The sequence below is a fragment of the Cryptomeria japonica genome, chromosome 5 (genome assembly GCF_030272615.1).
Source record: "Cryptomeria japonica chromosome 5, Sugi_1.0, whole genome shotgun sequence".
NCBI classification, from domain to species: domain Eukaryota; kingdom Viridiplantae; phylum Streptophyta; class Pinopsida; order Cupressales; family Cupressaceae; genus Cryptomeria; species Cryptomeria japonica.
In genome coordinates this window covers 53,753,742-53,825,830 of record NC_081409.1, presented here as the reverse complement: position 1 = coordinate 53,825,830, position 72,089 = coordinate 53,753,742, and the positions used below count along the sequence as shown (strand labels likewise).

Below are 72,089 nucleotides of genomic sequence, written 5' to 3'. Positions count from 1 at the left end.
AATGATATTTACTGATGATCATTCAAGAATGATGTGGGTTACATTTTTGAAGGAGAAATCTGATGCTTTTAGTAGGTTTAAGGTATTCAAAGCCTTAGTGGAGAAAGAAACCGGTAAGAACCTAAAGTGCCTAAGATCTGACTGGGGTGGAGAATTCACATTAGCTGAATTTGTGAAATACTGTGATGAGAATGGAATCAAGAGACAACTATCTACACTAAGGACACCACTACAAAATGGGATTGCAGAAAGGAGGAACCAGACCATAGTTGAAGTAGCAAGAACAATGTTGATACAAGGGGATGTGCCTAAAATATTTTGGAGAGAAGCCACCATCACTAAAGTATACACAATGAGTCGGATATTGGTCAAGAAAGGTAGTGACAAAACTCCCTATGAATTACGATATGGTCATACTCCTAATTTTAGTCATTTCAAAGTCTTTGGTAGGAGGTATTACATAAAGAGAGATGAATATACCAGAAAGTTTGATCCTAAAAGTGATGAAGGAACTTTCGTTGGCTACTCAACTAAGAGAAAAGCATTCAAGTTCTTTAACAAAAGAACCAATAATATTGTGGAAAGTGTTAATGTGAAAGTTGATGAGTATTCTTACAAATTTATTGATACCATCAGGGTTAGTGCAGGATCAAGGGGGACCAAAAAGTGGCGATGTGAAAAAAATAGCCTTCCTCACTCACCTAAAAACGCGAAAATCCGTGTTCACTTTTTGCTTGGCCTGGGTGTCAGTACACCTTGGCTTGGTAATTACCTATACAAATCGGATATCCGATTTTTATTTGTAATTTTAACTTTAAAAATATATTATATGTTACATATTATATAATATATATAATGTAATAATATATTATATAATATATAATATAATATAATATTGTATTATATTGTATATTATAATATATATAATATAATACAATACGTATTATACAGTATAATAATATATTATATAATACATATTATATAATATATTATTATATTATAATATAATAATATATTATATAATATATTATTGTTTTATATATGTTATTTAAAAATAATTTAAGTATAAAAATTGGATATCTGATTTTCTGAGACTTTTATATTTCGACAGCGACAGCCCGTGAGTCATTTTTAACTCATGGGCCGCATGACTTCATCAAAATCCAATATCCAGTGTTTTGACAAAAAATTGCTAAAAAATAGATTCAGAGGTAAGAATTTTATCGTTTTGAATCATTTTCATTCATTTTTTGTATTTTTTGTTAATATTTATTTGATTTTTCATTGAAAATATGGTTTTTTTCATGAAAACTAGGTTTTTTTAAAATCAAATACCTAATTATTTAAATTTGTTAACTAAATTTAATTGTTTACATTCAATTAGGTTAAAAATGGGGGATAACAATGAAAACACTGACCAACCACAACTGCAACAACCAAACCCTCATTTGCTAAACCCCCCCTCAATTCAAGATTTGATTGCACAAAATTTGAATGAATTGAGGGGGATTGCAGAAGTATATCGTAGGATCCCTCGTCTAAACCAAATGTTTGATCCCCTCACGTTGATCATAAGAAGTATGGAAACCATGACTGAGGAGCACGATGCCGCCCTTTTGTGGCGAGATTCTATGAAGGAAAAATATGCAGGTGGCTTGTTGTATAAGGATATCAAGGATCTTGAGATATCCAAAGCCGAAATCGCCTCATTGTTTGTCAATCCCTATACTGGTCAGCCCATAGATCCCAGAAAAATAAAACTTTCTATTAAATGGTGCACAAATGATGGGATTGTGAAAAACTTTTGGGATCGTTGGTGGATGGTTTTCAACAAACCACCCAACAACAATCTTGATATCCCCTTCTATTTCATAAAAAAATTGTATGCTGAGTTTGTTTTACACAAACATGTGAACTACTTTGACATCCAGCCTTTCCAGGGTGTAGGTTTAGGTATGCCCCAAAATAGACCTGGGGTAGTCAGAGTAGTCCAGGGCCCATATGTCCCCCCTCCTCCTATTGATTGCCCACCTACAGTTCAACATCCTGATATCATTTGTTTGGTGGCTTCACGGACCATATCGGGTATTCACTCTTTGAGTAGCCTTTTGGTTTCTCAGGATGTGTCAGTAGCTCAGCCTACTCTTGATGGCAGCGGTGCATTCGGTGCCAGTGACACGTCATCCTTGGCTCCACACATATGCGTGCCCCATAGTTGTGTCATGTGTGGGCACGTATGCTTGGGTCTAGTGTGACAGACCGTTGATCCTCCTATGAACAGTGCAAATTATGAGGTGCATGAGATGCATGTTGCACTAGATGTTATTACATAGATTGGAGGATACCCTGGAGAGTCCTCACATGCTAGAGGTGAGGAGGCACCATCATCATACATTGATGATGTAGTGGTAAGATTTGTATTTTCACAGTTCATGTTATATTTTAATTAAATATTTATAAATTAGATAATATTAAGTACTAATTTTTATTTACATGGTCTATTTAACAGTTGATGACTGAGGATGAGTTGATATAGATTTAGGAGGGCACCTTGTCGGCCATTTCATTTGGCCTTGATAGCTTAACGATACATATATTATTGCACCTAGTTATTTGTATTTTATTGTACATACATGCTCATCATTTATATTGGTATTAATTAGATTATATAGTAACTTACATGTATATCTTATTTTACTCTTGTAGGGCACAAGCAGCACGAGTGCGGGGCATTGTGATTTAGGATCTGGTAGTGTGGTTGGAGACAAGGGAAAGGTAATTGAATGCAAATATGATTGAATGAATAGTTTAAATAACTTATAGTGATTATACATGTCTAGACATAGATTGATAGTTTCATATACTTGTTGTGTATATATATAGAGAATTCTTGGCTTCACATCCTTGATGACTACACCCGGTATACCTGAAGAAGAAGAAGAGATGCCTCGAGTAGATGTGTGTTTATTTTATTTTTTGATTAGTAGATATAATTTGTTATTATCAATGACAATTATATGCTAACTTCTATCAATGTCATGTTTCTGAACATATGTAGGTTGTGTATAAAAATATTCAAAACATACCTCCTCTACCAAAGACATACATCAAGAGTCCTGCAAAGCTAAAGAGAAAACGTGGAGATGAGGTTAACATGAATAGTTCAATTATAGTTCATTTTTATGTTAAATTTTCAAATGTGAATTATATAATATAACTAATATTAATCATGGTTTGTTTTTCTTGTGCAGGATCCTTCAAAGCCGAGCAATGCGGCGAAGAGGATCGATTTTGATGATCCATCAGCATCTTAGGATGTTATAGATAGTTTTGGGATGCTTACATGTCTAGTGAGCATGTGTAGTTTGTATATGGACATACATTCATGTATTTAGACATACATTTTGTTTCAGTTGGCATTTATGCCATATTTGTGTATGGACATACATTTGTAATCATTTGACATTTTTATATATATAGAAGTTGATATTCGATCATATAAATTGTTGCTCATCTGTGCATGGTTTTATCATGGAAATCTTTAATCTTCATTCCAATAATTAACAATGGTTAATAATGGCTATTTAATGAACAATACAATTTATGAACAATACAATTCATTTAATCAACAATACAATACAATTCATTCAATGAACAATACAATTCATTTAATGAACAATACAATATAATTCATTTAATGAACAATACTTGATACAATTCATTATTACCCTATGCAAGCTCCTATTTTGGCCCCCCACTCGATCGAATGCTCGGGGTCATACCCTACCGGCGTCGTCCCTTGAGTGCCCTAAGTGCACAAAATTATCAAACTTTGACGGGACCTAACTCGGAATCTGTGGCACCTACGAATGATCCGTTTGAACCTACGTGGCCATGAGAAGGGTCCCTACAAAAGCCTATCTTGGTTTTTCAAGTTACCCTACGGTTTTATTAGGGCAGCAATTTTTTGGTTGGCAAAAAAAATCGTCAGTCTCACTCAATGGAATGTTGTCGCGTGACCGATTTCTCATTCTGCTTGTTGCGATGACAAACCATTGGATTTGACATGTCTAGTTAGGCATTATTACCCTATGTATCCTACTATTTCCCCCCCCCCACTCAATCGAATGCTTGGGTTCATACCCTACCGGCGTTGTCCATTGAGTGCCCTAAGTGCTCAAAATTATCAAACTTTGACGGCACCTAACTCAGAATCTGTGGCACCTACGAATGATCCATTTGAACCTACGGAGCCACGAGAGGGGTCCCTACAAAATCCTATCTCGGTTTTTCAATTTTCCCTACGGTTTTATTAGGGCAGCAATTTTTCGGTTGGCAAAAAAATCATCAGTCTCACTCAATGGAATGTTGTCGCGTGGCCGATTTCTCATTCTGCTTGTCGCAATGATGAACCGTTGGATCCAACATGTCTAGTTAGGCATTATTACCCTACGCATGCTCTTATTTTTCCCCCCCACTCAATCGAACGCTCGAGGTCATACCCTACCGGCGTCGTCCCTTGAGCGCCCTAAGTGCTCAAAATTATCAAAATTTGATGGGACCTAACGTGGAATCCGTGGTGCCTGTGAATGATCCATTTGAACCTATGGGGCCACAAGAGGAGTCCCTAAAAAATCCTATCTCGATTTTTCAAGTTTCCCTATGGTTTTATTAGGGCAGCAATTTTTCGATTGGCAAAAAAATCGTCAGACTCAATCAATGGAATGTTGTCATGTGGCTGATTTCTCATTCTGCTCGTCACGATGACGAACCGTCAGATCCGACATGTCTAGTTAGGCATTATTACCCTATGCATGCTCCTATTTTTCCCCCCCACTTGATCAAACGCTCGGGGTCATACGCTACCGGTGTCGTCCCCTGAGCGTCCTAAGTGCTCAAAATTGTCAAACTTTGATGGGCCCTAACTCAAAATACATGGCACCTACAAACAATCTATTTGAACCTACGAGGCCACAAGAGGGGTGCCTACAAAAGCCTATCTCAATTTTTCAAGTTGCCCTATGGTTTTATTAGGGCAGAAATTTTTTGGTTGGCAAAAAAATGTTAGTCTCACTCAATGGAATGTCATCGCGTGGCCGATTTCTCATTCTGCTCATTGTGATGATGAACCATCAGATCCAACAAGTCCATTTAGGAATTATTACCCTATGCATGCGCCTATTTTTCCCCCCCACTTGATCGAACGCTCGGGGTCATACCCTACGCGCATCATCCCTTGAGCATCCTAAGTGCTCAAAATTGTCAAACTTTGACAGGCCCTAACTTGGAATCCGTGGCACCTGCAAATGATCCATTTGAACCTATGGGGCCATGAAAGGGGTCCCTAGAAAAGCCTATCTTGGTTTTTCATGTTTCCCTTCGGTTTTATTAGGGCAGCAATTTTTCGGTTGGCAAAAAAATCATCAGTCTCACTCAATGGAATGTTGTCGCGTGACCGATTTCTTGTTCTTCTTGTCACGATGATGAACCATCAGCTCTGACATGTCCAGTTAGGCATTATTACCCTACGCATGCTCCTATTTTACCCCCCCACTCGATAGAATGCTCGGGGTCATACCCTACCAGCATCGTCCCTTGAGCACCCAAGTGCTCAAAATTATCAAACTTTGATGGGCCCTAACTCAGAATCTGTGGCACCTATGAATGATCTTTTTGAACCTACAGGGCCATGAGAGGGTTCTTTACAAAATCCTATCTCAGTTTTTCAAGTTGCCCTACGGTTTTATTAGGGCAGCAATTTTTCGGTTGGTGAAAAAATCATCAGTCTCACTCAATGGAATGTTTTTGCGTGGCCGATTTCTCATTCTTCTCATTGCGATGATGAATCGTCAACTTTGACATGTCCACTTAGGCATTATTACCCTACGCATGGTCCTATTTTTCCCCCCTACTTGATCGAACGCTCAGGGTCATACCCTACCGACGTCATCCCTTGAGCGCTAAAATTATATATAAACAAGCATTACACTGTAGACACATAATGATCATGAATATTTCCATGTATTGTATACACATAATTACCATTACACTTGCATGTGACATCCATGAAGGGATATGTAAACATGATTTTTTTTTTCATTATCAATACAACTACACCAATGTACTCATGTACAGATACATGGACATTATCATCAATATAACTAAACCAATTTTCTCATGGACATTGTATATCATCATAACAATGTTACATCAATTCACATCCATATACAAATACAACATCCCACTTCATCTGCATCAGACATCCTCATGTGCTAAGAGAAAAGCTTGCGTACAGTTATGCCTATATATAAATGAAGACCAAAATAAGTAACCCTTTTATGCAGAATGAATGTGCTACAAGAAAAAAATTATAACACTTAATACAAATTAGTTTGGGAAATTATAAATAGATCATTTCAAACATTTTTAAGATGCAGAAGATTGTATAATTACGAAACTTACCAATTTCTCTATAAAGTATACAAGCATAACTTTGAAGAAAGACGCATGTTGATTAAAGCCCTTCTCACTGCATTTGTCTGCATGGTTGAAGATGATGGTAGATATGGTCATTTCTAAATAGCAATACATTCACTTGACTTAATGTTTATGCACAAAATTTAATCTCATTAATGCACAAAAGAATATGTACCATCACCAAGAGAGAGTCTTGTCAACGGCGAATGATCTAGCATGAACCTGTATATCATCAAAAATCATAATGTGATGTACTATTGTATATCATCAATAAAGACCTGCATAAGCATAAAGGTTTTGCGATAATTATATCATCAAAAATTGTTAGATAGTGTTCTCTAATAACAAAAATTGTAAAGCTCATCAAATGCATGATAATAAGTCGTGTTGCAAAAATACATCCCTTCCAATTATATCATGTACCCGCTATGTGCATGCAAAAATTGTGTTGCCAAAAAAAATTGTAGACGTATAAAAATGACCATATTCCTAAATGAATATTTTATGTTCATTTCCCTATTTAATTAAATCCAATTTAATTAAATTATCCACATTCTTCTATTTTATTAAATAAATTATTCAATTTATTTAAATAAAATCCACTATACCATTTAATGAATAAATCATTTTATTCAATTAAATCCCCCTAGCCACTTTTAATTAAATTCAAATTTAATTAAATAGTTATCCTAAATTGAATAAATCTAATTTATTTAATTTCTCCAAATTGCAACCAAATTGAATGAAATTCTTTATTTCAATTAAATCCTATTATCTCTCCATCCACTTGCAAAATCCCAAACCCCTTCCTAATCCCTTCTAGAATCTTCTGAACGCTTCTAATTAACCTAACCCTCCTCTAAATTTTGTCACATCCCTAAGAAAAGGGAAGTCACTTCTCAAAAACTTTAAAGTCTTTGATAACCATTGAAGGTTTTCAACCTTCAACCACTAAAACCCTTAAAGTCTTTGAAAACCATTAAAGGCTTCCAACCTTCAACCACTTAATCCCTAAAGTCTCCAATAACCATTAATGGTTAATTCAAACCTTCCCACATGGTTAAAACATTTGTTTTGACTCAACCTCTATCCAACCCAAGGGTCTCATCAGGCCATTAATGCTTTGACCATGATTATCTCTTAATCATTTGCACAAAGGTTTATCCTTGGATTAACTCTTAATCCAGTGGGTAATCCTAATTTAAACTTGACCCTTAGCCTTTAGATAACCATGAGGTCTTCTCAGGCCTTTAATGCCTCCAACCTCTTCTTTGAACCCAATCCTATGTTGACACTTGTCACCATTTCATTGGTACAAATTATGCACATGGATCCCCAACTTTCAAACCTGGCCCTTGATTAAACCTTTCAATCCTGACCATCCATTGCCCTGTTTGTGCTATAAATAGAGCTCTCATTCCTCCATTTTTAACAATCATCTTTCAAATTTGAACCATTATACTTATGCTCAAATACTTTCAAGCTTTTTCATCATCTTTATGCTCATCATTTAGCCTCTTTTAGATCATAAATTAGACTAATATGCATGCTTAGATTAATTTCTTTATCATTTTAGTTCAATCATAGACTAAATATAGTATGCTAGGATAGTATCCATACTAATCTTGTCATCTTATAATTTAGATTATTGCATTTTAGCATCATACATAGCTTCATATCTATTTCATACTAAATCAATCAAAAGCATCTCTCATTCTCATATTTGTCATCCCTAAACCATTTTGCTCAGTGATCTGAGAGCAAAAGTGTTGGTTTGAGGGACATTGTGAGATAGAGAACCATGGGACCCTCCTTGGGAAGTTGAGTAACACTACGTTACTCCATAGCTTGCATCAAGAAGTCCTGTGTGTGTGTGTGGACTAGTGTATAACATAATTTTCACATATTTAGTTTTATTCGCCCACTTTTCCCACATACAAAAACAATCATCAATAGACCTACATTTTCAACACATCCTTAATATACACATAACAAACTTGATCTTTAAGGTTTAATGATCATTGTTCGAAATGAAATGCATGATAAAAAAAATAAGGCACCATTAAAGACCTACTACTCAAGTGTGCCTAAAGGGTCGTCTCTTTATTTAAGAGTATCCAGTATTGCTTCATGATTAGTAGTAGTCATTGTCCATAGCTCTTTGGTCTTCAGTTTTGCTTGATGCTTCAACAACTTGACACTTGTAGCTATAATAAGGTGTGAATACATTATAATGGTTTTGTGTCTCTCATAGTCTTCAAATGCAAGTATGCCATTCTTTCTAATCATGTATGTTTGCAACCAAGTTCTCACAACAACAACTGAACCTATGGATATGTGAACCCATCATCATTTGTCACTAGTTGTGTTAGCTTTTATTTTCCTTGTGCACATAGTGCCAACCGATATTTTTATCTCTCTCCATTCCCTTGCAGTGCAACAACTACAAAAACATGTCCTGGCTGTACAAGATCTGATAGATGATCATACTCAAGTGAACTTTCCATGTCATCGTTTGACAAGGATATTGTTTGAGATAAAGGAGTTAGATAGTGGGGAACCCGCGTATCAACCCACTCACTTGACTCGCACTGATCCCAATCACACCGAACACAACTCCAACAAAAACAAGCCAATGCTCATGTCCAAATGGTCCATGTACTTGCATTTGAGCTGAGAAATGAATGCATCTTTGAAGAATCTTTAATTGTTTGACAATCCAATATATCTCTCATTGTTCCCTCCTCAACCAAACAAAAGAATCTTCTCACTATTGAATCAAGAGTACCTTCATGTGACAATGTTGAACTACACCAATCAACAATAGAATTTGCATCAGAAAAATTTGCACCTAAAATCCTCAATTGCTCCTTAACTAGAGCTCTCTTCAAACATGCACCTGCTCCATCATGCTCTCCCTTCCCATGCCCTACCTCAAAAAAACACCAAATATGAGGTATATGCCTCTCCGCATGCATTCTACTCAACCAATAAAACATACGGGAATTCTTGAATTGACCCATACAGTTATCTAACCATATTATATGTCGGTCAATTGCAATATCTTTCTCATGCAAGAACTCAAAAAAATTCTCGAAACAATGTTGCACATAGTCAGAGGAGTGTGATCTATCATCACTCATATAAAAATGATACTCCTTGATTATCTTCCTATCCTCTTATGTACTATCAGGAGCATGTCTATATGTAATGTGAACAAAAATAGCAATCTGGACTGAATTGTAGTACTGAGATTGTACCTCATTCTGTGGTTGCAATGTATAGTTCTCTGCAAAATCAACCATTGATACAATAGTGCCAATCGAGAAAGAGTTCTTACACATCCTGAACTGTTTATCCAACCATTGAGACCTATGGGTGTGCCTTGCATACTTGTAGAAAAGATTTTCCTTAAAATACAAAATAAAATCAGCAATACTCACTTCTCTTGAGACTAATTCGCATCTAGAACCTTCACCTCCACTCTTCAAAGTATATTTCACTGTCTCGTATCTTTTTTTCTCAACATAATTATTTCCAAACTCGTATTCACTGCCCTCATGAAAACATGAAACAAACTTTGACAACCCACTGCATTTTGAGCACTTCTCATTCAAATAATCATTTCTATAGAAATAGCAGCCATCATCTCTAGGGCATAAAAATAGATCTTGCAAGTCTCTTGATGATCTTGGAAATAGCATTGCACCACACTCCTGCAACATCTCATTTGTATGCATCGTAGAATGAATATGACATAAAAGTTTATGGTACATTGAAAATTCCACATGGTACTTACAACAACACGTATTGCGAATCTTAAGAGGAACACAATAAAATGGTTTCAAAGATTCAAAGGCCCTTTGTGATATTTGCAAAGTTGGATGTAATTCACAAAAAAATTTGTACAACACTGTTTGGCTTGATTCCAAGAAATGTTTGGGATGCGGTGTGCAGTCTCGGTTGCTGATTCTTAATTTCAAAACGTCCTTTACATTGGGTGACACTCTAGAATTAGAGTGCCAAAATTGTTTAACCTCTTTCTTCACATTATTAGTCAACTTTCTATCAACACGTGGAAGCCTCCCACCAAATGCCCATGTATCTTGTTGAAGTGAATCGTCAAGTCTTTGTCTTCATGCAAGTGCTCTATCCAAAGTTTTACGGTTTATGTTAAAATCAACACAAGTTTGTCTCATTTGATGAGCCTTCCTCAATTGATGGCTTACTAAGGAGGTTGTAATCACTCTTTGAGCGACTATCTTATCTCTTTATTTGGTATTCTTTCCAGTAGAATTGAGAGCGTCAAATAGATTTTTTGCAATAATAGAATTTCTCTCCATCTTCTTGTTCATACAAATCTTCAATTTGTTTAGCAATTGTCTCATCGTTATCATCTTTAGCAATTGAACAAAGAGTTGGCGTTGCTCGGTCAATGTCTTATTGCTAAAATTTTGGTTGAAAAGTTGTGTAGCCCACAACCGAACGGTTCTTGTTGACCTCTTGCCTTCAAGATTCACAATAATGTTCTCATCGATTTCAAATAACCATTTTGGGGTTCTTGAAGGTCTTGGATTTGGAATTTGTCTTTCATCCATGAGAGGGTCTTCATTTCTAAAGTAATTAGGTGTTACATATGGTTCACTTGGCTAAGCAATTCCACCTTCAACGTTAAATTTTTCCACATTTTCACCTCCTATGTCAAAATTTTCCACATGTTGAGCATTTTCATTATCACTTTCAACATTTTCAAAATTTTCAATATTTTCACTTTCAAAATCTACATTTTCATTTTCAATAACTTGTGGCACATGATTAAATTCAATTTCCTCTTCAGTTGAAGTAACATTAGCAATATTTAACATACCTTGTCTTCTCCTATGACATTCTCTATCTCTTTCTCTATACACTTCAATTTGGTCATTTGAAAGTTTTCTTCTGTGTTTAAACTTCCGATGACTACTACTCCCCATTTCCCTCCATACATATGCTCCTTCATGATTGACAATATAAGTTTTCACTTTAAGAATCTCCCAAAAGCACAAATTTGTCTCTAGCTATCTGAAAACTCGTGATCCTCGATAGAAAACAGAATATGTAGACTATGGGCCGTTGGAATCTACAGAATGGCCCACAAACACTTTTTTTCTTGATTTTTTGTACAAAAATTGGATATCCGATAAAATCCGATATCTGATTTTATTGGATATCCGATTTTCGTACAAAAACTTGTGGTCCCCAAAAAATTTCCCGTTGCCGCCATTTATTTATTAAACTGCCACATGGTAGAAATCCTATATCCGATTAAATCGGATATCAGATTTTATTAGTAATATTTAGAGAGAGAGAGAGAGAGAGAAGGAGAGGGAGAGAGGGAGAAAGAGAGAGAGAAGGAGAGGGAGAAATAGAGAGAGAAGGAGAGGGATAGAGAGAGAGAGAGAGAAGGATGGAGAGAGAGAGAGAGAGAGAGAGAGCGGGGGGGTCCTATGGTGTCATTAGGGGTCATATGGTGTCCCATGAACCCGTATGACCTCTTAGGACACCATATAAACCCTAATGACACCATATTGGGTCACTTTGGGTCATATTGTGTCATAAGGGGTCATATGATGCCTTGGGTCACCATAAGACCCATTAGGACACCAAATTGTGTTGTTAGGGGTCATATTGTGTCCTAAGGGGTCGTAAGACACAATATGACCTCTCACGATATGATTTGGTGTCTTAAGGGGTCCTATGGTGTCGTTAGGGGTTATATGGTGTCCATAGGGGTCATATGGTGTCTTGTGACACCATAGGACCCCTTAAGACACCAAATTGTGTCGTTAGGGGTCATATTGTGTCCTAAGAGGTTGTAAGACACAATATGACCCCTAACGACATGATATGGTTTCTTAAGGGGTCCTATGGTGTCGTTAGGGGTCATATGGTGTCCATAGAGGTCATACGGTGTCTTGTGACACCATAGGACCCCTTAAGACACCAAATTATGTCATTAGGGGTCATATTATGTCCAAAGGGGTCGTAAGACACAATATGACCCCTAACGAAATGATTTGGTGTCTTAAGGGATCCTATGTTGTCGTTAGGGGTCATATGGTGTCTTGTGACACCATAGGACCCCTTAAGACACCAAATTGTGCCGTTAGGGGTCATGTTGTGTCCTAAGGGGTCGTAAGAAACAATATGACCCCTAACAAGATGATTTGGTGTCTTAAGGGGTCCTATGGTGTCGTTAGGGGTCATATGGTGTCCATAGGGGTCATATGGTGTCTTATAACACCATAGGACCCCTTAAGACACCAAATTGTGTCCTAAGGGGTCGTAAGACACAATATGACCCCTAACAACATGATTTGGTGTCTTGAGGGGTCCTATGTTGTCGTTAGGGGTATTATGGTGTCTTGTGACACCATAGGACCCCTTAAGACACCAAATTGTGTCGTTAGGGGTCATATTGTGTCCTAAGGGGTCGTAAGACACAATACGACCCCTAACGACATGATTTGGTGTCTTAAGGGGTCCTATGGTGTCGTTAGGGGTCATATGGTGTCCATAGGGGTCATATGGTGTCTTGGGACATAATAGGACCCGTTAGGACACAATATGACCCAAAGCAAATATGGTGCCATTAGGGGTCATATGGTGTCCTAAGAGGTCATAAGGGTTCATGGGACACCATATGACCCCTTAGGACAACATATGACCCCTAACGGCATGATTTGGTGTCTTAAGGGGTCCTATAGTGTCGTTAGGGGTCATATGGTGTCGTCATATGGTGTCTTGGGACACCATAGGACCCCTTAGGACACAATATGAACCCTTAGGACACAATACAACCCAAAGCGAACCAATATGGTGTCATTAGGGGTCATATGGTGTCCTAAGAGGTCATAAGGGTTCATGGGACACCATATGACCCCTATGGACACCATATGACCCCTAACGATACCATAGGATCCCTTAAGACACCAAATCATGTCGTTAGGGGTCATATTGTGTCCTACGACCCCGTAAGACACAATATGAACCCTAACAACCTCATTTTGTGTCTTAAGGGGTCCTATGGTGTCGTTAGCGGTCATATCCTATCCATAGGGGTCATATGGTATCTTGTGACACCATAGGACCCCTTAAGACACCAAATTGTGTCGTTAGGGGTCAGATTGTGTCCTAAGTGATCGTAAGACATAATATGACCTCTAACGACATGATTTGGTGTCTTAAGGAGTCCTATGGTGTCATTAGGGGTCATATGGTGTCCATAGGGGTCAAATGGTGTCTTATGACACCATAGGACCCCTTAAGACACCAAATAGTGTCGTTAGGGGTCATATTTTGTCCTAAGGGGTTGTAAGACACAATATGACCCCTAACAACATGATTCGGTGTCTTAAGGCATCCTATGGTGTCATTATAGTTCATATGGTGTCCATAGGGGTCATATGGTGTCTTGCGACACCATAGGACCCCTTAAGACACCAAATTGTTTCGTTAGGGTTCATATTGTGTCCTTAGGGTTCGTAAGACACAATATGACCTCTAATGACATGATTTGGTGTCTTAAGGGGTCCTATGGTGTCGTTAGGGGTCATATGGTGTCCATAGGGGTTATATGGTGTCTTGTGACATCATAGGACCCCTTAAGACATTGAATAGTATTGTTAGGGGTCATATTGTGTCCTAAAGGGTTGTAAGACACAATATGACCCCTAACAACATGATTTGGTGTCTTAAGGGGTCCTATGGTGTTGTTAGGGGTCATATGGTGTCTTGTGACACCATAGGACCCCTTAAGACACCTAATTGTGTCGTTAGTGGTCATATCATGTCTTAACGACACCATAGGACCCCTTAAGACACCAAATCATGTCGTTAGGGGTCATATGGTGTCCTAAGGGGTCATAGGCCACAATTTGACCCCTTAGGACACAATATGACCCAAAGTGACCCAATATGGTGTCATTAGGGGTCATATGGTGTCCTAAGAGGTCATAAGGGTTAATGGGACACCATATGACCCTTTAGGACACCATATGACCCCTTAGGACACCATATGAACCCTTAGGACACCATATGACCCCTATTGACATGATTTGGTGTCTTAAGGGGTCCTATGGTGTTGCAAGATAGCATATGACCCCTAACAACACCATAGGACCCCTTAAGACACCAAATTGTGTCGTTAGGGGTCATATGGTCTCTCTCTCTCTCTCTCTCTTTCTCCCTCTCTCCCTCTTCTCCTCCTCCTCCTCTCTCTCTCTCTCTCCCTCCCTCTCTCTCTCTCTCTCTCTCTCTCTCTCCCTCTCTCTCTCTCTCTCTCTCTCTCTCTCTCTCTCTCTCTCTCTCTCTCTTGCACACACGCGCTCTCTCGCTCTATGTCAGTAGGGGTCATATGGTGTCCTAAGAGGTCATAATGTGTCTTCAAACACCATAGGACCCCTTACAACACAATATGATGCAAAGCAACCCAATATGGTGTCATTAGGCATCATATGGTGTCCTAAGAGATCATAAGGGTTCATGGGACAGCATATGACCCCTATGGACTCCATATGACCCCTAACGATACCATAGGACCCCTTAAGACACCAAATCATGTCGTTAGGGGTCATTTTGTGTCCTACGACCCTGTAATACACAATATGACCCCTAATGACCTGATTTGGTGTCTTAAGGGGTCCTCTGGTGTCGTTAGGGGTCACATGGTGTCCATAGAGGTCATGTGATGTCTTGTGACACCATAGGACCCCTTAAGACACCAAATTGTGTCGTTAGGGGTCATATTGTGTCCTAAGTGATCATAAGACACAATATGATCTCTAATGACATGATTTAGTGTCTTAAGGAGTCCTATGGTGTCATTAGGGGTCATATGGTGTCCATAGGGGTCATATGGTGTCTTGTGACACCATAGGACCCCTTAAGACACCAAATTGTGTCGTTAGCAGTCATATTGTGTCCTAAGGGTTTGTAAGACACAATATGACCCCTAACAACATGATCCGGTGTCTTAAGGGGTCCTATGGTATTTTTAGGGGTCATATGGTGTCCATAGGGGTCATATTGTGTCTTGTGACACCATACGACCCCTTAAGACACCAAATTATGTCGTTAGGGGTCATATTGTGTTTTGTGACACCATAGGACCCCTTAAGACACCAAATTGTGTCGTTAGGGGTCATACTGTGTCCTAAGGGGTCGTAAGACACAATATGACCCCTAAAGACATGATTTGGTGTCTTAAGGGGTCCTATGGTGTCGTTAGGCGTCATATGGTGTCTTGTGACACCATAGGACCCCTTAAGACACCAAATTGTGTTGTTAGGGGTCATATTGTGTCCTAAGGGGTTCTAACACATAATATGGCCCCTAACGACATGATTTGGTGTCTTAAGGGGTCCTATGGTGTCATTAGGGGCCATATAGTGTCCATAGGGGTCATATGGTGCCTTTTGACACCATAGGACCCCTTAAGACACCAAATTGTGTCGTTAGGGGTCATATTGTGTCCTAAGGGGTCGTAAGACACAATATGACCCCTAACGACATGATTTAGTGTCTTAAGGGGTCCTATGGTGTCGTTAGGGGTCATATGGTGTCCATAGGGGTCATATGGTGTCTTGTGACACCATAGGACCCCTTAAGACACCAAATTGTGTCGTTAGGGTTCATATTGTGTTCTAAGGGTTCGTAAGACACAATATGACCTCTAACGACATGATTTGGTATCTTAAGGGGTCCTATGGTGTATATAGGGGTCATATGGTGTCCATAGGGGTCATATGGTGCCTTGTGATACCATAGGACCCCTTAAGACACCAAATTGTGTCCGTAGGGGTCATATTGTGTCCTAAGGGGTCGTAAGACACATTATGATGCCTAGCAACATGATTTGGTGTCTTAAGGGGTCCTATGGTGTTGTTAGGGGTCATATGGTGTCCATAGGGGTCATATGGTGTCTTGTGACACTGTAGGACCCTTTAAGACACCAAATTGTGTCATTAGGGGTCATATCGTGTCTTAACGACACCATAGGACCCCTTAAGACACCAAATCATTTTGTTAGGGGTCATATGGTGTCTTAAGGGGTCATAGGCCACAATATGACTCCTTAGGACACAATATGACCCAAAGCGACCTAATATAGTGTCATTAGGGGTCATATGGTGTCCTAAGAGGTCATAAGGGTTCATGGGACACAATATGACCCTTTAGGACACCATATGACCCCTTAGGACACCAAATGCCCCCTTAGGACACCATATGACCCCTAACAACATGATTGGGTGTCTTAAGGGGTCTTATGGTGTCCCAAGACACTATATGACCCCTAACGGCACCATAGGACCCCTTAAGATACCAAATTGTGTCGTTAGGGGTCATATGCTCTCTCTCTCTCTCTCCTCCTCCTCCTCTCTGTCTCTCCTTCTCTCTCTCTCTCACTCTCTCTCTCTCCTCCTCTCTCCCTCTCTATTTCTCCCTCTCTCCCTCTCCTCGTCCTCGTCCTCATCCTCCTCTCTCTCTCTCTCTATTTATCCCTCTCTCCCTCTCCTTCTCTCTCTCTCTCTCTCTCTCTCTCTCTCTCTCTCTCTCTAAAATGTGACTAATAAAATCTAATATTCGATTTAATCGGATATTGGATTTCTGCCATGTGGTAGTTTACTAAATAAATGGCGGCATCGGAAAATTTTTTGGGGACCACAAATTTTTGTACTAAAATCGGATATCGGATTTTATCGAATATCCGATTTTTGTAGTCAAATTTTCAAATTTCAAATTTTGGCTTGAGAATGCTTTGGTATTTGGCTTGGAAGTGACAAGCCTGGAAAGTCAACTGAAAAAACGTGTTTTTTAGTATTCCTTGATTTTCCAGACTTTACACTGGTGGCTGACGACTTTTTTTGTAGCCAAGATTGATAAAATGAAAAGGGTTTTTTAAGGATGTTCTCAGCTTTCCAACAATATAAGGCTTGTCTTATTTCGACTTTAATAAATAATTATTATTTATTTTCTAATTGAATTCTAACAATAGTCCTGATTGATATACTGATTGAAAAACACTCATAATTTTCAAACGGTATAACATTTTTTGAAACCGAAACATGCGTCAAATCCTATGCTTCATCTACTATAGGGAAAAATTTTAAAAAACTTAAATTTCATAAGGTTTTTACCAAGTTAAGGTGGTCAGACGTAGGAGTTTCTGAATTTCTAAAAAGCTGTAGTAAAAAATTCATAAATAATTATTTAATTTATAAAAAAAATAAAAAAAATGTATCACATCCAAACATGAGTCTAATATTTATATTATAAATATTAGAAAAAAATATTAAGATTTGATTGTGATTAGGGTGGTCAGACATACGTCTACTTCTTATTTTTTTCCTGAAATTTTAGTACCACTGCATTGAAATTTGAAATTTTCATCAAATAGGATTTCTTTCTTCCAAAAAACAACTAGTATCTTAGAAACTACATTCAATTTTCTATATATTCTCTTCTTACATATTTTAAAAATAATGTTCACAACTTATTCAAATTTTCATGTCAAGTTGCATAACTCTGATTTTCTAAAATTTCATTGCCACTTAAGGCCCTGTTTTGGCACACCATGATCCTGCACATACCCATCAAGTTTGATGTAGTAGGTGAACAAAAGCTAGTGATCATTGAATTGAAAGTTGAAAAGGATGCTAAGCTAAACAGTGCGGAGGATGTTTCTCAACCGGTGGAAGAAGAAGAAGAAGAAGAGGTTTCTACATCGGAACCGGTTATACCTAGATATGTAAGGTTAAATAACTCTGCAAATCAGATAATTGGAGACAAGAATGTTGGAGTACAAATAAGAAGAAAGATTAGAGAAAGTGCTTGTCTGATTTCCACAATTGAACCTAAGACAATGAGGGAAGCTCTCAAGGATGATGAATGGATAAAGGCTATGAAGGAGGAGCTTGATCAAATAGAGAAGATAAACACTTGGTCACTTGTCCCCAGATCAGCTGATAAAAATGTGATTTGTACTAAGTGGGTGTTCAAGAACAAATTGAATGAATATGGTGAAGTGTTTAAGAACAAGGCTAAAATAGTTTGCAAAGGATATGCACAAGAAGAAGGTGATGATTATGGAGAAACCTTTGCACCGGTTGCTATACTTGAAGGAGTTAGAATGCAACTTCCATTTGCAACATTCAAAGGATTCAAGGTATATTAAATGGATGTCAAGTTTATATTTTTTAATGGAATTCTAGAAGAAGAGGTTTGCATTGAACAACCGGATGGGTTTACATTGACTGAAGACAAGGACATGGTGTGCAAATTTCATAAACCTTTATATGGGTTAAAGAAAGCTCCAAGGGCATGGTATGAGAGACTCCATTCCCACCTGATAAAGATTGGATTTCAAATAACCAGTGAGGACAACAACATTTACTTGAAGACAAAAGGAGACCAATTACTGATTGCAAAAGTGTTTGTAGATGATATCATATTTGGAGGAGATGATGGCATGAGTTGAACTTTTGCAGAAGAAATGAAAAAGGAATTTAAAATGTCTTCGATAGGTGAAATCAATTTTTTCACTGGTTTGTAGGTCCAACAAATGAAAGGAGGAATCTTTATCAGCTAGTCCAAATATGTGAAGGAGGTATTGAAAAAATTTAGAACTGAAGACTCTAAATGGCTGGAACCCCTATGGTTACTGGTTGCAGATTATCCAAGGAAGATGATTCAGATCCAGTGGATGAAACTAAGTATAGATCAATGATTGGTAAACTACACTATGTTGTTCATAGAAGACCAGACATTGCTCATGCAGTTGGTATAGTTACTAGATTTCAGAAAATTCCTAAAGAGACTCATATGGTGTCAATGAAGAGAATTTTCAAGTATCTTAGAGGAACTATTGATTATGGATTATGGTATCCATACAAAGGAAACTTGTCTTTGAAGGTGTTCACAGATGCTGATCAAGAAGGTATTGTAGATGGATAGAAGAACACAACCGATGGTGCATTCTTTCTAGGACAAAGATTGGTATCCTAGATTGGTAAGAAACAAAGTTGCATTTCTCAGTCTACAACAAAAGCAGATAATGTGGCTGCATCTATGAACTATACTTAAGCAATATGGATGAGACATGTATTAGAAGGATTCAAGGAGAATATTTCAGAACTGGTGGACATATATTGTGATAATACAAGTGCAATAAACATTTCAAATAATCCTGTTATGCATGCTAGAACAAAGCATATTGACTTGAAGTATCATTATCTTAGAGAAAGAGTGCATGAAAATAAATTCTGGATGAATCATGTGTCAAGGAAGGAGAAACTGGATGACATCTTCACTAAGCCTTTACCTAAAGCAACCTTTGAGTATCTCAGAGGCAAGCTATGGGTTATACCCCTATAACAGATCAACAAATATGTAGTTGCAAAATCAATCCAGTGGACTAATTGAAGATATTTCACTATGGAGTGATGATAAAAGGGCTACTCCTCAGGGGGAGCAACAAAGATGAAGAAAACAATAGTAGCAGAAGATGAATTTGACACTTTACACCTTTGGAATTATTGTCAAAGGGGGAGAAGAAAAGTGATAAAGGGAGAAGAAAAGTAATGAAGGGAGAAAGAAAGTAAAGGGGGAGAAGAATAGTGAAGAGCAGAAAGAGAAGATCTAATAGATGAAGAAAATAATAGTACAACAATCATAACAATTAGAGTTCTAGTTTTGCATGGTGAGCTTTTGGTGTTGCGATTAATGCCAAAGGGGGAGATTGTTGGCAATAACTGATAGAGATGATGATGAGATGAGAAGATGACCGGTAAAGTTGATATCATCAGGTATTTGTTGTTGTTGATGGCAACAATGTTTGTTTAATCATCTAGGTCATCTAGACCAACCGGTATAGCCTAACCGATAGTGGAATCAGTTAGACAACAAAACTGCTAAGCTATTGTCAACTGGTAAACAGGAACAAAGTGGTGATCAAGCGATTGGTACAGACGATTGGAGAAGATTTAGTTGTTGCGGTTGAAAATGTATGCTCATAACATTGGAATGAGTCTATGATTGAAATCGTATCAAGTTTGGTGAACTGGAAAGCACATTTATAATTGATTGTTATGAACTCTATGAAGAAGAGTGAATACCAGCATTAGATCTTTAACCGGTAATAATTTAAGGTTTGGCAGTGGATCTTATCATGATCATAACTTGATGATGACATGTCATATTCTGTGTGTAATGATAAGATGGTATTTGAGTGCGTATAATGATCAAATTTCTTGGGAAACAACAATGTGCTTAGAAGAATGAAACAAGGGTTTGATTGCTTATCAAATCGATGTGCGGTGATCATTCAACAACGAAAATCATCTATAAATTTTTTGTAATGATTTGTAACGTATTTTGGCGGAGTGTTTTGCCACATAAAATATAAATTCTTTATATCTTATTGATGTAATCAGGGTTCGTATTCGCCCTAACTGAAAAGTGTATTTAGGGCTAGTTGGAGAAGATATTTTGTGTCGGTAGTTTCAGAAGAAGGTATTACCAAACTAGTTTGAAGTGTTTGCATGTGTGTAGCAGAGTTGTGCTAAAAAGGATCTATACTACCAAGAAAGGAAGTGTTATAATCAGATCATTTGCCCTGTTGTTCTCTAACAATTATAGCAGTTTGAAATCCCTTGACTGAGTAGATCCTAATAGGTCTAATATTGTAAATCCCTTCACCGGGTGGCTCATTAACTTGAGTTCAAAATCCCCTAACAAAGTTACTCTTAACAGGGTAGAGCTCCTAACAGGGTGGAGGCAAAATCCCTTGACCGGGTGACTCCTAACAGGGTCTGCTCTTAACTGAGCATATTGTAAGCTCTTAATCGTGCTAGGCCATTAACTAGGCGCATTCCAAAACAGTGCAAATACGTATTTTGGGTCCTAATTTCCACCATGGTTTTCCCAGTTAGGTTTCCACATAAAAAATCTATGTGTTCATGTGGTGGATGCATTTTTTATTTGTGTATTTCATATCTTTTCTTTGTTTTCATATTGATGAACACTTGAGTGAATGGTTTGTTAAATCAATTTAGAAGATTGTTTGAGTAGTTACCAATACAGTTTTGTGAAGTGTTGCAGATTTGTTTTATTACTTATTCACCCCCCTCTCAGTAATAATTGGGTCCTTATAATAACAAGTTGAGCTAGACAAGGGCATTGGGTGCTCTAGTCCTTATTGCTGAAATAATATGTACTTCTGGAATCTACTGACTAAGACCCTGAACTCTTGAATTGCCGCAAAATACTAAAAAATGTAGAGGACCAAGGTGTTGAGCACTATGGTCCTAGGGATATGGGACCTCCTTCTGGATGTGGACTTGTAACTATTAAAAAAGGACTTTTTGAAAGATTGCAGAACCATCAGATTCTTGTACCTACACCAAACCCTAAGGGAGAGGTACAAGACAATCAATAGTCAGTGATCTCCTATCATTCTTCAATATCTCCAAAGATTCAATTAATGATGAAAATAGTTAACGAAGATTTGATAGATTCTTGATTTGTTGATAGAAGACTTCACATAACCTTCACTTTCACTTCACAAGAGGCTCCTTCAATTATTAGAGTTGTTGGATCTTTCAAATGAGTAAAGGGAAGGCTATATATATGAAACCCTAAATTTTTTTATTATCAAAGGCCAACCTAGAATTGATATATTTTCACACAAACTTGGATTTAAACATTATAATACTGCCAAAACATGATCCAAAAATTGATGCAGTCAAGGTAAGGAGATCCAAGGAAGGACGTCCCATCCTTCCAGCCTAACACCAACACCATGCAAGATATACGAGTAACCGGTAAGACAATACCAAATAAAGGAGAAAGAACAACCGATAACAACACAAAATGTATAATTGGTAAACAAAATGAACAATTCTTATAACAGTTTAATGAATTACATATGCCACATGTTGGATCGTAGCCCAGGATTACAAGAAAACTCTTACACCTTAGATCTATGATCCACAGATCACCCTCTCAACAAATCATCATCCAATAATAACTTCCACTGTTTTGCACTGATCCTGACCTCATCCATCTCGGCTTCGGTCCTACCGGATCAAAATCTCATCAGTTCGGCCTCCAGTAATAGTTTGCACTATTTTGCACTTATTCAAACCTTTGCCCTTCTGGACTTCAGTCTCCCCAAACCAAAAGTCATCGGTTCAATCTTAGATATTCCTCTGCATTGATCTGGAGCTCAGTCATCCCGACTTCACTCCCCCCAGACTAGAATCTTCCCGATAACTACATCTTCGCTCGATATCTCTTTTTCTCTAAGTTTTTTCTTCTATCTTATGTCCTCTTAAATGATTTGCAAACTTCTCTTTATACCATCCACAAATAATAATAACTTGATCAAGTCGGCCCAAAGACCAACCGGTTCATAATGAAATGTGCTAACGATAACATGTTGGCTGAAATCACTAAGAACGTCTCCAAAGTGCATAAAACAACATGCGGTTCTCTGGGAACATCGAACAAGGAACATGAAACATAACTTGACGATCTGTAAGTCACGGAAATCAACTACAACCTGATTCCACTTTGCTCAACACAGTGCAAGACAAACTAGTAATAACAGATCAACTGGGCCAATACCAGAATCGATATCGCACCAGAATTAAATCCAAAAGTCATGAATCTCGAACATGATAAAGACAACAAAATCAAGGAAATAAATCCAAATCCACAACACTAAACTCTCAAACATGAAGGAATACCACAATCTCCAAGCAATTTCACTGCTAACTTGTCAAACTAGGAAGAACTACATCAGTGCTCCTGCATCAAAATTTTAGGGAGAAAAAGTTGGGACTAGAATGCCACACTTTGGTTTGGTTGACTTTTTTCCAAATTTTTAGGGATGCATGGTGTCATGATTACAAAGTCAATCCTAGCTCAATGCGACAATTCAAGGTGTTTAGATATGCAAAATTGGGCCTTGAAGGTTGAAATAGGGCCTAATTAGGGTTTTGATGAATTAACTAAAAGGATACAATAAAAAGGGGCACACTTAGGGTTAAGGGCCCAAATTTATGATGTGTGGAGTGATAAAAGAGGACTTTATATTTAATTAAATTAATTAAGTAAGTTATTAAAGAGAACCTAATATGAAAAATGCAACACACTAAGGCAGGTGCTAACCTAAGCGTAAAATTGTACCACCCAATTAGGGGTGTACAATTTACGACGCAACATTTAGCCCCCCACTTTAGCTGTCATATGACACTACATGCATATGCAAGCTAAAGTACAAAAAAGTAAACATTCATGAAAAAGGATATATTTGTAAGGTGTCGAATGAAGCCCCCAATGGTATCTATAGTACATTGTTAGCAACCACATCCTACAAATTTATATAAAGCATCATGTTTTTAAAATTGACTGCAAAATACATTGTACATATCAATGAGCTCACCATCAAGAAGGATATTAATCATGACATTGGAACTTTAAAACCATTAAATTTCACCCTAATGACCAAGCTTGTATGGCATGACAACATAAAAGCGATGGATTCTCTCTTATTACTTAAATCAATTTCCTCACTCAATGTAAGTGGATCCAAACTTAAAATACTAGGAATATTTCTAAAAGACATTGATAAATACTTATCTTTTATTGGTATTTTTCAACATCAAATGCTAAAAATTTAAATTCACTATATTCAAAATAACTCATTATTTTTCTCTCTTTTTACTTAGATAAAGTATAATTTTGTTTGTAAACCTTCTACTAAAAATATACACACAACTATAAGTATATTTATATGTGCCAAATTTGTAATTTAAAAATACATACATACATACATAACATTTTGCATCTTATCTGTAACATATTTTCTTCTCGAAATAATAAATAAATTAATAAATTTCTTAAAGAGAATGGCATAATCATAGTTATAATACAGTTTAAGCACATAAAGAGGTGGTCGAACCATATCTGCAACTGCTATATACGAAGATTATGTTATGAAAATACTTGCACTGAAGAATCTTCATCTGAAGTTTGAACAAATGCCTTGTAACACAGGCCTTAAGATACTATACATATTAGTATATACAAGGAGATGTAAAGAATGTACATGAACAGTTACCTAACAAAGTTGAAAAGCAGTTTCAATAAGTACATTACTTCCACTGGACGATTCTCCTGAATTAACCTTTAGCAGATTCTGTACAACACCTTGAGTTGAATTATCAAGCTCTACTCTACTGGTGTTGCCTTCGTTTCGTTCTATCTGAAAGAGGAGAAACAACGTCAAGATTCTTTCAAGTGGGAAGAACAGTTTGAATACAGAATATTTTTTGAATCCCTGAAGTACTGGAGAAGCGTGGTACCGCGCTCATAAGAAACTGATTATGTGATTGTAGGAGGCATTCCTGCACCCCATAATAATTGATTTAGAAATTGATAATATTATAGCCCTTACAATAATCCTTAAAGATATATCTCTGTGAATGAATACAAGATTATGTGCTCCCAAAGGTTTCATACCCCTTTTTTAAGCTTGGCAATCTCCTCACTTAGGCTTTCGTCCTGTTGAAGTAAAACAATAAGGGTTTGTCTTTTATGGATGTAGGGAAAGGAGGAAAAGGTTATTTATTTTAGGATGTATTAATATATAAGTTATAACTTATTTTTCAAAACAATTGCTTATTTTATATATTAGAAAAATAATGAGCAAATGCAAAACTAAACATCCCCTTCCACTCTCCCTACCTTCTTTGATCTTACACAAGCTAGGCTCTTCTGCACCATAATTTTCAAGCCGTTGGAGATCCGAAATGCTTAAGGATGTAAGGTCTTCTCCCGTTAGTTGCCTGTGAGTAAATTCCGTATTTAAGCAATTGTTACTATTTTAATTTCATAAGATGAACTGTTCAAATCTGTGAGTATAGTTCTATTAATAATAACCAAGGGCTATGCCCTATAAAAATGGATTTCAAGCCAAAATGCATAAATACCTTATGTTGTTTCCAAGACTGTCAGTTTGTTGCCTGAGAATTCTTGCCTCTTGCTGCCAATACTTCAAGTTCATATTGATTGAATATAGTTAAGCCATTCAAATCATGACATATACTTACAAGTAAAAGCTTCTATTCTTCGTTGATATGGTTCGAGAATTTACCTGAATTTCACTGTCTTTAACATTCTCATCACGCTGCGCTTTATGAACAGTGATTTCCCTGTACTTCCCAAAAGTTTTTTCAATACTTACACCATCAAGTAAAAAAACATTATAATCAGATGCCTGATAATATTGAGGAGGTGAAGCGCTCTAAACAAGGAAACAGATAATTGTATTTAAATTATGGTTAGCTTTGAATGTGAAGATATCTTCAAAATATTGGTACATTTCTTGTTTATCTCTGGTTCCAATGTGCAGTTTTTATGTTTGATTAAAATCCAAAGCTACGGCAGCAAAAGAGAGCTAATAGCATAAAACTCAAACACACACAAGGTTGCATAGTTTAGTTTCAATGACATGCACCCAAGACTACCTCTAGATAGGTTATTTAACATGTTGTGGAGTTATAAAAAGTACCAAACTTGTTATAACAAATCCATACCATCATCCAAGGAGTTATAAGGAGAAAATAGAAAATATCATTAAGGATCTCCTTGACATGGGATTCATAATGTCTAGCTCTAGCCTATTTGCTTCCTCAATATTGCCAGGGTGAAGCAAAAAGATGTCTTAATAAAAAATGTGCATAAATTATAGAAGTTTGTTCGTGCATAAACTATAGAGGTTTGAACAAGAAGGAAATAAACAATAAATATCCCATACCCATAATAGATGAATTCATTGATGAGATATATAGTGTAGTCTATTTCTTTAAATTTGATATGAGATCCAAGTATCATAGATTCACATGAGCAAGGAGGATGTGGAGAAGACTACTTTACAATTTCACAATGAACAAAGGAAGCATAGAAAATATTTAATAAGTTCAAAGAGGTATTGAGTTCATGCCCAGTGCTTGGAATATGATTCATTTCGAGAAGTTTTAGGGGTTGTTCTAACTCAAAAAGGTCATCCAATAGCTTTTGAGAGAAAAAAATTGAGTTAACTAGAGAGGGATACTCTAATTTATAACAAAGAAATGTTAGAAATCATGTCATGCATACACTTGACAAGTCAAGGTAATACATGGTATGTGGGAAGTTGTGGTAAAAACAAATCATAAAAGTCTCAAGTTTTTCTTGAATCAAAGAGATTTAAATGAGTTCCCAAAAAAGTTTTTTTTTGGCCCACTAAATTACAAGCATACTTTTTTTTTTGTTGATTGGTAGGACTATTATTTTAGAATATGCTAAGGTATCTTTTACTTTTAAGATTTTAGATGAATTAGTAGAAGATGAAAGATAAATATTTGTAGATGAGCTAATTTATTACAAGAATAGAATATTTTTGGTATCAAGATTGAGGATAAAATATATATATATTGTTCAAACTTTGCATGATATATATATCGAGAGTGTATGGCTTTCCAATAGAACAATATTTAATGTATATTTTTCCATCGTGATTGCTACACCTTCCAATTCTTGAATAAAAATGGAAAAGTATCTCCATGTGCTTTATCACTATTTTGACTAATGATCAAGGTGAAGATTTTATATATGTTATGGTATAAATATTGAAAAAGTATGCACATTTCTTTCTTATCACATCCAATTTTAAGGCACCCTAAGTAGGAGAGATATATTTTAGGGAGATTTTTTGATTGCATGAAATTCTCAAGAATATTATCAGTGATAGAGATAGTAGGTTCCTTACTTATTTTTGGGAGTAACTCTTTCACATCATAGGTACAAAGATTCCACCGAATAAAAAATTACATAATGTTTACCATGTTTTCTACCTTAAAAAGGTTATTGGACACAAACTAGTAGTTTCATCTAATTTACCACTTTTAAATCATCAAGGTTCATTCATTTTAGTGTTAGATAAGTGATCAAAACAAGGGAGATTTATCTAAGAAGTAGAAGATTTACAAAGAACCCGATCAAATACAAAGGATTACCTATTGAAGACACAACTTATGAAGGGTTTGTGATTCTTAAGCATCCAAATACCCATTTCTTGAGTACAAGAAATCTTTGGGAGTGAGGACTTGTCATGTTCACTTTCCAAAAATAACACTTTCTATTTACTTTTGATTATTCGTAAATACTAAGTCAGGTCCTATGGATAAATTGGAGAATGATGGCCTTTTTGGTAACATGGCCAAATCAAATTTAGTGGTAAATTAATTAATTTCTATTTCATATATGCTAAAGAGAAACAAATGGTGTGGATTTTGTAAGTTTGTATTCTTGAAGTTATTTGGCTTACTTGTGGTTTAGTTACAAATTAGGCAAGCGGAATTTTTTATTGAAATGGGAAAGGAGGTGATGGAAACTTTGACCAGCAGTTACTAAACATGACCATAAATTTAACATCATTTTTGTAATGAGGTTTGTGTAACCAAATGATGCATTTGAATGTGGTTTCATTTAAAATATATTTGGGCTTCATTTTCACACGTTCATCATGTTGATTTTACTAACAAATTTGTTGCTCTTTAGAGGTTGTGCAATGTGTGGAGAAGGAGAAGTGGGGATGAGAGTATGAATGTTTCTACGACGAATAAGAATGCGAGTCTACGGTTCTTCTAGGTGAAATTTCATACAAATTTTACGATTTTGTAGATTGGAATTAGTTTTAGTATTTAACTTCAATATTTTTTAAGGTTCTGATTAAGGGTTTGTGTGTGAAGTGTGAGTTACATTTATAGGATCTAGATTTTTTTTATTATTCTAACTTACCCCCAATTTTTTGTAGATTACATAATATATTTTAAGTTATTTTTTTCTTTTATTTCTTTTTAAGATCAATCATTTTATCATTCCAAATAGTTTTTTTCTAGTATGGTGAAGGTTCTCCAAAACTATTGTAATCTTGGTTGTGTATCTGGGTAGCATTTTCTCTCAATTTGAGTAAGATTACTATAAGAGTTATCGGAGATATTATTTGTTGTTTGAGTTCAATTAATGATACTAAATCATAAGATATTGATTTTTTCAAATCTATACCATTAACTATTTATCTATCTATGTGAAGTACATTGAATTTTAGGTGTGATTGTTTACATAATTTTTTGGTAATGTCTAAAGCAATTTCAATATTTTACAAAGATATTTTTGAAGGATTCTAAATCATTATCAAATCAGGTATAATTTTTTTATAGGCATTAGTACAAACATGACATATGGAGGTACTTCTAACGACTCCAAATTTGCTGCAATTGAATTCATGACGCCCAAACTATTTCTTAGGTGCTCAGATCAACAATACTTGACCTTGATTTTTCCTTAAATTCAACCAAAGTCTTTATAGATTAATATATTTTCCCAATTAATTTACTCATCCATTAGAGACTATATTTTTCATCGTAGTTATTGCTGATACATTTTCACAAAATATAGTTGTACCATCCACTTATTCTTCTTACAAAATTATTTAGGATTCTTTATAGTCATATAGCTTGGCATACCAGTACATTTTTAGCTATATGCTTAGCTTCAACTGTGGAAAGAGAAACATTGGATTGTTTCATTTAAGCCCTCTTAATGACTCTCACTCACAAGTGGAACACATATTGTAATTTTCCCTTTTTATTGTCTACACTCCACACAATCACTATTTGTGTATTCAACTAACCCAAGCTCATTTCTACTATATACAAAATGCCATAACTTTTTGTGACATTATCATGCCTCATAGTTCTCTTAGTACTTATTAATTTGTGTTAGTTGGAGTCACCATATATCTATAAATGAAACTTATTCCATGCATAATATCATGCCTTGTTGTTGCTAAATCTATTAAACTACCAACAAAACTCTTGTTCATGGTTGGATTGATATGGTTGTTAAAATATTCCTTACTCAACTTTAATCCTATGGTTGTTGGTGTTGTTGCAATTTTACTATTTTATAATCTAAACATTTCAAATATTCTATTGTAGAATTTTAGGAGAGATGAATATCTCGTGGGATCCATAGTTTTCACTTCTATGCCTAGACAACACTTTAAGATGCCTATATTTTCTTCTCAAGTTCTCTTTTCATCGCCTCTTTAAAAGTAGTAATATGAAAATCATCATTGTCCATTAAAAATTAATCATCTACATACAAGATAATAATATATATATCTTTCCATCACTTATCTCGATGTAAATAGTGGCCTCACCATATCTTCTTCTTAATCTATTGCTCAACAACAATGAGTTTATTCTATTATCGATTTGAAATGTTTTCTCTTTGTGTTGGTCTACTATTGCTAATATTCCCTTACCAATTTGTGTCCATTCTAGTGGAGCATATGTCTCATCATAATGTCTTATAGGGTTACTCTATCTTATAGACCTACTTCACTCTAATAATTCGGATACTTGAATGCAAATCACTTAATTCTAATATTGTACTTATTTCCATTAAATCTATTGTATTACCCATGGCCTCAAAATATTTTCCTTATTTCACAACATCCTTAAAATAAATTGGATCATTATTAAAAAATAATCCATATAATTTTTTATCAAACACCTTTGTACCTTTCTTTTTGATAAATCTCCCTTATACGTTTCATTTATTTAGTATTAGGGAGGACCCTATATTTTCACATTACACAATTATCTCTTTAGGTTATCCCATATTTAATCTTGAGGGGGGGGGGGGGGGGGGTTGGTTTTGTTCAAAATTTGTTTGGACAATTATCTAATTATCTATTAATTAGGTCATTTAATTGCATTTACTTAAGTTGAACTTAGGTGGATTTTATTATAGAGTTTTCTTTTCTAATAGTAGTTCTAGATATAGTTGAGCTTAAATTAGCTCCTATTTTGCATTGCCTTAACTCTCCTAATTTTAGCATTAGGGTTTGCACCTAGGGTTTTATCCATCTTTTATAAGGATTCATTCATTCATTGTAATTGTATCTCCAATTATAGTTTGTGCAATAATACAAAATTCTTTAGTTGTTTTAGAGCATACAATCTTTTCTTGATCTCCTTTGTTTAATAGGTGTTTAGCTTGTAGATGATTTTTGGCTCCTACGGTTGATCATCAACTTCTACAAGAGAGGTTGGAACACCAACACAACATTCAACTTAGGAAAGCCCCTATTCAACACAACTATTTTCTCCCAATTCTTGTGTGTGCAGGTTTATATCTAACAAATAAAGTGTTATGGGAGAGTAGAGAAAATAGTTAGAATTTACAAAAGATTTTAATTCGGTGTACAACCCTAGACTAATTCACTAGTTGCCCCTATCTTGTTGTTCTCAATTGGATTTTACGGAGACAATATTTTTGAGCCTACTGAATACATTTTTTCTCGCCTTCTTTAGTTGTAGACACCTTGAGATTAGGGAACTCGATACCTTTATCTAGTCCTTTCTTCTCTAGATTTCAAATTTAGGTTTTACTTTGTATCTCTATTCCATTGGTGGCTCACTATTTTTGTCCTTTTCTCTATATCTATTGTATATTGCTCTAATCAATCATTTTTCTATCATTAATAATTGATCCCATTCACATTCTTCACAAACTCAATTCCATAGTAACAAAGAAATAGAATCCACAATGTTTAGCTCTCGTATCAAGATTGTAGCTAAACATATTTGTGTTACAATGTTATATGTAGGGAATTTGAGATCTTAGTTTGCATCCATAGGCCTCGGATCTCATCTTCTTACATATAATTTGTGCTCTTTATCCATATCTTAATCATGATGAGAGAATGTTTTTTATTTATAACACTATAGTAATCATCTTTCAATAGTTCTCTATATTTTCTTCATGCTTCAGTGGTGTTCTTCATGTTCTTATTGTTATTTGTAATTGTTTTCGAGGCTAATTAGTCTTTCAACTTGTATTTCTATCTTTTGAAAAGGATTTTTCTTCCACATAATTTTTATCTTCTTTGATTGTGAGAAATGTTTTGCATTTCTAGATGGTACCTCATTAGTCCTTAGTTGTTAGGATCCATCTTTTTCAATTAATGCATTCATAATTAGACGTTTTAGTTACTCTCTAAGTTGAACTTAAAGGTGATGCTAGAGTAATTTAGTACTCTAAGACTTAAGCTTATTTAGGTCATATTCCCTTTAGTGTCTTAAGTCTTATGATGATGATACATGTCATGATCTAGTGTCATCCTCACAATTTATATAATGCATTTTTCTAACCTTTTTTTATTTTTATAAAGATTTATTGTATCTTTATTATTCAATTAAGATACATAATATGATTTATGTTTCTGTATTAAAAAATTCCTTAGCCTCCACAATTTTTCATATTTTCTCATTTTATGATAGATCTTTGATTGTTGATTATCTTCCAAATTTTGAAATTGAGAGATCAACTCCAACAACCACGTCCAATAACAATAATTTTAAATAACTCCAAACATTTACATACGTAGCAATCGCCACCCATCAATCCATTCATCCATCCATCTTTCTTTCTTCCGAGTGATGATAGCATACGGGAACAACTCCGGGCTCTCTTTTACTTTCTCACTGCATGGCGCTCTTATTGATAGCCACCTATCTTCTTATGCGTTTCACATGCTCCCTCTTTCTTCTATTGTAAGTGGAGGAAATCGAGACTAACGTATTAGTCTTTGTTTACCCAGCATAAAAATAGAGAACACACTAACGGTCTCCTTGAAATATTCTACCTCACTCCCGCATGGCTATTAGGCAATCTATAGCGTAAAGAGCCTACAATTTCCCCTTCTCATCTTATGTCCTCGTTTTCTTCTTTCCTTCGATTACCATATCTTCCCTTTTATCTCCCGCGGCCATTTCACGTTAAGATTGTTGCCTTTAATGCTCTATTCTTTCTCATAGCTCCTCATTTTCCCTCTCCTCCCTTCTTCACATGCCTTTGTCGTAGATTACATGTTGCGTTCAAACAAAAGCGAGTCTTCTTAAAATGTTGCCCTTGGTGAAGTGGATGAAATAGATTCGGGGCTTATGAATGTTGTCTCCCCGTTTTCTCAAAATTTTCTATCTATTTGTCTACTGGACAGTCCCTGTCTTCTATCCTCACGCCACTCTCTCTTATCCAAAACCTCTTTAAACTTGCCCAAAAATAAATCTTGCAAATATGGATGTTGTAGATTCTTCTCCTCGTGCGTATGAGGCCGAAAATACCATTCAAATCCCTTTTTCAGATACCAAGTTTATGGATTCATTGATAAGAACAACCTATTCCAATTTAGGAAAAAATAAACTCTTTGTTCTTTCTCCACTCTTCTTCGCCTCTTGTATAACATCCTTGTCCAATATATGATTGTGTGATATAAAATCCATGTAGACTTAAATCACCCCACTTCATTGATTCAAACCACTTAACATCGCCCTTCTTCACCTTTACCTCACTGTGCTACAACCTATAACTAAATCTCATCTTCTTTTTACATGCCCATTTTTGGACATAATGTCACTTACCCTATACAAAAAGTAAACAAAACCCTCATTAAATGAATCTTTAATTATCAACAATGTTTTTTTACCTTGTGACACTTGCATTTATTCAACATTCTTGACTTCATCTTCATAGTCACTTGCACCCTTTTTGATCTAATTGAGCATTTGTTCCCCATTTTCCCACTCCCTTGCAACTATTACTCTCTTTCCCCTTCTCAAGATGGGCTATACTATTTTTATCAATATTTATTTCCTTGTTAGAGGGTAAAACGAAATTGCAACTTTACTCAACACACTTGCAATAATTAATATGATGAACTACTACTTCTTGTAGCACCTTGCACATGGCTTTCATTATCTTGTCAACCTTCATGCCCTCCCTCACACTCCCCTCACTGATTGTTCCCTCTACTTGCAATATGCTAGTTGCAAGATCATATTTAGTCTTCTTGGTTGCATCCTCTTGCAACATCAATATACTACCACTCCTAATTTAACTTGTAATGTCACCAGGATTCTAATATCACTTTTTATATCCACGTAGTCAACTTTCTTTACTTCATGTACTTAATCTCCTAAAGTATAGCTTCTTACTCAAACCTTTTTGTTACATTGATTAACAATAGCTCACTCCTATTTCTATTTGCTTTCATTTGTAAAACTTTTAGAACCACATTAGTTATATGTGCAAACTCATGCCTACATAACTATTTTATTGCACCTTCTCAAATCATCTTTTTCATAACATCCTCAAAACACTCTTTTCCTATCATTAATTGTAGCTATTTGTAGCTCCTTGTTCACCTCCTTTAGCACATTCTTAACCTCACACTTGAGCTTTTGTATTAATTTACGTTGATGAATTTAAGGAATCTTTTCATCCTCCCATGTAGCTTGTTATTTTCTCCCCTCCATCATGCTTTCCTCTTGACAGTGTTTTTCATTATTCTCTTAAACTAGAAAGTTCCTTTAATGCATGCATCAATAATTTGTAAATCTCTTTTGCTAGTACCTCTTCTTCATACTTTTTCATGACTATACTACTCCACTAGTCTTCACCTATCATCCTCCCAGGCTTAGGCAAAGACACTAGCTCCTCTATTCCTTATACTTGGTATACCTCTCTTGTATCATCATCCTCTAAAACGAGGATATATATTTCGTCATTTCAATCTTATGTACTTATAAACATAAATGTGATAGAAAATTTGGCGGGCCTAGAATCATCATCTGTTCTAATATCTTTCTCATGATATTCCTATTTGTGTGATACAACTCATGGCTTACATCTTCCTTGGAGGTTGGTGTTGTCATTTATTAGGACTTCCCTATCATCTACCTTTCTATCCTCAAGGTCTTTTATGAGCTATTGATGATCAATATCTTCATATATCGGGTACACACATTATTTAAAGATTTCAAGTTTCCCTTAGTCATCTTGAAGGCCTTCAAGAGTAGCTTAACATTTGTATAAGACCCACTACTAACTAAACTCTTTCTTCATCTTCACTCTATGTATCTACCCTTTTTTTAGAGAAACCTCCTATCATGTTATTTTGAACTTAGAAATCCATTGTCAATTGTACTTTACTCATAAATTTGAATACTACATCTAGTCTTCCCACTACATCTACAACACTAGCCTCTAACATTCTTGTACTTCCTAGTGGCATGTTTATATCTTGGAATTCTCACTAGCACTATAACTTGCTCTCTACTAGAGGGATACACTAATTATTCCCCCACATGAACCATTTTCTCTTCACATAGTTTTCATTATTTCTCTATCTCACACCAAGGATAGTGAACTCCTTTTTTCATAGCTATGGTTTATTCTATAAAGCATATATCGAAACTACCCACCAATTATAGTTCTCAAACTCTCAACCTCACTCCTCATATACAAGAGAAGTAGAATCTTGACATTGTTGTACTCAATGGTACAACCAAACAAGATAATTTCTGATAGGACCAAACTTAGTTAAAATAATTTTTTTAGGTCACTCCAAACAACTTGCACATTCAACCCTCTTGTTGTAAATGTAGACATTTAAATCTTGCTAATGCCCTTTTTCATATTATCACCTCTACTCAACACCCTTTAATTAAAATAATTGATCTAATCATTTTAATGATCTTAGTTAATAATTTTTTTTACTAAATAATATATATTATAATTAATAAATTCAAATAAATCATATTTTCAAATATTTTCAATATAATAATATAAATATAATTTCCACTTTAAGAAATTTAATTAAAAGAAAAGAAAAAATGTAAAATAAATTGTGTTAACTCAATGATGAAAGTAGTGAACTAATATTCAAAACATAATCAATAAACAAATAAAAAACAAATTAACTCTTTAAAAAAACTAAATAGATAATTTTATTGAATGAATAAATGGGCTAATTGACTGATAATAATATCCATATGCTCATCCAATCCTACATTAAAGGGCTTGACACTCAATTTGATATAGAATCCTAGTTATCTATTCATTTTATCAAAATCCTATAAATTGAGATCAAATTCTAAATTCTTTTAATAATCATATTCAAAATTTAAACTAGTAAATGAATGAGAATAAACATACAATTATAATTCATCCAGAGCACATCCATATATAACATTTTCATATATTTGTATTAAATTAAATTAAGAAAATTTTAATAGTATTTTAATTCTTATTTATAATTTTTTAATGTTCTTTTAGTGACCATTTAACACACACAAACATGCACACATGCCCTTTTTCATATTATCACCTCTACTCAACACCCTTTAATTAAAATAATTAATCTAATCATTTTAATGATCCTAGTTAATAATTTTTTTACTAAATAATATATATTATAATTAATAAATTCAAATAAATCATATTTTCAAATATTTTCAATATAATAATATAAATATAATTTCCACTTTAAGCAATTTAATTAAAAGAAAAAAAAAACGTAAAATAAACTGTGTTAACTCAATGATGAAAGTAGTGAACTAATATTCAAAACATAATCAATAAACAAATAAAAAACAAATTAACTCTTTAAAAAAACTAAATAGATAATTTTATTGAATGAATAAATGAGCTAATTGACTGATAATAATATCCATATGCTCATCCAATCCTACATTAAAGTGCTTGACACTCAATTTGATATAGAATCCTAGTTATCTATTCATTTCATCAAAATCCTATAAATTGAGATCAAATCCCAAATTCTTTTAATAATCATATTCATAATTTAAACTAGTAAATGAATGAGAATAAACATACAATTATAATTCATCTAGAGCACATCCATATATAACATTTTCATATATTTGTATTAAATTAAATTAAGAAAATTTTAATAGTATTTTAATTCTTATTTATATTTTTTTAATGTTCTTTTAGTGATCATTTAACACACAAACATGCACACGTGTACACATATAGACCTTTCAGACACATAGCAAAAAACCTTTTAGAAAAAAGGGAGTAAAGTAGAAAATCGAGCATCAATAATAGTGCACACCATTCACTATAAAGAATATATATAATATTTATTCACTCATTTTTTTAGTTCTAGATACAAGTTATGTGTACTTGTAATTAATAGCTTTGTTAAAAAAAAGAACAAATAAATTATTTACTCACTATGGACAACCAAATTCATTGTCATCACATGTCCTTGAGCTCTATTTCATCTTAATGATGGATCGCAAAGTGTGATATGTAACGTTAATTGTAAAAAAATTCTCACAAAATAAAATCTAGAAATTAGAAACAATATTCATATGGATTGTCAATATCTAATAGCATTACATGGTATCTTGTTCATGTGCCTTCCAAATGTTTCCTCTCTTGCTTTTCTACTATATGAAGAAAATTAAATATTATTCCCCTAGCACAAAGACAAAAACTTTAGCGTTATCTCCCTAGAATATTCTACCCAATTCTCATGTGGCTTTTGTTGAAGTAATTGCTGCATTATCTAACTAATTATATAATTAAGTCATTTATTAGTCTATTAAATAAAGCTAAGCCAAGATTATTTTTTATCTTTTATTCGATTGACCTTTATTCAACACATGTTCTCTCATTTATTATGATGTAGACACTTTTAAAGCTCTCTTTTAATCTTCCTCTATGGTTTATTCTAGGGTTGCATTCATCGTTTCTATAAGGATTCATTGTATTCATCAATAATATTGATCTTCTTAGGTTGTTGAGAAAATATATATTGTTTGATCTCCATTTGTGATAGGTTTTTTTCTTTTAGGCGATTCATGTGCCTATGGAATTGAACAAAGAAGTAAAATATGGTGTCAAAGCTCCAAATTAAGTTTCTATTCACATTTTGAGAGATCCCACCTTTAAAAATATTTTAGTGCAGTTTTGGGTTCAATCTACCCTCACGATCATGTTTAGAATGGCCAAAAACATAAATATTGATTGAGAACTTGGAGAAAAGAATTGGCAGTAGGACCCTTGCATATGAATCTGTGACATCTTGTTATAATTTCTCAATCTATGTGCATAGATACAATGATTTCTGATTACTAAATTTTCAAAAAAAATCCTCAAAATTAGTATTTTGTTTTAAGACTTTCTTTTTCTAGAAAATAAAAAAGGTCAAAAAGAAAAAAGAAAATTTCAAAAGAAACTTAATGAAAAAAAACTTATCTCTTGTTTTTTATATTTTTTTTCAAAAATTTAATTTCATTTCTATAATAAAGAAAATTCAAACAAATCAATCACTTATTTCAAGAAAAACTGAAATAGAAACAAAAACGTTAACAAAATCTTAAAAGCGGAGCACAAAAGTTTTTTTAATTTAAGATCACTAGACAAATTTATATGTACATTTTTTAATGCATGCACCCCTTCATGCAATGCACAAATTAGCCTTTTTTCCCTTATACCACCCTCACATGTCTTCCCATACTGATTTGACCTTTTCTTTGGGTTCCCTTTTATACTTGACCTTCTAATAAATTTTTAAAAATAATAAAATTAATTAAAATTTTTAAAAAATGGATTGTAGACTCTAAGTTCTATAAAGTGCCTTTTTTAAATAGATTTTCGTCAAAGTACCTCTATTTAATACGATATTAAGAGTTGATGTTGATGTTTCCTTAATTTTATCCAAATAATGGGCTAAACTACCACATAGGTGCCCACATTAACACTTTCAATAGAAATGTTTTTGCACAAAATGCTTTTGACCATAATTTCTCACTAAAAAATTTAAACGTAAATTGAAGTGTGATTCAAATTTTTAATAGATAGATATATTTTATAGTTTTACTCAAAACAATTGGACTTGAAATCATTGACGCTACATATACGCCAAATGGTTTAGAGAAAAACATTTTAGTGAAAACTATTCAAGGTGAAACAGTTTCACTAAAAACTAGTTTGTTGGCCAAAATTATGACTATGATACTATTTCGAAGCTTGATTCTTTGGTTTGTTTTGAATATTCAAAAGAGGATAATGAGGTTTCTATGGATTATCCACTTTAATGATTCTTTGTGTGGAGTCATCGATTGAGGTCCCCATCATTCCTATTTAGTATTACCATAAATTTATTGTTTCATCACTAGAGGTTATATTTTCTTCATAAAAAACTTCTAGTGATTATTTGCAATACGTTGTTTAATTAATTAGATATATCTTTCCATGGGATGATTACTCAATAGGTGTTAAGGACTTATTTACATAGTCTTACATTTCAAATTTGGAGGAAACATTTTAGTGGTTATATCTCTTCGTTGATGATTTTAATTACATAATTGTTAATCGAATCATTATTATCTTTACATATTATTTAACCTTATTATTTTAATACCTCTATTTTTTTACCCTTTACATTTATTGGCAATATACTTACTTTGATTGTGGCATCATCATCTCCCATGGATTTAAAGAAAAACGTAGGTAGATTTTAGAGACATCATTATTGATGTTCATTCTTCACATCAATTCATATTATTCATGGGAAGCACTACCACATCTATACCTAGTTTTGTTTCTTCCCAATGAAAGACAAGCTATTTTTAGGCACTGAGTCATGTTTTATCTTCAACGATCTATCATTTCTATAAGAGATTACATATTATGATGTCTAAGATAACCTCTCTCTTCTCCTAGTATGGAGGGCTATTCATTGTGTACTTGTTAAGGATGTTGACCTTGGGGGTCAAGATGAGTCCTCCATTCATTATTTAATCATTTGTACATGAGTGAGTTTTCCCATGTGCTATTTCATATTTGATCTGTTTTTTAGAGATCATTTTTAAATGGGTACATAAATTTAATTAGTATCCAGAAGCTCTCATTCATGTATCTTACATCATCATTGCATTTTTCTACCCCTTTATTTGCACTTGATGGGACCATGTTTTGGTGTCAATAAGCCATTCTACCTAACTATCACATTAGTATGTCCTATAATTTATCTATTGAATTTGCCTAGATCCTAACATTTTTTCTATAATTCTTAGTTGTCTTGGTAAGATAATTTCTTATCCCATTTAATTCTTATTTTATAGGTCATTCAATATTTATTTATGTTATTTTATTTATGTCATGTAGTATTCTATTTCATTTTAGTATCTTTTATAATCCTAATACTCTCCTTATTTATATTAAAGTAAGGTGTATTGTACACCTTGTACCATAATGTCAACATCATAAGATATTAATCATAGTATTAGAGGTGTACACTGTCGTGCCTATGAAGTGCGATACCTGCAACTGTAACACAAACACTCAATAGATAATTACAAGAATGGTTAGAAAATTAGAAGCAAATGAAAGATGAACCATGACAAAGCGACCTATCACCTCCTAATAGATGCGAGTATGGATTTTCTCTCAGATCTGGATAAGCAAACCCAGTGACTTGAATACACCTAGACGGAGGATTTGGAAAGATGATGATATGCAAGCTAGATGACATTGATTATGCTATATTAATCCAAGAGGCTAATTAAGCTAATGATATGCACGATTAAGCTATGATGATTCAACAATTATGCTAGAAAATGATCAAATTAAGATAATGTAGTTGCCTATAACAATAATGCTCAAATGATATGCCTATAGTAACAATGTCTAAGATGAAAATGAGATGGAATCCTTTGTGCTCCAAAATGGCAGAAATTTATAGGATTTCCAAGGCCAAGGATGAGGTGGCAGGAATCAATGGTCAAGATTAAGTCTGAAGATATCAAGGGTGATATTGGAGGAAGGGACACTTGACATCATTGTGGTGACAAGTGTCAAGGAGCCTTTCTCATAAGAGGGCAAGTGTCCAAGAGAGGAGACATGTGGCGAAAGAGCCATGTGTGAGATTTTGCCAAGATCAAGAGCTCAATGTAAAGTACAATAGAGACAAAATATAGGATAAGAATAAACTGTATTCTCATCAATAGATAAATGATCAATTGTTCCATTTCATACAATGTAGATGAGCCTGCTTATATAGGCAAGGCTTATGGATATGTGAGCACACAAACATGACATGTGGCTCAATAAGAAACAAGGGTAGGTAGGAAACAGGTGTGGGTAGGTAGGAGAAACAATATAATAGTCCACATGAGGTGGATCACCCACTGAATGTGGAGTGTAACAACAAGACCAACACCATAAAAGGTGGAAATTCTCCTATGCACACTATCCCAATGTGGCACAAACACCCAAGTGTCTCATACCCAAACTACTATGAAATGCATTTCCTATGTAAACTTAAGTAAGTGTAATAATATCCAAGATGAATAATTATTTACACCAACACCCCCCCTTAAGTGCAACTTAGGGGAATGCACTTAAGTCTACAATGCAACTAAGCAATGCAAGATGGGTCCCAGCTACTAGGCCATGTTAGGCACCCATGTACAAATGTGAATGCATGAAAACCAATGCAATGAAATCTCTCACAAAGTGGGGAAAGAGAGAAAAACCCAATGGGAAAAAACTCTCCCCCAAAAGAGAGATGAAAAAATAGATACAAAGAACTCTCATAGAAGTATGTGAAGGACAAAACCCCATGTGAGGAAAAAGTCCCCACCCATATGAGAGAAGAAGAGAAGCTAGGAAGCCCCCCCCCAATGTGGAATTTGCACCAATGATAGAAGTTCGATGTATGAAGAAACTGCTCCACGAACGTCGAACAACATTCCTCCCCTTGGGAAGAAACAAAACCAAAGGTGTATCCATGAAGTCTCCCCAATCATGAAGGGAAGATGTATGGAAAAAACTCATGATGAAAGGAATCTCTGAAAACTGCTCAAGTGTCCCCATGTCGATGCTGAAAGATACCCCCTCCAAAGGTGGTAAATTGTGCCACACTACTGAAAAAGGCACTCCAAGATCTAGTGGAGATGGATGTAGAACATGTCCCAAAGACTCACATGTCTCCTCAAAAAATAAAGAGACCTCCTCCAACTATTGTACATAAGTATCCACTATCATGTCAACCTTGAAAGAATGATCATGTAGAGAATGAACAAGAGGGTCGGAGTGTTCCCTCGCAACAATCGAAGAAGGATCACCTTTATCAAAGAGAACATGAATGTCATCAATGATGTCTCCCAAATCTGCAATGTAGGATTCCATAAACAAACCTGCAATGTCTGTCAAGTAATCATCCCATGAATCTGAAGCTGGAAGACAATGAATATCCTGTTGCACTGAATCGCATGAAGGCAAAACTGTCGCACTATCCGCATCATCAGGTGCAATAGGTGATGTGATATCAATATGAGGAGATGAAATACAAGACTCAAGAACGGGTTCAGATGTGAGAATCCCCATGTTCAAGTGCCCAAAGTTCTCCTCAAAATCTAAACCATCACAAGAAGTGTGATCATCATGTGTAGAATCATCAAATGTGAAATCATCATCATCAACAAAATCTAAAAAGGAGTATAACCGAGATGCATGATCAACCACCTTAGTCGCAATGATAGCTCTAGTCTCCAAGTCTCTAATGAAAACTGACTTAGGTGTGAACTCCACAACTCTCATAGTTGTGCCATGTGTGATTTGATAGATAGAAAGGAGATTGTTTGTCAAGTGCGGTAGACACAACACATCATTGAAGGAGTTATCCCCAATGTCAATAGATCCTTTCCCAATCACATCCATGTATGTATGATTGCCCATCAATATCTATGGCATGGTGCAAGGCTCAAATGTAGAGAACATAGACTGCGAAGATGCCATATGATGAGAAGCCCCTAAATGTAGAAGCCATCTCTCTGAATCATGACTGATAGTAGCACATAGAGCTTTTCCTTTTCTTGTCCCCAAAGAGTTTGTCTTCCCACTTGTAGAAGCCATGAATGCTTGCCCTTTTCCTTTTGAATGTGAGGAAGTGGAAGTTGATGAATCATCCTTCTTGTAGACATTAGGCAAATCAATGTTATGCTTTTTGATGATATGTGTGAGCTCATCAATCTTCTTAGAATGGCAACGACGCTCCTCAGGACCAAAATTTTTACAATAGGCACAAGTAGGTCTCTCCCTCTTTTGTGAGTTATCCCTCTTGGAAGAGGATGAATCTCCTTGTTGTGGAGAAGATGGTGTTTTGTCCTTAGGCTTTGATTGCCATTTTTTCTTGTTTGTGTTGTCCTTTCCTTGATTTCCTTTGTTCCCTTGATTTGCCACTAATGCTTGAGACTTAGAAGCCTTAAGAATGCCCATGCTTATTAACTTAGTTTGTTCCATCATCAACATTTCATTGAAAGCATCAAATGTAGGCATTGTGTAGCTTGAACCCATTGTCATCCTATGGGTTTGGAAACTAGAAACAAATGCTGCATATTCTTATGGAAGCTTGCCTATCAAGTTGAATATTAATTGAGTATCCTTCTTATCAATGCCACAATATTTGAGTTGTGCCCTCAACTCATTTGCCTTAGTGACATAATCTTGTATAGTATCAAAGTTGTTGGGATCTAACATGGTGAGATCACTATCAATTTGATATCTCCTAATCTCATCAACTTGACCATACAAGTCTTAAAACTTTTGCCAAGCATCCTTGATTAGAGTACACTTCTCAATATGAAAAATGAGATCCTTTGATACATACTTTCTTAAGGTACCAATTGCCATGATATTTTTAATGACCCAATCCAAGTGACCAACTGGATCAACCTTAGGATCAATGGGAGCAACAATAGTTCCATCAATGTAATGAGTTAGTCTTTCTCCATAAATTTACTCCATGCATCAATTTTCCAAGTAGCATAATTATGAGGAGTTAAGAGAGGAAACTTAGAAGAACCCATAACAGCAAAAAGGAAGGAACACAAGAGAACAAAAGCATAAGAGACACCCTCCCAAATTCACTCAATCAAAGTACCCCCCAAAAAATGATGATTTTGGCACTTTATATATAGTGCGTGTACAATAGGCCACTTGCAAAAAATGGCAAGGTGGAATTCTGATTTTATTTTAAAACTGACCCAATAGGCTGAGAACTTCAAAGAAAAAGATCAGAAAGATAGATCTATGCAATACAAATGCCAAATTGGCCAAATAAGACCATATGATGGAAGTACAATTTCTACTCACAATTGCTGCAAAATGATAGCATATTCTGAGAGTAGACAAAAAATAATGCACTTTAAAAAAATGGCACCTGAAAAGGAGTTCGTATAAGCCTGAATGGAGACCTGGAAGTTGTAGAAACGGGGATTGGATAGGTACAGTCACCAAAAAATGAGAATTCTGAAAAATTTGTCTATCAAAATTAGAAAATAATTCCACCACATGAAAGTATACGAAATTCTAGCCCATTTCATAAAAATTGTACCAAAAAAGGAGACAAAATGAGTAAGATATGGCCATTTGAAGTTGAACTGCAAAATCAAAAAGCTCAATGAGAGGGGCCTACAAATTTTTTGAAAAAATGGTGACATTAGCGGACTGCGGGGTTAAATTTGATAGCCATATGACCATCACCCAAACTTCATGGCTGACTATGCACTAACGTGGCACTGACTGTGCAAGTGATTTGGCAAGTGATGTGGCAGCCAACTGGGCTGCTGATTGTGCGCTGCTGACTGGGCAGAAGGTACGGATCCCAAAAATAATTTCCAATTTTTTTTTTTTTTTCAAAAACAATTTTCAAACTGGAAAATAATTTTCAGAAATTTTTTTTAATTTTTTTTTGAAAAAAAATCCGAAAATTTTGTACCGTACCTCCCAAATTGGGCAGAAAATTTCCTCCACACCCAAAAATCGATTTTCACCAAAATAGGTCGAATTTATACTCGATTTTTATGGAAATGGCCTCCCAGATGCAATGGTGAGGTCAAAAACGCTCTAAGATGCCTCCAAAAAATGTAGTCCCTCAGATCCGAAAATAGAAGCCTTCCACAATGTCTCCAAAAACCAATCAATGAAGCTCCAATAGCTCTGATACCATGTGAGATTTTTCCAAGATCAAGAGCTCAATGAAAAGTACAATATAGACAAAATGTAGGATAAGAATAAACTGTATTCTCATCAATAGATAAATGATCAATTGTTCCATTTCATACAATGTAGATGAGTCTGCTTATATAGGCAAGGCTTATGGATATGTGAGCACACAAACATGACATGTGGCTCAATAGAAACAAGGATAGGTAGGAAATAGGTGTGGGTAGGTAGGAGAAACAATATAATAGTCCACATGAGGTGGATCACCCACTGAATGTGGAGTGTAACAACAAGATCAACACCATAAAAGGTGGAAATTCTCCTACACACACTATCCCAATGTGGCACAAATGCCCAAGTGTCTCATACCCAAACTACTATGAAATGCATTTCCTAAGTAAACTTAAGTAAGTGTAATAATATCCAAGATGAATAATTATTTACACCAACACCATGTGTCTCAAGGGGAGAATATCCACACTATAGGAGCTTAACATAACGAGGTTAAGATGTGCAAGATAGAATAGGGTTAGTTAAACCCAAGGTTAGATGGAATGGGTTAGGTTAGAGGGATGGTTAGGTTAGGTGGTTAGAAGTTAGGAGGGATGTGGGTAATTTGAATTTAAATATTCAAATAATAGGAAAAGACTAATTAATTTTCAAAAACTCATAAATTGCTTTGTTTTAATTAATTAGGGGATTCGAAGAATTGATTGAAATGTGGGGGGGGGATTAATTAATTTGAATTAATTAATCAAAGGGAACTATTGAAATGAACCTATTAAATAAATCCTTAGATTTATTAATAAGTCAATGAAAGGGAGAATTTAATCAAATTGCTAATGAATTCAGTTAAATTAGGAAGGGTGAGGAATTAAATAATTACTTATTTAATTAAATATCTTCAGACAATTTTTCGGTGTATACATTTTGCTCCTGTTTGAAGCGAGGTGTGATGATGCATTGATTCAAAGAATAATCTCATTTTGATGAAGATATAGTTTGATAGGATGCCCCAGACATTGATTGATAATTTGCGGTACGATGATGCTCGTTCGGAAGATCAATTGAGATAATTGTTTTTTGGAGTGTGTGGAGTGTTACAAAATTGATGTCTTGATTAGAAATGATCCGATTTCTGCAACTGTGTTTGATGAAAGTGCAAGTTCTATGATCACGCTAATGTGGTTCTCGATGTGATGATTGATAAAGCTGGATTGAATTGATAAGATTGATTAGATTGATAAATTCGAGATTCAGCCTGGTTTCAAGAATGACACCTCCTATATAAGACAAATATTATCAAAGCCTCTTCTTTCAAGAACGATATTCCTATATAAGACTTGATCAGAACGTCTTGTTCCAGTAGAGATACATCCTGTATAAGACATGATGTTGGTATTATGGATATGTTGCATTAGTTTTGTCATTGATGTCAACACTTATCAACACTTATCCTTTTGGAGATCTTTGGTTATGTTCACCGACAAGTTCAGTGACTTATGCATAGTCACCAGTATCTGGTTCACCAAAAGGTTATATTGTTCACCGACACTGAGGATGACTTGTTATCATCTAGAGATCACTTGGTTATGTCAAAGACATGGTTTGGACACTTGTTTTCAGAGATTTGGTTATTGGTCTAATCGGGTTGATATATTTGTTGTTACCGGCAAATTGGTCTAGGTTATGAACCGGAAAGCGTTATCTATTCCAGATCAGCACAACACATTATGGAGATGGTTTAACCAATTAATATTGTTGTTGAGCCGACATGATGCATCGCATCTTGACTTACTTGTAATAGATTTTATTATATTATTCTTAGTAAGACAACCTATACATTTGGTCTTAGGTTTTGGTATATATGTAAGATCTCAATTGTGAGATTGATATAGGAGAGATGCAATAAGATATTAGAAGGTTGTGATATTCGGTATATGCGAATATAAGTAGAGCTACTCACATAGACATCATTTGAAGATTCGAGGAAGGTTTGAAGGAGACAATTAGAGCTTAACTGGTACTGAATCCAGCATTGGAGATGCTACTTTGAGCAGTACATTATCATTAGATTTACTCATCCAATTTTAGTCAGTATGACTCTCATTTTGTGATTCAGTAGTGATCTCTAGGAAGCTGGCCTATCTGCATGTGCAGACCCCATTTATATACACATACTATCGGCAGTAGTATCATTTGATTGTGGGTAAGGTTTCCCACCATGTTTTTTCCCCTTATAGGGTTTCCACTGCAAATCTCTATGTTATGTGTTGTGGATATTGTTTCTCTTTTTGTTTCATGCATTAAGTTTCACCAGTGCTATTATTAACTGTTAATCTGTTTACCGACATTAAGTTTGTTTTACTAGTATTAAGTATCAAGTTTGGTTAAAGTATATTTGGGTTGAAATTAATAGATAATTGATTCAAACCCCCCTCTGAGTTATCTCCGGGTCCTAACAATTGTTATTAGAGCCTAGTCCTCTTTTTACAGAAGTTTAACAACTTGAGGAGATTCTATGGCAACTAACTATTTCAGGAAGTACAGTCCGAAACTTGATGGAACTAACTATGGTATATGGAAGATCAGAATGGAGACTAGTCTGAATTGCATTGGAAGAGACATATTGGATATTACATAGAATGGTTATGTTGGTCCTACACCGAATCAATCTAATCCACCTACATTGGGTAAGGATCAAGAGAATGATTGGAAAGCAAGAGAAGCACTTTTGAGCACCTTGTCAGATCAACAAATCATGGGATTATCATACCGATGTACTGCTAAAGCTATTTGGGACAATTTGGAAACATTGAATGGAGGAGATACCACTGTCAAAATTGCAAAACTAGAATGCTTCTGAGTCAGGTATGAAAACTTGAAAATGGAAGAAGATGAAAGAATATTTTCTTTTATGGAAAGAGTTAATAAAATTGTTTTGGGAATACAATTCTATGGAGGTTCCTTAAGTGAAGATGAAATTGTTTCTAAAGTTTTAAGAGCATTTCCACCGGCATATAAAATGAAAGTAACTGCTATTAATGAGTTAAGAACTATACCTAATACATTAGTGTCTAGAGATACCTTGGTTGGAAAACTTTCAGCATTTGAGCTTGAGGAATTTGGTCTTGTTGCTACAATTAAGATAGATTTAGCTTTCAAAGCATCATCATCTGCAACATCTTCATCATCAGCTAATAAATCTGATTGGAAAGCACTTTATGCAAGAGAACTTGAAGACATCAGGAGGGAAAATGAAGAACTTGAAGAGCTTGAAGCACTATTTGCAAGGAAAATGCCTAAAGGTCCTATTGGAAGTAAGTATGAATGTAAAGCACCTTTTAAATATTTTAACTATAATAAATTTGGTCATATGGCATCTAGATGTTGGGATAGACATGCAAGATTAAGAGAAGAAGCTAAAAGAACATACAAGCCTAACCTTGAATATAAGAGATACATATTCAAGAAAAATAGAGACAAATCTTGTTACTATGTTGATGAAGGAGTTACTGATTCTAATGAATAACTGGGTGACAATGGATGGGCTTTTGTTGCAATAATAGAAGATCAACTGACACCTATTGTCCCACCGGTAGAGCAGGCCCTGACAGCTAAAATTAAAGAAAAGGAAGAATGGATTATAGATTCTGGATGTTCACATCATATGACTGGTGATAAAAGTAAATTCTTATCTTTACAGGAATACAATGGAGGTCTAGTAAGATTTGGGGATGACAAAGCTTGTTTGATCAGAGGAAAAGGCACTATATCTTTTGATGGTAAGCACAATACTGACAATGTTTCTTATGTTGAAGGTTTGAAGCACAATCTTTTGAGTGTTGGTCAATTAGTTGAAAAAGGATTTCAGTTACAATTCAAGAATGGTAAATGCAAAATCATGAATAGAACTAGTTTGGAAATTGCAACCAGTAATCAGACTAGAGGTAATATATTTTATTTGAATAACATTGAAAATACATGCTTGATTGCACACATTTATGAAAGTTGGTTATGGCACAAAAGACTCTATCATGTAAATTTTGATTGCATTGTGAAGATTAGTTTATCTAAGGCAGTAAGGGATTTACCTAAGATTGTAAAACCTCATAATCTGGTATGTAAGGAATGTCAAATGGGAAAGCAAGTTAGAACAACTTTCAAGAGTATTTCTGAGAAAACCAATGATGTTCTTGATTTAATTCATACTGACTTATGTGGTCTGGCAAGAACAAGAAGTCTATAGGGAGATAGATACTTTATGCTAATCATTGATGATTATTCTAGAATGTGTTGCGTTACTTTTCTCAGGGAAAAATCAAAATCTTTTGGGAAATTCAAATTATTCAAGGTACTTGTAGAGAATGAATCCAGCAAGAAAATCAAATGTTTAAGATCAGATCAAGGAGGTGAATTTACATCTAAGGAGTTCAATACATTTTGTGAAGTGAATGGAATAAGAAGAAAACTATCAACACCCCGAACACCTCAGCAAAATGGAGTTGTGGAAAGGAAGAATAGAACTATTCTGGATACAGCTAGAAGCATGATATCAAAAGAAAATCTACCTCATGTGTATTGGAGAGAAGCAGTGAATACATTGGTTTACACTTTCAACAGAGTTCACATCAAAGGTGAAATGGGTAAGACACCCTATGAACTATCTTTTGGTAATATTCCTACTCTTAAGTACTTCAGAATATTTAGAAGCAAATGTTATATTAAGAGAGATGAATATATTGGTAAATTTGATCCTAGAAGTGATGAAAGAATATTTATTGGGTATTCATCTAAGAGCAAAGCATATAGATGTTTTAATAAGAGATTATAGAAAATCATTGAGAGTGCAAATGTGACGATTGATGAACATTTTAGAAGAAATTCAAGGTCTATGGATTCTAAACCGGCAATTGAGATAATCACAAATGAACCTATACCGAGTGCACCAGTTGAGAATGTTGATCCACTCACAATGGTATCATCAGAGAATTCCACAGTGACTGAAGAATAGCAACAAGTGAAAACACCTAGGTATGTAAGATTGAATCACTCTGAAAGTTAGATAATTGGGAGTAAGTATCAAGGAGTTATGACAAGAGGAAGACTCACAAATAAAGAGGTATGTTTAATTTCTCAAATTGAACCAGCATTTGTCATTGAGGCATGTGAAGATAAACATTGGATTAAGGCTATGGAAGATGAATTGGAACAAATTGAAAAGAACAATACATGGACATTGGTTGCCCGACCTAAAAATAAAAATGTAATTGGAACTAAATGGGTATTTAGAAATAAAATTAATGAAGATGGTAAGGTAATCAGAAACAAAGCAAGACTACTATGTAAGGGATATTCACAAAAAGAGGGAATTGATTACAATGAAACCTTTGCACCGGTAGCTAGGATTGAGGTAGTTGGATTATTTCTTGCATTTGCAGCACACAAAAACTATAAAGTATATGAAATGGATGTTAAATGTGCATTTCTGAATGGTGATCTTGAAGAGGAAGTTTACATTGAACAACCTGATGGATTTTCATTGACAAATGATAAGGATATGGTTTGTAGGTTAAGAAAAGCTTTATATGGATTGAAGCAATCTCCTAGAGCTTGGTATGCTAGATTGGACAAATATCTTATGAAACTTGGTTACACTAAAAGTAATGCTAACAACAACTTATATTTCAAAGTAACTAATGAAGACATTTTGGTTATTGAAGTTTTTGTTGATGAAATCATTTTTGGAGGAGAAGATGGATTGTGTAAAGATTTTTCTATCAAGATGTGGGAAGAATTTGAAATGTCTATGATTGGGGAGATAAAATTCTTTTTAGGATTGTAGATTTCTCAGACTGATAAAGGTATATTCTTATGTCAATCAAAGTATTTGAATGAATTATTGAAGAATTTAGGTATGGAAAACTCTAAACTGGTAAGTACTCCTATGACTACAACTTATTAACTATCATTGAAAGATGATTCAACTCTTGTTAATCCCACAAGATACAAATCTATGATTGGAGGTTTACTGTATTTGACACAAACAAGACCTGATATAATGAATGTATTGTGTATTGTTTGAAGATTTCAGAGTAATCCTAGAGAAAATCATGAGTCAGTAGTAAAAAGGATTTTCCGATATTTACAAGGCACAACAAATCTTGGTTTATGGTATCCTAAAGATAAAATTTTTGATTTATGTGCATACACCAATGCTAATTGGGCAGGAGATGTAGATGACAGAAAAAGAACCACTGGCGGGACATTCTTTCTTGGTAGCAGATTGACTTCATGGTTGAGCAAGAAATAGAGTTGTACATCATTATCAACAACAAAATCAGAATATGTTGCAGCAGCAACGAATTGTACTCAGGTATTATGGATTAAACAAATGTTGAAGGACATAAAGGTAAAATGCAAAGAACCTATAATTATCTATTGTGATAATTCAACAACAATTGATATATCTAAGAATCCGGTATTTCACTCTAAAACTAAATATGTTTCTATCAAATAAAATTTTTTGAAAGAGAATGTAGAAGCAGAATAAGTAAGATTATTTTATGTGAATACTAAAGAGTAGATTGCAGACATCTTTACTAAGCCTTTGCCTAAGGAAACTTTTGAATATCTTAGAGAGAAGCGTGGGGTCATACCCTCACCGGTAGAGACTTAGACATTTGATGCTTGGCATCAAACCAACAGAATTTAAAGAGAAAACGTTTTCCAGCTTTGATGGAGGAGAGCTACTTCTCAGGGGGAGTAGTTGGTATTTGTAATTGGTTCTATGAACTGGTTGTATCTAGTATTTATTTTGCTTTGGCATTTGATGTCAAAAGGGTAGAGATATCTATGGAAAAACACATTATCCTTTGAGGAGAGATTATTCATTGGGGGAGTGATTATACAGATGCAAGATGATCTCTATTTTGATTTCTGGTATTGATCTATTCTGGAGATTGTTGGTTTTTGGTTTTTGGCATTTTTGCTTTGGCACTTATATGGTTTTCCCATCTTGTGTTGCCATCAATGCCAAAGGGGGAGATTGTTGGTATTATAGATATGTTGCATTGGTTTTGTCATTGATGTCAACACTTATCAATACTTATCCTTCTGGAGATCTTTGGTTATGTTCATCGGCAACTTCCATGACTTATGCACACTCACCGATATCTGGTTCATCGGAAGGTTATATTGTTCACTGAAACTAAGGATGACTTGTTATCATCTGGAGATCACTTGGTTATGTCGAAGACATGGTTTGGACACTTGGTTTTGGAGATTTGGTTATTGGTCTAATCGGATTGATATATTTGTTGTTACTGACAATTGGTCTAGGTTATGGACCGACAAGCGTTATCTATTCTAGATCAGCACGACATGTTATGGAGATGGTTTAATCAATTAATATTGTTGTTGAGCCGACATGATGCATCACATCTTGACTTACTTGTAATAGATTTTATTATATTATTCTTAGTAAGACAACCTACAGATTTGGTCTTAGATTTTGGTATATATATAAGATCTCAATTGTGAGATTGATATAGGAGAGATGCAATAAGATATTAGAAGGTTGTGATATTTGGTATATGTGAATATAAGCATAGCTACTCACGCAGACATTATCATTGGATTTAATCATCCAATTTTAGTCAGTGTGACTCTGATTTTGTGATTGAGGAGTGAGCTCTAGGCAGCTGGCCTATCTCCATGTGTAGACCCCATTTATATACACATACTATCTGCAGTAGTATCATTTGAGATTGATATAGGAGAGATGCAAGAAGCTATTATAAGGTTTTGATATTTGGTATATGCGAATATAAGAAGAGCTACTCACACAGTACATTATCATTGGATTTAATCATCCAATTTTAGTCAGTGTGACTCTCATTTTGTGATTGAGCAGTGAGCTCTAGGCAGCTGGCCTATTTGTATGTGCAAACCCCATTTGTATACACATACTATCTGTAGTAGTATCATTTGATTGTGGGTAAGGTTTCCCACCGTGGTTTTTTCCCTTACAGGGTTTCCACGTACAAATCTCTATGTAATGTGTTGTGAATATTATTTCTCTTTTTGTTTCATGCATTAAGTTTCATCGGTACTGTTATTAACTATTAATCTATTTACCGACATTAAGTTTCGTTTACCGGTATTAAGTATCAAGTTTAGTTAAAGTATATTTGGGTTGAAATTAATAGATAACTGATTCACTCCCCCCTTCTTAGTTACCTCTGGGTCCTAACACATGATAGGATAGATTTAGATTTGATCGATTAATAGAATTGATAAGGTTGATTGGATAAAGAACTAACAGTTTGTTGATATCAGGTTGCAGGAAGATTCAGATATGTTGATGTTGGTTTTGTTGAGGAGGCAACATAAAATTTGCACTGGGTCAACAATATCTGGAGAGAAATGAGTCATTAGTCTGATTTTGTATACACTTATGATGATACCTAAATGATTCCTGCGATAGATTTAACCTTGGATAAAATGAGCTTGTGAGATCCCATGCAAGAATGAAATGCAAGCTAAATGCAAAAGGAAATGCAAAGCTACGATCGAACGAGTGACTGGGTTATTGCATTTTGTCATCATTGATATTGTTAAAATGTGGGAAGTGAGTACAAACATCGATGGTATAATTAAACCATGATGACCTGAGCACTACTTTTTTGGATTTTGATATTGCAAGTTAGCACAAGCATCGAGGTATAATTGAACCAAGATGACCTGAGTGTTGCTTGCGTAAAATAGGTAGTATTAACCATTTCAATATGCAAATCGGAAATATCTTTGATAATACTCTAATGATCATGTCCTGAGACAAATTTGCACATATTAATGATTAATTTACAGACATTAGACAAGAAAAATATCACGTTCCTTCCTTGTTCCTGTAGTCATAGACATCCTGGAGTCACTTAGAAATCAAGATAGCGAAAATCAAGATAGAAAAGTTGAACAAGCATGTTAAAATCATTATCCAAAAGATATCATCCATTGAAAATTGTATGATGTGCTTAGACTGACATGTGATAGTTTGATGGCTGACAATTTGATCTCATGTTCAACGTTGGATGTATCTTAGTTTTAACTTGATAAGAGTTTCCTGACTATTTCTCTTCCTATTTGATTAAGCTCAAAATTATTGATAAAGTTTGCCCTAGATAGGTTTAGGATTTTGCCCCAAGCCTAGAAATAAAGTCATCATGATATACCCAATGATCCAAACCATGACGAGAAGACACTCGGGATGACTGCGTATGTACAAAGGCTTTATGTTGGATATGAACAATGCTGACAGAAAATGAATGCAAGCAGAAGGATGCATGAACCAATAAATGGAAGAGATAACTGACAGATAGCGCCTGTTTGCTAGGTTTTCACCATTTGTTTTTATTGCACTTTTTCTCTTTTATTTTTTTTGCTTTTTCTGATTTTTCACTGTTTTTGGATTTTTCTGCTTTTTCATTGTTTTTGGATTTTGTGCTTTTTTACTATTTTTGGATTTTTCTACTTTTTTACTGTTTTTGGATTTTGTGCTTTTTCACTGTTTTTGGATTTTCTTATTTTTCAGACATAAAACTTCTTCAGATGCATACTATTGATGGGTTCCTCAAGCTAATCCCCATCCTATGTTGATAGATGATATGCTCCTGACCCAAATACTTTTGTGACCACAAATGGACCTAACTAGTTTGGTTCAAACTTTCCTTTCTTTTATCGATCTGCCTGATTGTGTAGATTTTATTTGAGTACTAGTTCCCCAACTTGAAATGTTCTCAGTTTGACCATGTGATTAAACCTGCGGCACATTCTTTGCTGATATACCTTTAAATGACCAAAGGCATGTTGTCTCCATTCATGGATTAATTCTAACTCTTACAATCTAGATACTCATTGCTCTTCATCTGGGATAAGACCTTTTAATGATACTCGTAGAGAAGGTATCTCTACTTCTATTGGTCGTATTGCTTCTGATCCATAGACAAGAGAGAAAGGTGTGGTACTAGTTGGTGTGTGGATATTGGTACGGTAAGCCCATAGAGCAGGGTTCAATTGAATATGCCAATCTCTTCCAACATCATTCATGGTCTTTTTGAGGATTTTCAGAATGGTTTTGTTTGATGCCTCTTCTTGCCCATTCCCTTGTGGATAGTAGGGTGTTGAAAATCTATGTTGGATCTTGAATTTCTCATATATCTCTTGGACATCTTGGTTCTTGAACGGTTGCCCATTATCAGTGATAATGGTCATGGGTTCTCCATAGTGACAGATGATGTAGTTCAAGATAAATACAACAATTTTTTTTCTTGTGATATGGATGAGAGGTATTGCCTCAATCCATTTTGTGAAATATCTCATAGCTACAAGGATGAATTTGTGACCATTAGATGAAGAAGGATTTATCTTTCTTACTAGGTCAATATCCCATTGGCAGAAATGCCAAGATGTTGCCAAAGCATGAAGTTCTTGTGTTGGTGCATGAATTAAATTTCCATGGATCTAACATTGTTTTAATGTTTTAGCTATTTGAAAAGAATCTCATTCCATAGTTGGCCAATAATAGCCCAAGTGTATGAGTTTTTTCAAAAGGGTAAGACCACTTGAATGAGTGCCACAAATGTCATTATGGACTTCATTTAAGACCTTCTTAGATTATTCTTGTTCGAGACATCTTAAGAGTATCGTCCATACCTCGTTTAAAAAGGGTATCTGTGACAAAAGTGTAATGGGAGGATTGGCGAATAAAGTTTCTCTTTTAATTCTTTGATAAGTCAGGAGGGAGGATATTATCTTTCAGGTATGTGCAAGTTTGAACATAACAAGAGGAATTATGCCCAATGAGGTGACAATAAGTTTGGGAATTAGGACAATTATGTGCAGGGTAAAACAACTCTTCCACCAAGAATTCGTAACTCTTAATTTTCTTATGTCTGAAGTAGAGAAGCAAGTGTTGCCATGGAATCTGTTGCTTTGTTGTCATTTCTTGGAATTTGCTAAAAAGTTATTTCTACAAAGTATTTCTTAATATCATCAATCATCTTCTTATAAGGCATTAACTTTTCATCCTTTGTTTGATAATCATCATTGATCTGATTGATGATGACCTGAGAGTCTCCAAAGACTTGACGTTGTGTAATGTTCCATTCTATAGCCATTTTGATACCTGTAACCAAAGCTTCATATTTTGCTATATTGTTGGTGCATGGGAAACTCAATTTGTATGATTTTGGAATTGTATGACCTTATGGTGTGATGAATAAAATACCTGCTCTTGATTCATGTTGTGTTCCATTATTGATGCCTACTCCTGGACTAATATTGGGGTGATGTATTATAATATCTGTATCGAACCCTAGAATGTCTACATATGACCATCTTTTGATTTTTCTTCTTTTGAAGAGTTCCAAATATTTATGTACTTCATGTTTTGATAGTGAGATTGGTGGATGTAGATTAGTTGTGCCAATGTTAACTGCCTTTGTCGGTTCTATTAAGATAGATGACCTCTCTTGATAGTATTTAGGTAAGGTGTAAAATCTCCCATCTTTTGGTGCCTCGAGGAGGTTTTCACCATTAGATGTGTCCTTTATTTTTACTTTTTCTCTTTCTAATGTTGCCAGTAAATGGTTTTCAGCATTAAAGCTGAAATTGTTTCCTTTATTTTCACTTTTGTGACTAGGAGATTTGGCACCCACTTGATTCGAAGATATGTTGTTGAAGATTCCTAGTGAAAGTAGTTGTGGGTTAGATTGCATGAAGATATAAGGATATGGAATGGTGATTGGGAATGGTATAAATGGCAGTATGTCTTTCATTTTCCTAGTTCATAGATTCAGGATGGATTAAGGGTAAAGAATCCTTGGGTTGAATTATTTCAAAGATATTAGGGTCATGATAAAGATGTCAAGGCTTTCAGTATGTATTTCCATGTCTAGAATGATACTCTTGTCAAAGTGACCTCTCGCAAGTAGCTCCCGATCATCCTTAGTTACGTCCAAGTCAACCAAATGTGATTCTAATTCAAGTGGGCTATTTCCTAAAATTTGTCCTACATACAAATGAACTATATCAACACCTACATCTTTTTCATCCCTTTCAATTTTAAATGGCTCTTGTTTGTTTTTCCATGATAGCAAATATCCTGTGTTCCCTCGATCTCTTAGCTGCATTTGTTTTTCCATGCTTGACAAAATTGATGCAAATGATTGTTCCTTGGATTGGGAGCTTGAATATGTTGCCTCTCTGTTATGTGGAACAATGACCTTTATATGAAAATTTTAGTCTGCTGAGATTGTGATTTCCTCCCCATTATATGGAAATTTCAGGAATTGATGACATGTTGATGGAATAGCTTGTATGTCATGTATCCATGGTCTTCCCAAGAGTATGTTTTATGGTAAGTCCAAGTCTAGAACTTGGCATGTTGTGTCTTTCTGCAAAGTTCCCACTCTGATGGGTAATATCACAATTCCTTTCGAGGAATGCTCTTCTTCATCATATGCTTTGAATGTGATCTTTTTATGGGGATCAATTGCATCTTTTGAATAACCTAGAGCATGGACAAGACTCAATCAGAACATGTTTAAGCCAGCTCCCCCATCTATTAGGACACTTTTAATGAGCGTTATATGAATGAGGACTTCAATTTGCAAGGGAGCATTATGGGGATGTTGCAAGGAATCAATGCTTAGATATGAAGGAGATGGACTTTGAATATGATCCTCTGAAATAGGTTTGATGACCATTATGGATATCCCTTGGGGAACTACATCCTTGGGTGTATTGCTTGGGGATATTATAGGATTTCCAAGGCTAGGGGTGAGGTGGTAGGAATCAACGGTCAAGATTGAGTTTGAAGATATCAAGGGTGAAATTGGAGGAGGTTGGACAAGAGGTTGGAGGAAGGGACACTTGTAATCTCTATGGTGACAAGTGTCAAGGAGCCTTTCTCATAAGAGTGTGATTGTCCAAGAGAGGAGACATGTGGCCAAAGTACCATATGTCTCAAGGGGAGAATATCCACACCATAGGAGGTTAGGATAAGGAGGTTAAGATGTGCAAGATAGGATAGGGTTAGTAAAACCCAAGGTTAGATGAAATGGGTTAGGTTAGAGGGATGGTTAGGTTAGGTGGTTAGAAGTTAGGAGGCATGTGGGCAATTTTAATTTAAAAATTCAAATAATAGGAAAAGAGTAATTAATTTTCAACAGCTCATAAATTGATTTGTTTTAATTAGGGGATTAGAAGAATTGATTGAAATGGGGGGGGATTAATTAATTTGAATTAATTAATCAAAGGGGACTATTGAAATGAACCTATTAAATAAATCCTTAGATTTATTAATAAGTAGATGAAAGGGAGAATTTAATCAAATTGCTAATACATTCAATTAAATTAAAAAGGGGGAATAATTAAATAATTGTTTCTTTAATTAATTATCTTCAGACCATTTTTAGGTGTATACATACACCATAGTGGTGTGTACTATCAATGATCAACTAATCATTGTACATTATTAAACCACTTAATTATAGTAATATATTCTATTTAAATATCTCTTATTGGAGGAATTTTTTTATTTTGTAGATGATCTTGGGTTGAGGTCATTTTTAAGCTCCTACATGGTATGATATCTTCAATGAATTCGACATGGTATCAAATATTTAATTATATGAATTCCTTCTTTGATTTGAGGGTGGCTTCAACATGACATTTTTTTAATGCATTTTATTTCAAAACAATGTCACAATTGAGTCTAAAAGATCCAAAAATCCATATTTTCATATATAGACCTTCATATTTTGGTGATAGAAATTTTGTGGTGATTTATTATCTTTGTTTGACCATATAAAATTTGGTGCCCAAACAACCATCGCTAGTGAGTATCGTTGGAACTTGTTTTAATTTTGATGGCCATATGTCTATCATCAATGAATATCATTAAATTAAGGACAAAATGAACATTATCAAGGGGCTTACTTTGATCTCTCAAGCGCTAATTAGGTAGTTTTTTTTAGAAGCCATAAATTTGGAATCATTTATTAGAATCTAAAAAATTGGATATCATTGAAATCCTTTTCTAAACATTTTCTAGGGGTGTAAGTCTCATTATGATATTGTACTACTAGTGAGTTTAACTAGGGAAAAAATTTATACCTTGGTTTTGGACATCTAAGCTCAAATTTTATTTTCTCGGATGTTTTATTTTCATGATTATGACAACATTAGAAAAGTATTGGCTATCCCTATCATTATGTCAATGAGTTTTCCTATAATCATCATTAGGTACATTTTATTTATTTATTTCAATAATTTTTCATTGTGACTAATTACATAGACATCCTAACATCTAGAGAAGTTCTATATTTTTTGGAGGGATTTACTTTTTATATTCATAGGAATTTCTATTTGTTATTGTGTTTATGTCACTATAATTTTGGAGATCTTTGAGAGTTGATTATATTTTTACATTTTATCATGCCCTAATCATATTAAAAAGGAAAGCTATAAACAATAGAGACATAACATCATTAAAAAAACTCCATTTGATTTATTTGTTACCAAAATTGTATAATCTTGTTGGCTTTCTAAGCACACCCAATAAAAAAATTCTTTGAAATTGGAAAAGGGATGATGTCTAAGTATTTATTGCTATGTGTGTTGGTGATGATATCTTGGATATTTATTGTTATTTTTGTGTGTCTTCATACTCTTTGGACTAAAATTTGGGAGATATATGGAGATCATGACCCTTTTCATTCTTAGATCATGATGTTTGAGATTTTTTTGTACCACTTCCTATTTTGAGATAAGATACCATATGAAAATGATATTAGTTAGGAGTTTAATTATTTGTAGTGCTTTCAATGTTGAAATGAGGATAGCAAGATTTATTTATATTCTCTTTCTCCTTCATTAAAGAAATTTATTGTTCCTTCACCTTTAATGATTACTTATGTAGAGTCATTGATTAAGGGTCCCATTATCCATGTTCAATGATGTAGAAGCATCCCCCTAGTCGATGAGAAATCTTTCATCAACAAAAGAAATATTTGTTTTCAGTTTTGTTCCTGTTCAATTCCGTGTCACAACTTCTATGATTGTTTTGGCTTTCGACGATATTTGTTTATTTTAACTTGCGGGTCATATTTTTGGCTTCCACACTTGTTCTTGTTCCTTATTCCTAATTTTCAGTTTAATTGGACTCTTTTCCAACAATTTATTGCTTCCAGATTGTCTGTTTCTTGGTTCCCGGAGCAGTTTGAGCTTAACGACTAGTTGTAGATTTCTTCTCTTGAGGAATGCTTTATTGACTTGAAAATCTAATTGGCACCACACACGATGTTCCTAGGCCCTTGAACAAACTTATTTGGTGTTCCACACTTTATTTTGGTCCTTAGCAGAGTAGATCTTCACACTTTGGGTCAGACCTATTTTACATGTTCCATTTTCCTATCTTGTAGAATGTAATCTTTTGTAGACAACCTAGATGTGTTTCAGATGCTATATATATTATTGCATTTAATTTTTTGGAGGAAGGTAGAAGGATATGATGATATAGATTCTTAATTTGTAGTTAGAACACCTCTTGGAGGTCCGAATGGGTTGTAATCTAGAATGTATTCTATAACTAGGCCTGTAAGATTTCATGTTTGCCCACATGTTGCCAACTAATTTATGATGAATCCATGATGTTGTGGATGTCTGATCTTGCATTTTCCCTATTTTGTGTTGGTGCTTTTGTGGCGTTACTCTTGCTGTATGATCTGGATTTTTCTCCTTGAGGACCCTTTGGACCAGGGCTACATCATTCAATAGAACCATTCATATTTTATTACTTCATCAAAGCTTAGAGTTTCTACTTTAAATATTAAATTGATTCTTTGTAGTAGGCAAATCATGATCATTGAGATATATCTTTATTGAATGATTAAGTGATTTGAATTATAGACATATATGGACTCCCACATTTATAATTTGTAAGACACATTTGATTTGTTATCTCTCTTGATTAATGACAATCATTGCATAATATTTGTAAACCATTATCATGTTTCAATATTATTTGACTTTAGCTTTTGTATGGTCTTAGATTTTGACCATTTTCATTGATTGGACATCCCCTTGATTTGATTGTGGAATCACCATCTCTTATGGACAAAATGATAAATGAGAAAAATTGAGAGACATCATCATGCATATTCATTCTTCTTCCTATTAATTCATACCTACAATGTGAAGCACTCTGTCATATACACTTGGTTTTATTTTTCCCCACAAAAACATAAGTCATTTGTAGTTGTTTGGTCATGATTTTTCTTCAAGTAGCTACCATTTCCATATGAGACTATGTTCAAGATGCTCAGATATTGAGAGGGGTGTGAATCAACATCAACAAAAAATAATGCATTCATTAACCATTTAACAATTAAACTATATATACTGAAAGAAAGAAAATAAATAAGACACACACCACACAAGAACACCAATATTTTTAAGTGCAAAACCCAAATAGGAAAAAAAGAACCAATGAGAGTTAACTGATAGTATATGCCACAAATATTACAATGTTTGTTTTAGCTCACTACCCATGGAAGTTCAGTGGTTTTGGAAAGAAATTGAAGAGAAAGATACAATGAAACAAGAACCTACTAAAGAGAATCACTCTTTAATAGTAGGATACATGAAAATTACAATGAGAAACATAAAACATGAACTATTGTAGAAGAATCATCTAACATATGTTGATGTTGCAATCCTCATTTGTAGCATAATTACTCTTCCATATAGGTTTCACATGCTTAATTCTCAATTGATGCATCACCAAATCATTCCATACATCACACCTTAACAAATCACATTCATAAATGATTTACCATTCCTTATATATCTTTTGTAACACCTCCAAACGTCAATTGAGTTGACACCAATAGGGCCTTTGAAATGAAACATGTGACCTAAAGTAGGTCAGGTTCAAATACATATATTATCAACAAGACTAGGTTGTAGATCAACCAAAGACATAGTTGTACGTCAAACACATCTTATAACATCCTTCAAAGAAATTAAAATGGGTGAGGATCAACTCAAAATCAAGAAACTCACATTGTCAACCCAAATATCAACACCACTACGAAAATTGTAAACTATTTAGCTTTACACCGCCCCAAACAAATGAAAATAATTATTTGCACTGAGATAAAGGTAATGATGACCATCAAAAACCTTTTTTTAATTATCTCCTGAAGTAATTGATCATCAAATCCTGGTGCAGTTGAAGAAACTTATTGAATGATAGAATTAGTATAAATTAGATAGACTATGACACTTCAATACATAAGATATAGCATTGTGGAAAAAAAATTATTTTGAAACTCGCATTACTAAACCTTCATACCATCTTGAAAATATTCATATATCCACACAAGCATACCAATCATTGTAGAAGAATGCAGAGTATTCTAGTGAGTCAACTAGGACTCGTTATAGTATTAAACTATAATTTAGAGAACAAACCCCTCTAACTCTTGTTGCGCAAATAATTCTGACATTAAATTCAAGTTGAATGCACTTTACACACTACTGAAATTGACTCTTGAACCGCATAACTAGAACATGCAATGCAGTAGAATGTGCCCCAAAATACCAACACTCAAACATAAGAAAATATATTGTTCAACATTAAGACAAATTTCCTTAATAGAATAAGTATGAAACCAAATTCCAACATTACTTAACAACTCCTTGAGGATGCATCCAACAACCAATGCAATTGCATTCCATAGCCAAGGCATAAAGCATATGTAATAATATGTCAAAAATTACATAACATACGTCTAGACTGATATGTTACCATGGATACATTTGGTGGTCTATTATATGATATTCAATCATGTTGATCATTTCAAAACCTGAGCCAAACCATCTCTATCAAATGTCAAACCATCTCTCCCAAATGCCAAGCCATCTCTTTCAAATCTCAAACCATCTCTCTCAAATTTCTCACCACACATCATTTGTCAACATCTTGTACTTCACTAATGACCTCACGTTGACATCAATGACAACACATACTAAGTTGATATAAATTACACCACCATTTTGCACATATTACCAATAGATTAGAGATTTTGGGAGGATTACATAGTCTCTCTCTTTCCCATTACGTGGGACACCAATTTTATTTTTAATGGATGTGTTCATTGGGGTTCATGATGATTCCCCCATTCATCTTTTATTTCATCACTTGTATATGATCTTTCTTATTCTCTCTTTTAGAGAAAGCTTTTTCTCATACAATTTTCTTCATTTGATCCATTTGTATGAGAATATTTGCAAATGGGCACTTAAGCCCTACCAGACAAGATGCATCAGTGATTTGTATTGTGTCATAATTGCATTGTTTTGTTTGTATACTCTCTAATTTGAGTTCAAGTGGGTTATTGATATGAATAAGGTGTTTTACCTAACTAGTTCACTAGAAGGTTTTATTGACATGTCAACTTCACCTTGGTGTTTAGAATCTTTCCAGAATTATAAGTTGTCATGATGAGATATTATCTTTTATTTTTTCTTTGCTTCTTATGTCCTTATTTGTTTAATATATATTTATGTTATTTATCTAATGTCATAAAATTAAGACACATTTCATAATCTATCATGTCTACCAACTTTCCTATATAAGAAAGGCATTTTGTATACTTTGTTTCATAAGATCATCATAAGACCAAAGGTGTAGATCTAGGTGTATTACTATTAATGATCAATTTATTATGTACATTATTGGCCTTATTAATCATAGAAACCTATTTTCTTGCCGTACTCTATAGCTAAATCATGTCATTAATTTTTTAGGTTATACTAGATTGTGTGAGCTCATTTTCAAGATTCTACAAGGTATGAGAGCTTAAGTGACTCCTACATTGATTTTATCTTATTTTGCTAATCTAGATACCCATTGTCTCCTTTAAATATTTAGAAGGTCCCACCTAAAATTAACCCTCCATAATTGATGTGCTAGCTAAAACCATTTTGGTTAACCACAAATGACAATACATCATTAAGAGTATATTTAGCTTGTTTATGTGAAATTTGAACCTATTTATAAACCCTAACTAAGACCTAAGCACTAAAAATACATTCAACAAAATAAAATAGAGAAGTATCATTTAATGTAAATAAAACATAAAAAGTATAAGATTATACCTTTACATGCATGATAGGCTTGTCTCCATTACTATCCTATCTTCCATGATCTTGTATTTCATGATGTTTCTCTTTGATTTATGTTGCACTTGTAAAATATGTCATGGAAGAAAAAATGTGGTTGTGATCATGTATGCCTGTGATCAGGAATGCTTGTGACGAGATATGCTAGAATGGATTCGGTGGAGTATATGTATGATTACGTCTAGATGTATTTGAGAATGAGGGGAGGATGCCTCTTGTATAGAAATCTCAATGAGAATCAAGAGTTTAGATTAAAAGTCTTAAGGTTAATGGCCATGATCATATAGATGAAAGAATATCAATAGGGTTTTAGGGTAGGTAAAGATGAAGGGAGGAGATTGAAAGGTGAGTTAACTTTGGAGAAAGCACAAAGTGAAGAAAGAGACAATTGATGTTTGTCACATGCCTACAAATTTAGATCATGATTCATGTGAATACGCTGGGCAACTGGAATTAAAAAGAAAAAATATAAATGAATTAACTAAATAAATAAGAGTATTTATTTAAGTTAAGAGAAGATGGATATAAATACATTATAAATATTTATTTAAATTAGAAAGAAGAATGTTATTGAATTAATTAAATAAATAGAAATATGTATTTAATTAATCGTGGAAAAGGCTAAATGAATTAATTAAATAAATAACAAAATTTATTTAATTAATAGAAGGCACAATAGAAAATTAGTTAGATAAATAATAAATATTTATTTAATTGAGTTAGGACAATCTTAGGTGTCTACATAGCTCAATAAAATTTAGCATGAGAAAGGTAACCTAGAGAATTCAACCAAAATATGGGCCCTAAAAGTAATTTTATTGAAGATGACAAATTCTTAAGTGTAGGATTCAAAAAGCAATAATGGGGATAGATGAGCCAAGGACCATGGATGAGAATGGAATCAATATGGTTGATTTTAACAACATAAAAAAAAAAATGCAATTTTTTAATAAGATTTTACACTACAACAAGGTGAATCCCATGTTGAACACAAGCTCTATTGACCCCTTCCACTAGAATACTCATGGCGGTTCCTTCCTACAAACTTCATTGGAAAGATTAAAAAGCAGCCATTAAAAAGTATTGTTGAAAAGAAACATCCGAGGGTGTTTAGAAGGACAACTCGTGAAACAGCTTTGAAAATAAAATTCTAGGGACACTTGAAATTATCTACAATATATAGCTTCCCTCGATCTAAAAGTAACAATTACAGAGATATGAAATAATGACACTTTTTAAAAGGTGTGAAGTTGCTTACAAATGTACCACCTTATGCGTGTTGCCATAAATAAATGCATAATACTTCGGAAAAGTATGTGACGTGAACTCTTAACCAAAACAACCAAAAAAAAAAAAAAAAACTCCTCTGAAATGGTCATATTTAGTGTAGTATTAACTTATAATACTATTTCATATTTAGACTCCATTTCCCTAGAAAAGGACACTTGCAGACATTACATGTTAAATGATTATCTAATGAACTCACAAAACTCACAAATTAAACAGGATTCATATCACTTTACCAACTGAAGGGAGAGACAATTATTTCCCAAATATATGAGTATGCATCCGGAAATGCTTGCCATAAACTAAATGGGTTTTAATTGATCTTGAAGAAATACTCTAATCAAGGTTTCAACAATTTCTTGCAAAGGTAAGGAATACTTAAGGTGAAAATAATATGGTTTTCAATGGATGAACGGGTCCATGTGTGAGCAATTGTTGGTAGTGTTGTATCTTATCTGGTTTTGATGTACGCTGGGTATAGCAAGATTGTTATGAATTATATAGCTGAATATGCACTACTTAGGCTTAGAAAATGTCTTCTGATTATTTTTATTATATCTTCGTACCGTACACCGCAGATCTTCCTTTGTGCTAGTCATTGCTTAAGAAACAACTTACTTTTCTAATGTGGTTTCATGTTCATTTCTGTTTCCTTGTAACTAATAGATATATCCTATCTGATCGTCGATAGAAATAGCCCTTATAAAACATACAGTCTTTCGATCTCCAACACGCACATAGTAATGTATCTAAATCTCAAGCTTGAAATACCCCTTAAATTGATTCCATTCATATTCAATAGAAATGCAATGAAGATACATAAATTTTAATAATTGAAATAGATATATCTTAGTGCTTGATAAATACTTTGTTCATGTAGGCTAGAGTTTTATAATGTATCTAGTATTGGAATATTCATGGAGCTTTCCAGTGTTGGAGAAGATGATTAGACCCACTTCTGCATCACACAGCACGGAGAGCTCGCTGGCCTTCTTCAATAACCCTTTTTTCCTTTTACGGAAGGTAACTTGCCTCTTGGTCTTATTCTCTATCTTTTTCAGCTGGACCTTCCCTCTTCCCATGGATGCCTTCTGTCTGTCTTGCTCAAAGCTAAAAGTCAACTTAACAGGTACTTTGAAGGTCTTTCCTTAATCTAGGAATTTCCAAATATTGATCTAGGAATTACCGTAACTTTTGAGAGCATTCATTAGATGAAAAAGTGCTGAAAATGTCATATGAGCGGCTGCAATGTCTTCATGCCCATGTGAAGACAACATCTATTAGTAAACTCATACCATGACAGAAATTATTAAACAAGATTTTCAACGAGTTTTACAAGTTTGACTCGCATGATCTCGCGACAAAATCCTCGGTTATATCGATCTTCACTAATATAGATAATTGGTTATATATTTTTCTGTAGTTTTTGAAATCTGTGTCAATGATGTTGTTGTTAGGCCCAATATGGAAAGCTAATGTACTGAGAGGGGAGGGGTGAATCAGTACTCCAAAACTTTTCTTCAATAATAACTTTACTGTTATGCAAAAACATAATAGTGCAGTAACATAAAATAAAGTTAAAACAAATAGATAAGAATCATACATGATTCACTCCATAACACATATATTTTGGTTACGCAGAAACTCTTGGTTAGAGAGAAAAACTGCGGTGGGGATGGCACCCACAACTTCACTACTGCAATAATAAAGAATGCTCGGTTAGAGCTACATTTAGCTATTTCTGATAGCTTACCCTGTTAGGAGTAACAAGATCAGTTAGATCTACCTTGCTAAAGGATTTTACAACATTTATACTGAATGCTGCACCTAGATAGAGGCTTTACAATTTATAGACTTGATTAGAGTCTTTTACCCTGTTAAAGGTTTCTCTGTCAACTTCACAATATTACAATAAAATCATTACAAATATCTACAACTTTACATCTGAAATGTTATAGCAGATTCTATGTGCTCAGAATAAAATTACCTTGCTTATAGCATACCTTGGTAACCCATATAGTAACTCGGTAAACCCTTTTGTTTACTCTGTTCTTCGACTGTTCTCTGAAAACCTTCTTGGTGACCTCTATGTCTATGTAATAGTCTTCCTTCATGCATTCATACACTTAACTCATGCTATATAAATAGATCCCTTAAGACGGTGATCCAATTCATTGCTTCGATCTTACAAACAAGATTCCTCAAATGAATAACTAAACAAAATATTCCATTGGTTAGATTGATCTCGTAATCATACACAATCTTCTAGTGCAATTTCCAATGTAAGAATGGTTAGATGTGCCTCGATCTTGTAACACATTTTCATATGCATGTCCAAGTTCAATGAATCTGGTAACATGTTTCACTCAGTGAATATCAACTTGGTGTGTCATCTTTACTGCTCAGTAGTCATAAAAGATACTCGGTAAACAACTTGGTGTGTACTGTGTTCTGTGACTGCTTTCTGCTGTAACCTACTAGACTATGCATACCGACTTCTCTGTGTATACCGACTGCATGATTTGGTAGTGCTAACCGACTAGAATGTATAGTATGACTTTGAATATAAAAAATGATGGCAACTTGATAAGTAGTAACAATCTCCCCTTTTGACATTAGTTGAGATGTTTGACAAAAACTACTTTCAAAGTCATAACTCAAAAATCTATATACTTTGCAAAATGACTAAACTTGATAGTATATACAATAGTCAATGAAATAGTACATTCAAATATACTCCCCTTATCATTATACTGTACATAACTCTAATTTTGCATGCTTGGTTCTGTGCTTGGGTGCTCTTCATACTCTGTATACTCTGCTCGGTATACTCCCTTGTATACAATACTCAAAATTGTAATATCAAAACTGTATCACTCCCTAAATATAGTATATTCCTCTCCTTATGTATATTACTCCCCTTTTTTGACAAATGTCAAAAACTTAATTTCCATCCGGGGGCGGTAATTGATCAAAAATAGATTTATACTTTTTTCGGGCGTCGGTGAGTGCGACTGAGAGTGCATCCTTGACATTTTTTATTAAAGAATTTTGTGCTTGAATATCAGCCAATAGCGATATTAAGCCATCAAGAGTGCTTCCCTCTTGTGTAGTAGATAGGCGTGTAGCTTGGTTAATCTGTTCCTAAACTGATGAGAGATGAGGAAGGAATAATGTCTTGAGGGTCATTATATCCATCCTGATTTTATGCTCTTCATTTCTGAGTTCTAACTGTTGAGCCATGAGCTATTGAAGCTTGGTATAAAAATTCTGAACTGAGTTTGGCTCTATGGTTAACTTAGTTGAGAGATCGGTGATCTCTTTCTCAATTGGATCAAATTTTATTCTTGATAACTTTAATGAATAAGGAAAATGTACAAAGTTTCTGAAATAAATAAAGAATATGCTTGAGTTGAGGGGACAACTCAGCAATGAATTTGACAAGCTTGACTTTTCCAATAGCTAGAGCTTTTTGTACCTCTTCTATCATCTTTGCAGTAAGCTCTTTGTCTTTTAGCTTGCTCAAGCACTCAGATGCATCAACTCCAGATGTTTCTATTTGATTAAGGAGTTCATCCAATTGAATATGGATGGCTGCATCGGTTGACACTGTAGCTGATGGTAGCATATCTGTCAGTAGTGTCTTTACCTTCTGTAGTACTTTATTCTTCTTTTGAATGGCCATCTATTTTTCTTGTTTGGCCTTTGCTTTGCATAGCTCACCGAAATCAATAAGTGCTTGCCCCTTTAATTTTAAAATATCCACATTGGGCAACACTATCAGTTTAGTTAAATCAGCTTTAAAACTATGCTTTTTCACCTTCTTCTCTTTACCTTTGGTCGGTTGTACCAAGACAATAGCTTGTGAGGCTTGCTAACCCTTGTTAGGTTGCTTGGTGGAGGCAACACTTTGCTCGGTTCCTATAGCCGTTGTGGTGTCCTTTGGTGTCTCGGTATTGGGTATCTCAGCTGTAACATTTTTAGTGCTTGATGGTGCTTGATGGTGCTTGAGAGGTCTTTTCTTGAGTTGTACCTTCTACTTCTTCAGACTAGTGACCTTCGGTGACTTGTGCTGTATCCTTAGGAGCTTTGTAGAGATAGGTGGCTTGACCGGTGGGTAAGGCTGTACTTGTTCTAAAATAGATTCACTAGATACAAGTTTTGCATAGGTAGTGCCTTCTATCATTTCTTGCTCCAGTGCTTCTGCATCCATGACATCTTCTTCAATTTGAATAGTGTCAGCTGGGTCTTGCTTGGTAGCATCAGGACCTTTCTTGGTGACATCAGGATCGTGCTCAGTGACATCAACAATTTCAACTTGAGATTGTTCACCGACATCCTTAGTTTTGAAGATTTCCTGCCACTTTGCTTTTGTCTCATTCTCTACATCAATGTATAGCCAATTCATCAATTTTAAGGCTCTCTGTTTGAGAAGAAATTTAGAATTGTAGGTTGTCAAATGCTACTTTATTTCTGCTACAGATATATCAGGAAATAGATGGACTAAACTTCTTTCTTTGATTTGTTTCTCTAAGTCCATTGCATATTTCCACCTATTATCAATATGTAAGTACAATTCACTTGGAAGTGACTTTACTAGTTCTAATGGAGCTAGCCGAAACTTTAGAAGTGTGCAAATGACAGCTTCTTCAATTTGTCTCTTCTCATCATTATTCCTAGTCTCATACTTGACATATCGAAATCCTGCAAATCCACCATATTCTTTTAGATTGGCACATAAGTTTTCAACACTATGAATATTTACCTTCTTGCTTTTTACAATCTGGAATTTGTGTGCATCATCGGATTTTTGTATCACTAGACTCTTTTGCCAGAATGAGTCTCTGAGTAGATTTCTTGTAGGTCTTGGTTACCTTGGGAGCAATAACATTCTTTTGTCTCTTACTCGGTGATGCAGATGATGCTCTAGTGTTAGGTCTCTTTGTTGGTGGAGTCGGTAGGGCCTTTGCAGTGTCCAGTTTCTTTCTTTTTAACACTTTACCCTTAGGCAACTCGGTACTTAATGTTATTGCTGCCTCTTGAGCTTCTGATTCCTCTTCAGTAATGGAAAGAGTGCCTTTGACAGGTGTAGAGGAGGATTCTTCTCTGAATTTCTTAGATAATACCTTAATCATCTTTGTAGCCTTTCTTGTAGCTTTAGGTACTACAATGCTCATTTTAACTTTTTCCTTAACTTCTTCATAAGTTCCATATCTCAGTTCAGTAGCATGCCTTGGTAATGTGAGATATGCATCAATTTGCTATTGTGTGATATCATAGTCAATCTCGTAACCCATTGGTGGCAAAGATTGAGTCCTTGGTTCTATAGCATTCAAATAACAGCAATCGATGTCTACCTCAAAACATATATCATCCTTATATTTCTCTACCAGCTGTGGTGGAATCCACTACCTGTTGTGCATCTTTTCTTGAAATTGGTTGAAGTAGTCATCCATGATATCATTAAAATTATCTCCCAACTTCTTGATAAAGTCATTAATTTGATGGGTGATTGGTCAGTGTAGCTCCCAAACTACATTACCGACTAAGGAAAAGAACTTCTCAAAGTAGAAAAACATGCATACAAGAAGTGAACCAAACTTCAGTGTATTTGTTGAGTTGTTCTTTTTCGGCTTGCTTATTGTGTTTAGGTTCTCAAACAAGTTCTTTAGTAGTACTTCACATAAATCTACTTTCATTCCCTTTTTCACTATTTTATAGGCTAAATCAATTGCGGCACATGGTACACTGTTTTCCCTTGCTGATTGGAAGAAATAGTAACCAATTACTCTAATTGCAAACTTAAGTTCTACATCAGCGACATTATTCAGTTTCAGTCCTCAGTAATCAGATTCTACTCCAGTTAAACTAATTAACTCCTTCTGTGATATCATCTTCTGTGCTCGTGCATGATCATAGATAGGATACCCGGTGATCACATGAATGATTTCCTTGGTGATTTTGAATGGTTGCTCTTCTAGCCACATTAAATCATCATGAACTCTGCTTAAAATTTTTTTTAACCCACTGGGGTTTGAACACATGGGGATAGGCTAGGGCTTCAGTTAATCCCTTGATTTTGATATGCTCGTACTTGCTGTCCATTTTGCCATCGATTCATAGCTCATCATATGTGTCACTTATCTCAACATGACCGAGTTCTTCAACATGACATTTGGTGAAGAATCTAACATCTTCGACTAACAAGACTCGATCCAAGATGAGCGAAAAGCCAGTTTTGTCATCTGGTTCAGAGGCAACTTTAGGAGTCAAAGTGTATTTCAGTTAGGGCTTCTCCACATTCTTGACAACTACGGGATCTTGGATCTTAGGTACCATTTGTAAATTTTAGATAAAACTAGCAAACTATCCTTAGGGTTTGACGGTTTACAAACGGTAGACGCTTCACACTCGGTAGACAATAGCAATTTCATAAGATCAGAAAACCAGCTTAATAGTGTGATGAGATTTGATATAAATACCTTGGATTCTCTTTGAATGAGGTTTGATTGCCTTGATTCACTCTGCTCTGTTCTCTTGAAAACTTGGTGAATGAAAATGACCATGAAAATGCTTTTAAATACACAAAATACCTCATCAAGCTCCGTGCGGGTTAGGTCAAAACATTAAATGCACTCGGTTTACCTTTAACCAGTTTACTCTCCTTTTTTTTGTTTTAACCGAGTAACCAAATTTCCTTCATTTACCGACTTGATAGGCTTCCTGTATACACCGACTTGACAGGTTTCCTATAAAGTACTTTTGATAGAATTTCAAACCTACTAATGCATCTTAACTAGATGCAGATTTTGAATTTAGTACATAATAGAATAGGAACTATTATGATTTTAACTTTCAGAGAATGCAGTCCCTTCATACCTTTTCTGATTAATTTGGAATAGGTGCACCTAACTTGGTAGGTAAGGTGCTTTCTTCATCTGACATGATTTCCTTCTTTTTCCAAATCATCTTGAATTTTTCTTTTATCTCTTTAGTGTCTCTTCTAGGTTGATCTCTACAATCTCCAGCTAAATGTCCAACCTTGTGACAATGAAAACATGCCATACCAGGATTTCTCCATGATCTTCGGT

General features: G+C 34.7%; 1 pseudogene; it reads right to left on the bottom strand.

Annotated features, from left to right (window-relative positions):
• Nucleotides 1-24,640: 24,640 nt before the first annotated feature.
• LOC131068575 (MADS-box transcription factor 23-like) lies at nt 24,641-66,080 on the bottom strand (annotated as a pseudogene).
• Nucleotides 66,081-72,089: the final 6,009 nt, after the last annotated feature.